The sequence below is a fragment of the Arachis ipaensis genome, chromosome B10 (genome assembly GCF_059453495.1).
Source record: "Arachis ipaensis isolate K30076 ecotype BB chromosome B10, ASM5945349v1, whole genome shotgun sequence".
NCBI classification, from domain to species: domain Eukaryota; kingdom Viridiplantae; phylum Streptophyta; class Magnoliopsida; order Fabales; family Fabaceae; genus Arachis; species Arachis ipaensis.
The window spans coordinates 122,360,927-122,433,015 of NC_142435.1; the positions used below are offsets into that span (position 1 = coordinate 122,360,927).

The window sequence follows — 72,089 nt, forward strand, 5'->3', positions numbered from 1 at the left end:
TGTTGCTCAGACAAGCGCCAAGATAGGAAGATTTTGGGCACCCTTCAACACTAAATTAATGCACTTGACAAGGTTCGTCGTCATGTGACTCCATCAATGTCTCTCGTCAAATGCCAATACCCACTAGGGACGTTCGATGTTGTCGCACCAACGAGTATATGCCTCGCCTCATTCTTGCAACCTCTTGTAGTTGACGTTGTACTCTTCCACTGTCTTTGAATACCCAATGTTGACCACAAGCTTTTATAAGTACATGGCCTTTAATTCCCTTAAGAAGTTACTACCTATGTGTCGAATATAAAATATCCACCATGCTCTCAGAGGTTTCCAATCACCTCCACTATGATTTACTGTTGCTCGAATTGACTCATGACGATCGGAGATTATACCCATGCCGTCTCCTCTTACGACATCCCTTCGTAAATTACCAAGAAAAAAGTGTCACGCATTAGCGGTCTCACCCTCTACGATGGCAAAAGCAACTGCAAGCAAAAGGCAACCTTTATATTTTCCATATAGCTGGGTGCCATCAACTTGAACCAGCGACTTGCAATATTTGAAAGCTCTTATGCATGGATTGAAACTCTAGAATACCCGATGAAGTATCTTAACACCATCCACCTCTTCACTCATGTTATACAGGGGTCGTGTTTCTATTTGGACTTGTGAACTAGGCATCTTCTAAACCATTGCCAAGAACTACAATGGCAAAGTTTGGTAAGATTCTTCCCACTCACCAAAAATTTTGGCTATCAACTTCTACTTTACCAACCAAGCCTTTCGGTAACTAATAGTGTAGTTAATCTTGCCTAAACTTCTGCAATTATAGATTTCACCTTTATGGATGGGTCAGATTCAACCAATGGCTTCATAGCCTAAGCAATCGTGTTTGAGCCCAACTTGAAGTGATCATGTGAGATTGTTTCCATGGAACACGTGTGCCTCCCGTTGTATCTCTGAATCTCTCAACAAGCTTTCTTCTGTATCAAGCTGGCTCGGATAAGCCAATCGCACCCACGTTCATAAGTCTAGCATTTTGCATAGAACGTCCGTGGCTCGGATTCATAAATAACGTAATCGACTCCTCTGAAAATAGTGTAACTCCAAATTGCCGCAATGACTGATTTTCTAGAACTATTTTTCATTCCCATCCTGAACTCCCCATCCTCAGGATCAGTAACACCTATAAAGTAAATAAATTGTCACTCACCAATCCATCAAAATAAAATTAAGGAAACATACTACCCATTGCTCACGTACCTATGTTCACATATTCGGGGAACTCCGGTGCATATATGGTGTCAAGATCCAAGCTACGCATAAAAGGTGAAACGTCAATCGATTGACTCACTGCGGGTGGAACCACTAATGTTTTCGCGACTGCCTCACCACCCCTATCGCCGTCCTCGTCCTCATCACTAGCTTCATACATAGCTTTGAACTCCTCATCGCTATCATTATTCATTCCTTCATACACTTCAACTCTGTCATCTTGCACACTGGGTCATGTTGAATCTCATCTGCAGCTATATGTTCAAACTCAACATACAACTCAATCCTTGGATGTTGCACTTGAGGTTGCTGGTGAATATGAAACATCCACTGAATACTTGTTTCATCAACAATCGGCATAACCTCAAACTGTACCAAGCCGCCAAATACAATAACAGGACTCCTGTAGAGAATGTTGCTCACTCTCTTTAAAATATCACTCTCTGTACTCTGACAAAGTTCCGTATTGTAGTTCTGCGAATGTTATAGTACACGGAACCACAGACAAAAATGTATTCTCACACGCAAAGCTCACCTCCTCATATGTGTATTTCGTATAACCCCACCGTTGCGGTAAACTACTATATTTGCAGTGTCCCGCATTACACCAACAGTGCAGGAAAACACCTCTCTTACAGTGAAATAAAATGGTAACGAGTTTCAGATTTTATAGGCAGAGGATTCACCTCACAAGTTACGTATTACAATGCCATCCAACCAGCATTTGACACACATCCAACATGCAGGGTGCGTGTTGCCTAGATGGTTGCCACGTACACAACACGCATGGTGCGTGTTGCTCTGGATTTGGACACGTGTCCAGCACACTACATACGTACTGAGTCAGCACGTAACCTGCATGTTACACTTGCACCTGCTATATCTGTAACGTCTACTCACCTGTATATACATGCGTGTTGCTCTGGATTTGGACACGTGTCCAGCACGCTACATACGTACTGAGTCAGCATGTAACCTGCATGTTACACTTGCACCTGCTATATCTGTAACGTCTACTCACCTGTATATACACCAAAAAGCTCTATTTCCAGCAAAAACTCACATCTTTTCTTTATATTAAAATTTTTTAGCCAAAATTTTACATAATTTTAATATTAAAAAAATTACATAATTTTATTATCCTAATTGCGTTGTCAAAATTAACAGCTTCATGTGAACTCTGTCGCAAACTATTTCAAGTATATTTGAGCATAGTTATTAGAACCGGACCAAACCGACCAGTTCGACCGAAAAATTGAAAAATCGGTAACCTAGTCGGTTCGGTTAGTAAAACAAATCGGACGTGTAATTGAACCGGTCAACGGTGGTCAAATTCATTGAAAATTGGCCGGTTCGTGCTTCAGACCGCACTGGATCCGCGTTCGAACATGGAGCATACTGCATGTTGTGCCTCCTCCTTTGCCAATTGCCACTACGCCATTTTGATTGTCAATATTATATGTTACAAAAAATATATATAATAAATTATAAATAAATTTTTTTTATCCTTTTAAGTATGGATTGACATAGATACCAAACAAAAAAGTAAGTAACAATACATGATATACAAACATGGCTTAGGATTCGGTGGTCCAAGAACGTTTGGATCACTTAGTGGTCCCATAACAAAACATGTTTTTTAAGTTTTTTTAATAACTGCTACATAGTCCTTTAACTAATTTTAATTATAAATTGACCCCATATATTTTATATAATTATAAAAACGATTTTTTATTTTATAAATAATTAATTTATCATAAATCTATCATGTTCATTAACAATCAAAAACAAAAACAATTTTTTGGCCATTACAATCGATTAAAATATTAAATTTGATTCGTCTCGTTCGCAAGGAATCATAAAATTGTGTTTTCTGCAAAAACCAATCGATTGGAATAATGAATCAATCGATTGAATTATATCTCAATCGATTGGATTACATTTTACCACTAAACAATCGATTGAAAATTGTCAAAAGCATGGTTTTCGCATAACTCAATCGATTGGTCATACGATCCAATCGATAGAACGATGAATAAAAATTGGATTTTTGTAATTCAATCGATTGTTTAGAATTTACAATCGATTGAATGCTTCAAAACAACCTGGGTCTCACCAAATTCAATCGATTGCTTTTGTGACTCAATCGATTGAATTTACCCAAACAATATGAATTTGTCAATTTCAATCGATTGTAGTGTGTGTGAATTCAAATTCAATCGATTGAAATGATAATTCAATCGATTGAAACGCGATGTATTACGCCTATGTCAGTCTTGTTTTCGTTTTTAAAAATTATCTTTTTATTCATCTATCTTATCTTTAAAATTCTATCTTCCTTTTTTAAGGTTTTATTTTGAATTAGATACTCTAATCTTATCTTTTCCTTAATATTAACATTATAAATTGGTGAATAATCCATCACCAATTATTCAATCCCACCATTAAAATCGTGTATCATTCTCTTTATAAAAAATTTCATTGTTTTTCTTTCGAACATCCATCCATCTACTGAATATCCAATTTTTTTTATTTTTTATCCGTCTATTTAATATCCACTTTTTGTTCATCGTTAATTGACAATCACCGTTTGCGGCAATCAGCAAAGGTCCAATCAATTTTTTTCATTGTAGTGTTCACGAAAACAACATGGATTTGCCAAATACAATCGATTGGTAATGTAATCCAATCGATTGGAAGGTGATGAAGTTGAATGTTTTGCCAATTTCAATCGGTTGGTAATGGTACCCATTTACTCAATTAATTGGTAATGTTCTCATTTTTCATAATTCTGTAGGATTTTGCACAATTTATTCTATTTTACTTTCATAAATCACAAATAGGTTGTACAAATCCTCATTAATCTAGTCACCAAAAAAAATCCTCATTAATCCAATTTTTTTTTCAATCACCATGATCAGGATCTTATTATCTTCTTGCACCAATATCAATGTATTAACATAAGAACAATTTTTATCACTTAACTTAAATCATTGATCCTGTAGTTTGGTCTAGTTTGGACGAAGGAAATGTATTTCTACTAGTATTAATTAAATCCAATTTTTTTTTAATCACCATGATCAGGATCTTATTATCTTCTTGCACCAATATCAATGTATTAACATAAGACCAATTTTTATCACTTAACTTAAATCATTGATCATGTAGTTTGGTCTAGTTTGGACGAAGGAAATGTATTTCTACTAGTATTAATTAAATCCAATTTTTTTTTTTCAATCACCATGATCAGGATCTTATTATCTTCTTGTACCAATATCAATGTATTAACATAAGAACAATTTTTATTACAACTTAAATCATTGATCCTGTAGTTTGGTCTAGTTTGGACGAAGGAAATGTATTTCTACTAGTATTAATTAAATTCGTGATACTACATGACGAAATTATTTTGGTAACCAAGTTTAACCAAGTTGGTTCAGTAGCTTATTGGTATAATAAAAAACAATTGATTGAGTAGATTGGTACCATTACCAATCGATTGAAATTGGCAAAACATTCAACTTCATCACCTTCCAATCGAATTGGATTACATTACCAATCGATTGAATTTGGCTAAAACTTCAATGTCATCATTTTCCAATTGATATTGTTTTCGTGAATTCAATCGATTGGAAAGTATAAACAATCGACCTTTTTACCATTCTACCTTACAACTTTCAATCGATTGTTTTGTGATATAGTGTAAACCAATCGATTGAGTTATCATTCAATCGATTGTTTTGAAAAACCAATCGATTGAATTTCAAGGAAACACGATTTGGAAGCCATGGACGAACGTAACGAGATCAAAGTTAATTTTTTAATCAATTAGAATTATTAAGATGAATGGAGGATATAATTGGTTGTTATTTTTGTATTTGATTGTTAATAAATATAATAGATAATTGATAAAATAATAATTTATAAAATAAAAAATTATTTTTATAATTAAATAAAATATATGGGGTTAATTTGTAATTAAAATTAGTTCAAGGACTACGTAGTAATTGATAAAAAAAACTCCAAAAACATGTTTTTTACTTGGACCACTAAGTGGTCCAAAGGTTTCTGGACCACCGAATCCTGTGCCTACAAACATATTGATATATTAATTGATTGTGTTATCTTTTGTTTTTTCTCATTCATTTATATTGAGAAAATATTTTGTATTAATCATTAATTTATTATCTCTTTTTGTACTATAAATTATATCTAAAAATTAATATTTGATTGTTATTAATATATTTTTAAAAATATATATTTAACTTTTAATTTATATTTTTATTTAATTATGACCGAATCAACCAAATAAATCAGTAACTTACCGGTTAAACCAGTAATCCAATAACCCGGTCGTATAAGCAAATCAATTACCGATTCGGTTATCTCAATTACCGATTCGGTTCTGATAACTATGTATTTGAAGATGAGGTGCCTAATTGCCTATGTAGGGCCGTTAACATTGAATATGAAATTAACTTTTGCATTAAGGTGACTTCTGTACTTTTCAGAAAGTAGACTGGAATTAAATCTTTTTTACTGAATGACAAAATAATAATAATGATATAAAATAACTACTATTTCAATAAAAAATTTAAAATTTATGAAAATAAATAAAAATAAAAAATTGCTATTTCCAAATAAATGATGTATATTTCTAAAATTCATTTTAACACATCTAAACAACGATACTCTTTTAAACTCGTTTCTTTTGAATATTTCTAAACATACATCATTTTTGTTTAAACTTCCTAAGTAAATCAAAAGGGCACAATACTGTTTTAAATCTATTTCATTTGTAAGGAGTTTAATAATGTTGATGAAGAGTGTTACAAGGTACAACAATATCCGACTAAAGAGGCATTGCAACTAATCTTCCAATACAACAACCCCAGCATCAGATTTTTGTGTGTTATCATTCAACCCGTCAATCTTACTTTCATCCATTTCTATATCATCCTGCTTCCCCGGAAGAATTGGGGACTGACCATTCTCCTTTCCCAGGTTTGTGCGGCCTTCTTTTGCAGAATCTAATTCTATTTCCATATCTCTACTCTCATTGTCAACAGTGTTATCCACTTTGCAGTCATCTGAATGCAATTTTGACTTGTCAGTGGCGGTTTGATCTGGTTGTGTGGGTGTTAAAATTCTGTGCGTATCTTCACAAATGGTTTCCAGTGGCGGAAAATTCTTCGTAACACTCACATCAGCTGATTCTCGAGCCAAGGATGCTCTAACTCTGTCAATGGGGTTTTCCTCCACTACCTTGCACATCTGCCAATAAAGAGGAAAGAACGATGTTGCAGTAATATTATCTTCAACCACTACTACTCATGAATGGTGGAGAAAATGTTTACCTTATTGTAAAGGTGAACCAATTCTGATCGATTTGGATCATTATCACAAGCAAGTGAAGTTTCCTCTGCAGCTGGAGAAAATGGCAATACGAGTACACTTCAATTAAAATAATCAAAACTAAACAGAATGACAGAACATCGGAACATTCTTGCATACTCCAACAGTCCAGAATTTGCTCTAACATTAATATGACACACACACATTCAACTTGTGTGCTCCACATCATATTTCTAGTTGTCTAGATTAAATACTCTTGGAGTATGCAAAACTTCCTCCTTCCTCCTTGTATCACCATGGCATTAGTATCTGATGAACAACAATAAACACGTACTTATTGCTTTTAGTCGAGGCAGTTGATCAGTCATCTGGGTGTCGGTGTCCCCTAATTTATAGCTTGGAAAGTTTGTCGCCTTGGGTTCACTTTTAGGTTCTTCAGTTGCCACTTCACTTGCTTTTGGATCACCCTACAAACAAAGTTCAAGATGAGAAGTTAGGCCCACAGGCGAGTCATACAAACCTTTCAGGGGTAAATGATGCATTTTATATTGTTGTTCAAAGAACACCAGTAAACTGTATAAGCAAGAGCATATGTTACTAGCTTGAATTGTCTGCAGTCCAAATAGAAGAAAAAAGTATTAAAAGAAGATATCAAACTACAGAACAATAGTATACTCACAAAGTATTCTTTCTGGTACTCAGCATTGAGACCCTTTTCCAAGAGAAGGACCCTCTTTTTTATGAACTCAACCTGTCTCCTCTGCATGTCTCTAAAATGATAAAATATGTTGGAGTCTTGATATAACTGTGTTTGGTTCTTAGCTTCACCGGAACCTTGTGCAGCATCAGCTGTAACATCCGTCCCACCATTTTCCCTGGATTGGTTGCTGGGAACTTCTGTATTTAACAAATTTGTGCCATTTTGCACCTGCGAACCAAGTTGCCCTGCTACTGGTAAATTTATGATAGGAAGATTCAACTCCTGACAGATAAGCTCCTGAATTCTGATATCCTTATCGTCAACAATCGACTGCCATTTCCCGTACCCATGCCTTAAATAGAAAATATGTATGTTACAATGAATACTTCAAAAATGTATTCCACAGAGGTTATTAACAACAAAAAGACATATCATCAATAATACACAACAAATCATAGAAATGACACAAAGCAGAAGAAATTGATATCCCAGATATAAACACAAGGTAGACATAGATACATAACTGGGGGCACACAAATTTTTGAAAGCCAACATTATGCTACTATTTCTTGAATTATTAAATGAAACAATACATATATCAGAAGACATACTTCAATACAGCACGTAATAAAACTAAATCATGCTCCTCCTTCCATATCTTTCCACCCTTCAGTCCTGGATAGCGTAGTAAGATGTCATCCGTAAACAGTGGCGTTCCAGGGTTTCGTGATGCAGACTTTACCTGTCATTACAAGTCCCCAAGTGGTGAAAAAAAAAATACAAATCATCAGCTAGCTTAATATCAATATCACCTCAAAAACCACATCAAGTGTTAGGACCGCAACCCAACAAGCTTGCAACACACATAACAAAAACAAAATTCTAATTATTGTAGACCCCATAGTCTTCCACTTCAAACAATCCTGAAAATGCTTTCAGCATTTTCCAAGAGTGGGAGCAAAATGTATTATACCAATGACAAGCAGTTGGAATTCAGAAAATCCATTCAAAACTTACTTTGTCCCTTATCAGGAGCAAAAGTGCAATCCTTACAAGTACATCTTGTATTCGCAGTCCCTCTTTGGGAACACCATCTACAGGAGAGTACATCAAAGAAAGATTAGGAAACAGAAGATATGGTTGAAAAGGAAAAATGAAAGACATAAATCGTACCAGTGAATGTAGATGAATCAGTAATATCTTCAGCAATATGAGACAAGAAAAGAGTTCCATAACTGTAAAATGGGGGAAAATAATGACTTAAGGTGCGACATAAATTGAGACAAAAAGTAAAATTATTGAACACTCTTTAAAAATGACATCATAACATATAGCATTATTTATTGCAAAGCAAATTCCAATTGCCCATCCAGCGACAAAATAAGCTCATGCCTACAATCTAACATGGCAACAGAATATAAATTGCCATTTAGAAAGCACGTATGGTACTGAGGGAGAACCCAAATAAACGGTTGGAAGGTCAGGGATTTCCTCGGAAACCCCCGAAAAGTGAGAGGGTACTGGAAAGTCAAAGTCATAGTGACAGCTACAAGAAGCCAGGAATATATCGTGGAAGATTTACCAAAGGAAATAATACCATTTAGGTTGTAGCTTTTAAGCAGCATTTTATTTCTCTCTTGAGCCAAAACTTTTAGAAGCAACAAATAGAGAAAAAAAAAATCAAAAACAAAAACAAAACATCCCCACATGCAGTTAATCCACACACCAATTGATTACAAGCTACCACTTATCAACTGGAGCATACACAAGATCAATTGCATGAAATCCAAAAATATAATGTTAATCTTAGCAGTATCCAAAGAAACATTATAATAATAATACTCTTTGATTTCTTGGTAAGTCTTCTGTTTCATGCGGGAAGTAAACTCCTTCCAATCGAATTCACCAACCCCAAACCTGTAATAGACAGAGTCACACACAGTGAGATAAACCAGAGATATTGCCAAGGAAAAGCCTTTATACAACACACGCACAAAATGACAACCAACCTCATCAAAATTTGCACAAATGCAGCCCTCTGATTTTGATTGAAACCAAGTACTCTGAACGATTTCCCTTCACCTTCCATCAGAGGAAGTGGCTCACCGCTATCAGCTGCTCATAATTTGAAGGGACATGCACCATAATCAAGGACTGATAATCTAAATTAAGAAAATCAAATCAATAAATATTGATACAGACCTCGAAGTTTCTTTTTATAAGGCCTTCTAACAGTAGTAGCACCGGCTGAATTCGATTCACCATCGGTAAGCTCTGCTTCATAGTTGTCATCTTCACCATCAGAACTTACATCTTCCAGGCCGGCAAGGTCATCCTCCTCTACAGATACCATCTGGGGGAGCCATGTAATGATAGATACTTCACTAACAAAATTAAAGAGAGGAGGAAGAGGAAGGGGGGGGGGGGGGGGGAGATAGACAAGGAAACCATGGGAGAATGAACTGAAGTGAATGATTATTAACAAGTAGGGAATCCACTTCTCATCCATGATCATTGATCATAGTTGTGTAATATAATTATATCATTTTTAAAAGAGTTTTGGTGCCCAACATAGTATTGGAGAAAAGAATAGAGAAATGTATTGATGAGAAAAGCTGGTTATTAAAATTTAGTATTAAATTTTCACCAAGTGACCATTTCCTATCATTAAAAGCGTTTGATTTCAACAAATGATCTTTAACCCTAACATAAAAAATAAAATAAGTGGTCAAACTTCAAAAATTTGGTAGAAGTTTTTATTTATTGTAAGTGGATTTGATCCCTTTCCATGGAATAGGAGGACAGAAGATGGAGGTAACAATTGCCACAGGAAGTATTATGGTAGAAAACAATATTTGGAGAAACAAAATAGATATTAGCAGTGCTGAATGTTATCTCAGACAAACGCAGAAACAGCAAAAACAGGTATTCTTTCCTTTGCAAACTAATACAAAAAATATAGTGTTGCGTCAACACCAAAGTCACATACCAGCTTACGGTTTCGCTTCCCTTTGCCCAATGCACTAAACTCCTCAACTTTATGCTCTTGATATTTATCTTTTAACAACTCCTCCCAGTAATGTGCTCTTTCTGAATTGTTCATAGTCTCCATTGCACGTTTTTGTGCGGCCTCCTCTGCTGCAGCCTCAATTTCATCAATATACTCAAAATTTGCCACCTAACCAATTCAGCCCATCCAAACAGAAAACCAGATCAGCATGATGATAAACAGATTTTGCGGAGTCCGGAAAACGTAATTGAAGCAGAGTGCTCAATGAAAAGAACTACTAGCACTTTCCCAATCACAATGTTCCCCAATCCTGACATAAGTAGTACTTTTAAAACATGTTTTCTTTTGAATAAACCAATCGTTACACTTGTACTCCTCAGTAGACACTCCATGTGTTTCATAAAATTTGTCATAAAAGAAGTATTAGTTGTTCATTTCTATAGCTACACATTGTTAACAATAGCTATTTTAATTTTGATTCAACATTTAATTTAGACTTTTTAAGTGGCTCAGGAAAGAGAAAATTCATCTCAGGAATGAATATGCAATTAAAAAAAAAAGATATGTTGATAAAGAAGAGCAGGCAGAAATCTTTAGCCACAAAAAAATGTGTGCAATTCAGAGAGAAAATTGAACAATTGAGGATCCACAAGAACACATATAACCATTACATTGACGGCTGCAAATTCCAAAGGCAAATACTTATGCATTCATGTTATTAGACCAAGAATAACATTTCATCATAGTAATACTTTGGAAAACAAACAAATTAATCCAAAATGTAAAATGGTAGTAAATCCTTTTCGGGACAAATCAATCCAGTTTTAAATCCACATTCATCTAGGAAGAGAAAACATGAAGCACACAAATATATATTATATGTAAATTATAGTATTGACCTTAAAATTCTTCAAAAACCCATCATCGTCTTCATCATCCACGGTAGCCTCTTCATCTCCAGCTTGATCACGATTCAGCAATCTATTATGAAGAAATACACATGAAATATAATGCAAAGTAAATTGTTATTTTATGATTGAGAAGTAGTATTGATTACCTATCAATAGCAGCAGCATCATAATGGATCTGGCGAGATTTTCCTGCTTCATCATTTTCATCAGCAAATAACTCCTTTGACCCATACCTTATGATGTCATCCAACTCTTCCTAAGAACAAGTAACAATCAAAAGTTACTGCCAAATCTTTGATAAGACTATTCTTGATTATGCTCTAAACATTCAATGAATCCTAAAATTCATATTCCATACCAAAAGCCCCGTTGCATACTAAAGGCTTCTTCACTTTATAGGAAAAGAAATTTTGTTCAAGTGAAAAAAAAAAGGGATAACAAATATCAAAGAAGGGGGGCATCAAATGAAGAGCCAAACAAAATATTCATGCTCTCTTCCATTTGACTTAGTTAGAAGTAAAATCAAATAATTTGCTCGTGTTGGAGCATACAAAGAAGCTATCAATATCCCAATTGGAAGATATAATATATAATATATAAACAAGATGTAAACAATACAAAAGAATAATAGAATAATTAAATAAGTACAGTTAAAAATTATTTAAAATAAGATAATCTGAAACAAGAAAACATCACCAACTCAGTTTGAACTACCAATGAGACTGGTAACTATTACCATTGGCTTTAATAGTATTACCTGGTTGATGTTTTGAGCCTTTAACCTCCCTACAACCAGGTGCTCCAACACCATTTTCTTCTTTGTCATCTGCATCATCCTTTCTTCAATGGTTCCTCGTGTTATAAGCCTATAAATCAGCACCTACAATGCCAGAACTGCCATGAAATAGAAAGTCAACATAATAACCAACTGTGTATAAATGAAATAACTCAAAACCTTGTTAGTTTGTCCAAGACGATGAGCTCTAGCCATAGCTTGTAAGTCAGCATGAGGATTCCAATCACTGTAGAAAGACAGTTGATCAAATGAATTATAAATCAGCATGAGGATTGTAACCATTAGATTGCAGCTATTCTCATTTGTTTGCCAAAATGCAAATGGATTGAAAATAGTATCTGTAATTGGGGGAGATATTGAAAATATATTTCTAACACAAGACGGTAAAACTTGTTTTATGGACAATCAATTAATATCTATTTCATCAAACTATTATTCAACACGATAACATGAAATTAAAGGTTGACCTGTCATATATAATAACCGTGTCAGCAGTTGCAAGGTTTATCCCCAATCCACCAGCTCTAGTAGAGAGAAGAAAGCAAAATCTTGAAGAATTTTTTGCATTAAAACGATCTATCCTTATTTGTCTTTCAGCTCCACCAACTTTGCCATCTATCCGTTCATACTGCCAATTCTGGTTTAGAAGGGGGTAAAATAAACTAAGTATAACAAATAATAAAGGTTGGAAACCATTAGGTTTATATCGAAGAATAAAAACTTATGTCAACCTTGTAAGAACAGTAATCTTCAAGCAAGTCCAGCATGTGTTGAAATTGGGAATATATGAGGACTCTATGTCCTTGTTCTTTAAGCTTCACCATCATCTTGTCCACCAATTGCAACTTCCCCGATGTTTCCAGAAGTTGTCTGGTGAAAAGAAAAGAAAAGCTAAAATAGTGCAACAGGATAATACAGTTGATAAAGTACTTACATAATTATCGATATTAATATAGTGCCCTTCAACATGATAACAAAATCTTCATTATAACTACAGAAGCTAACAACTTTAGAACATTAATATAGTGCCTTTTAACCTGAATGCCTCTTTTGGATCATCAATTTCTGGTTCAACTCCCTCTAGCATGTACGGGTGACAACAGAGTTTACGAAGTTCCATAACAACATTGATAAGAGAAATCTGATTCAAAAAAAAAAAAGTACAAAAACAATACGTTTTGGCTCTTTCCGAGTAAAGCTATGATTAAGAATAAACTAGAACGGTAGGCTCATTATAGAACAAATCTTACTTGTGCACCACCACGACGAGTTAAAATCTGATAATTACGGGTTAAAATTGCCTTATAGTATTCTTTCTGTTTGCTGCTCAAATCCACACGTAAAATAAGCTCCTTTTTAGGAGGTAGTTCCTTCATGACATCTTTCTTTACTCCTGCAGAGGCATCAAAAACTTGAATCAACAACTCAGGAATACACATTTTTAACAAGATTACCATAACTTGGTTTAATGTATGAATTGCTAAACAACAATGCCTCTGAGAACCCACTTGAAATTTCAATGGATGCCAAAATTACAACCACCATGTCAAGTAATCTGAATCCAAAGCAGCCCCATGTACTTTAACTTAGGGATAGGCATCAGGCCAAACAATACTAGTAATCACAATGCCACATTGCAAGTATTGACACTGCATAGTGACCTAGACAAGAAAATTAAGCAAATTTGCAAAGTTTTTCAAGATTAAGAGGAATACTTCGTAGCAGATGAGGGGCCAACATTTTATGAAGTCTTGAAATTTGTTCCTCTTGATTGATATCCTTAAACTCTTCCTGGAACTCCTCTAAACTTCCAAACTGCCAGAAGTCAAAAAGGTCATAAGATATCCTTAACTTTCACAAGAAAGTTCAACATCTTATTTGTGGATAAGCTGACTAACCTTTCCAGCATCAAGGAAGTGCATAAGCATAAAAAGTTCGTCAAGGTTGTTCTGAAATTCATCAGACAAGTTGCACCATAAGTTCATTTCAACTTCCAATAGAAAAAATCAACATATGAAACCACAATGCATTACTTGATAAGTAAATATTCATAGAACAGTAGTTTAGTGTACTTGTATAATTAGAAAAGAAAAAGAACAACCAACACAACATTTTGGGAAGCAAAGCGAATACTACAGGAACAATGCTGACATCTTCCAAGAGCATAAATTTGCACAAATATGATGTTCTAGGCAGCCAGAAATACAAAATCTCAACTCAGTCTGAGTCACGAGATTGACATAGAAACAAAATACAATCTGTCTTTCCATCATTTGACTTCAGATATTTTCGATGGATACTTTATGGATACAAGTACGCTTATTGGCAGTAGAATTTGACTTTAAAGTTGCTTAATAGTTGATATATAAATGAAGATATGAATTGCAGTGCACATTTTATCATAAAAGATACAACCTCTCAATAGCAGCATGTAGATTTGCCCTTGTCTATATTTCAAAGTAAATTAGTAACATAAAATAATATTATGTTTGAAACACTCCTATACCACAGCTATTCACAAACACCCCACTACATGGTAAAGCCAAAAACAAAAAATGTCATGTCAAAAATACCAGGTATTATCAAGGTAACAAGAATTTAATTGAAGAAAGCCTAAATACTTGTTATATTTCAGAAAATATATGTACAACTCAAAATTAAACAATGCTCTAAAATTTACACAATTCAGGTCTATAAAATAGAACTCTAGGTATTAGTTGGTATATGCAAAGACCCAAAAAACAGAAAACAAGCTCAAACAATAATACAAAAGCATCAGGTTTGACCAATACAAAAAATAGGACATAATCACCCAATAAAGAAGCAATGGACGCGTATGGCAGAACATCTCAATGTAAAGTAAACCTGAAGAGGAGTCCCAGTTAAGAGCACTCGATGTCTGCTAGAATATTGCTTCAATGAAGAAAATAATTTTGAATCCTTATTTTTCAGACGGTGTCCTTCATCAACTATCTAGATATACACAGATATAAGGGGATCAGAACTATGCAGAAACCAAGAGGATGAAAAAAGGTAATTAATAGAGTCAAGTGCAAACTTAATATCCCTCGTTCTGATACTGACGTGGGTTATTGAATCTTACCATGCACTCCCATTTTATAGGTTTCAGTGATACTGTGTCATAGTTGATCATCTCATATGAAGTCAAAAGGACATCAAACTTAATCCTATCTTGCTTGCTTTCGCTACTTATATGACTAGATTTCTTTTTCTTGATCTTCTGTTTCTTTGGGAAGTAAAATTCATACTCTCTTATGACAGAACGGGCTTGGGCAGATCCAACATACATAACCTGCAGAAACAAGTATACAATTAAAAGAGTTATTGCATAAACGGCAACAATACTACTCAAACCCATGATGCGTACGACATTCATGTGAGGTGCCCATGTTGCAAATTCACGTTCCCAGTTCCGCAATGTCGAAAGTGGAGCAACCACCAGATGTGGATAAACACCCTCTTCAAAAAGAGATGCTAAGAATGCAATACTTTGTATGGTTTTGCCTACATGTGAAAAAAAAAAAATCTCGGTCACCATGGTGCCATAACACACTTCAGCAAAAAATTAAAATCAAGGCAGCAGGAGGGGAGAAATCATAAAAGGACAGTATAAACCCAACAGGATTGGTTCAGCTAGTATAAATTAAAGCACTTTGCATGACATGCTTAGGGTTGTCTAAGTACCACTTCAAGCCCTTCTTGAGGCTTGGAGCATATATTGCCGCCTTGAAGGAGATGCTATCCTATTAACTTTAAAAACCTGAAAAGAGGGGGGAAGAAATAGAGAGAGAAACAGAATACATACCAAGCCCCATTTCATCAGCCAGTATAACATGAGTTTGCTTGGACCAAGAGAACCGCAAGAAGTTCAAGCCTTCTAGCTGATACGGATGTAGCGTACCTTCAATAATGTGAAAACAAATCCGGCAATCTTTATCATCAAAACAGGGAATAAACAGAATATATACTATTTCCACAAGATTTGATTTGTCGTAAAATATAAAGCATACCGCCTGAAAGAAACTCAGGGCTATGTTCAAACTGTTGAAATTCCTTCTGCTGTTTCTTCAATTCAACATCATCCTTAATACTGCTTCTTTGCTTCATGGAGGCAAGTTTGCTGGATCTAGACCGGAATTTATTGAATCTTTCTATTTCTGGTTGAAATGCTGAAATATCTGTCTCAAACTCCCAATAGCATTCATCATATGGAAGCTCTTTCCATTTCACAAGATATTCCTTCTCATCATCAACACCCCTGTACCAATCATATAAAAACACAGTCCCCAAAAAATAAGCATCTGTTGACATGTTAAAGCAAAAGCTGATTAATTGGATGCTAACAAGTCATTAGATGATAACAGAATCATTTGACAAGAATAAATACATCAAGTGCAACGAGATGGGAAAAGAGAATAAGATACAGAAAAACGTTTTCGATCAACCTGCAAGCAAGTATTCGATCAACTGTAGTCCACTCAGGTCGAATGGCAACAAAGTCTTCATCAGAAGTATTGACAGATGCCATTTGACGATGGAAATTATTCACTTTGGTCCTTAAACGAGGATAAGCCTTGAAAGCTTTCACAAACTCTTTCTCTGGAACCCTAAAGAAAAAATATACTCAGGAGGTAAATTTTAAATACCCAAAAATAATAAAATAATGAATCAAACCTTAGATTAGGCATAATATAATTTATATAAAAAGAAAAAAGAGCACAAGTTGGGAATGGAATGTAATATGATCAGCACCCCAAATGTTTAGTAGACACTAAAACACAATGTAGGATAAGCTCCCACAGATTTACCATGTGCAGTGCAAGTACGAGAGTCCCTTCCACTTAACAAGGTATTGTTTCACAAATATTTGCTTTGATCCTAAATTTGTGGCATCATCATCAGCAGCTACAGTAGGGCGCATCTCACAATCTAATATTTTATCAATATCATTGAGTGGGCTAACCTGAAAATTTGAAGAAAAGAAAAGGAGTACTGTGATCAAGCATAGGCTAATAAACCATAATTCTATTATTATATATTATGAAGCATAAGAACTTACACATTCAGGGCACCTCCAGTTGTCTGGAATGGGACCTTTAATTGGTGGAACTAAACACTTGGGATGGTAAGAATAAGTGCATGTATCACAGTTCAGAAGATTGTCACTTTCTCCACAGGCTTGACACAAATTTTCTTTCTATTGATAAGGAATAGAAACATCAAATAAAAGTAGGGTAATAAGTAGACAAGCAACATAAATCTGAATTAAAACAATGATTGCTGAAGCAAAACGGAAGCAAATAACATACCGTATCACTTCTATCTATCCTCTCAAATGTTTCCTGAGTAGTCCCAGGTTTTCTTGGCAAAAAATCGGCATCATCATCAGAATCATCCAAATTATAAATTGGCTTGCGCTCTGATCTTACACGAAGCCTCTCAACCAAGCTACTCATGTTCTTGCAAGACTAGAAATCCTGAAGTGACCAGGAAGAAGAAAGAACACATTGTTAAGTCTAACCCAAGCCGTGAACCAAGAATCATCCAAAGCAATACAATAAGACAGAGCAGATTGGCATTTTAGAAATGAAATAAGCATAATATATTAAACAAAGGAACCGAATGTGTGAAAAAGAACCAGGTTTAATCGACTCCCATTCACAGGTCAGTCTATGTATGAAAAATTGCCAAAGTCCTCCTAACGGAAACAGAACGGACCAGCTGCCCACTGTCCCATCTTGTTGTTACCTGACATGAAGATAACACATCCACACACTCCACGAAAATCCCAGCCACAAATTTTCAAACTAACCTGTGACAGTGTCACCCAGATTGGGAAATCCAATGTGAATAGCAACAGTAACACAGTCGTTACAACACTCAGATTGGTGGTGGCAAAGGAAAGCCATGCCCAACAACAGGAAGGGAGACAAACTACCAAAAACAGGCCTGAGGATGTGTTGCTCTCATTTTGGGGTTCCATAAAAAATTGGTGGCCTGCCAACAGGTCATCTGCCACTATTGTTACATGCAAGCTTGTCAATCCCAGGTCGGTCTTATGAAACAAGTTTGTACCTGTAATTGGGATTGGGAACATTGACATCATAAAATCATGCGATATAAGGTGCTAGTTTGCAATTTTGACAACCATGCTCACAGGACCTTCTCATATATGCTCAGCACCAGTACCAAAGCATGACATCAGACATGGGCGGTTTCTTTAACTCCCTTCCTAACTACGCTTTGCTCAGTCCATCTTAGCTTTACAATCCCTAATCTTCCTCTAATTGGACCAGCATTCCCTCTTATTCCTTTTTTAAACCTTATATTGAATTGCCATCATACCAAGTTTATAACCAAGTATATAACGAAATCTAATTAAAGATGGAAATGCACATTGGTAAATGGTAAGAAATCGATAAGAATGAATATTGTGACACTGCAGTTATGTCAATAATCAATTTCCTTTTCTATCCTGCTGCATTTCTACCTTTGCCGTGGTGGTTGGTTACAAACCGAGAGGTTATATGTTCCTCCAGTAAAAATATTTACCAAATAGCACTTTTCGAATAAACACACACAGTTCCAGATTTCAAAACAAGTGTGCTTCAACATTTACAGCACAGTAAAATCAGTAGAAACAAGATGCCAACAAAATGGTTCCAAGCTCAAGCTAAGAATCTCATGGAGTATTCCAAGTCGCAACAATTTGAAAAAAACTACGAAACATTAAGAGTAATAGCCGTTAAAACAATGCCACGCAGAGAAACAACCAAGAAATTGTAGAAGATCAACATGCTATTGTTAATTATTAGCGAAAATGAAGTGCATCTGTCACAAACACTTCACATTTACCGAATCAAAGACAGAAACCCTAAACCGTGCAAAAACGCATCCAACATTTCCCAGAACAAAGTCACGGGAAAGCGAAATTATAAGTTAATCAGCTGAATTTGTAGCTGTGAGTGATAGAGGTGAAGTGTGCTACGAGAATTCAGAGGGAGACGTACCGTGGAGTGGAAGATTTTCCGGCGATCTGGTTCGTGGAGCTTCGTAATTTCGCGGGAACCCAAAACCTGAGTTGAGAGGAAGAAAAAAGAAAGAAAAGAAAGAAGAAATGAGAAATAAAAGAAAAGATTAAAATTAAAAATAATGAGAGGCGGTGAGGAAGAAATAGGGTAGACTTACAAAGACAGTGACGAGATTAACAGCCACGACGAGTCTGTTTTATATCCAAGAAAATCCGGATAATCAACCAAACATGCACTGAAATTTTCGATGGAGAAATTGCATACGATTAGCGTATATATTACTATTATTTAAATTAATTAATAATCAATAATATAGTATATAGTATTAATTAATAAATGGTAATGACGAAAGCTCACGTGCTTCCTTTTTCATTTTTCTCCCCGAAATAACAATCTAATTTACTACGTTCTTACGAAATAAAAGTTTATACAAATATTTTATATTTGATTGTATATTATATTATATATTATACATTATTAGATCGTAAATAAAACTGAATCACAATGTTTGATAGATTATCAATACGTTATTAAGAAATACTAGGTGAAACAAATATTTTTTAACCAAGTTTAATTAAGTCGTAAATTTATGTACACATGTAAATTTGATTATCAAAATACTTAGTCATATAACATTACTCATATTTTTTTAGTCAATTAAATTTAAAGTTTAATATTAGTTAGTTTACAACCCACACAAACAACCACCCCCCCCCCTTTCCAAAACCCCAATTTCTATACAGATTTTTCATTTTTGAACATCATTTTGGTTGATGAATAAAATGTTTATTCTTAAACAAAAAATTTAGGTCATGAACAATTTTTTAATTATCTTTAGTTCATTTTTTATATTCTCTTTTCTATTGTAAACGAAGAAAAAGTTGAAATGGAGTTATTAACTATTCATATACTTATGAGAAATCGTTAGCTGTTGATAATCAGTTAGCCTTTTTTTTCTTTTTCTTTTTTTCTTTTTTTTTTTTTTTTGTTATTCTAAATAGATGTTTAGTAATTAGTATACATGGATCCAAGTTACAACTGTGCAAAAACCCCGATTGCATGCTCGACTCAGATTTCGCATTTCTCTCCCACCCCCTCTTCTTTTTACTGTTTTCTTTTGGGGCTAACTATAGCTCAAATTTAGGCAAATCCAGTCTTGGGACACTTCCCCTGCTGCTCTCTCTATAGCATACTATCCGATGCAAATTGCAAACAAATACCACGTCTCCCACGAGTATACCAATTATAACTTACAAGCACTGTGAGTTGTGACCACTGGCCAATACATATTCTTTCATGGTTTATACTGTATTCCTGCGTAGCATGCTGTGCTTCCACCACATCGCCAAATCCGTGTAGCTTATTACAACTTACACACCGAACCACACAATTGCAGAATGCAGAGCATAACCTAAAGGACAATAAAGTAAAAATAATGAATACTTCATCTTTGATCTAAAGAAAGATTCCTCCGACACATGACTAGACATCACTTTACTGCGACAAATTTTGGATTTACATGTTCAGAGTTCAGACTGTTCTGATTCTTGCAATGAGGAACAGAGACTTAGAAAAAATCAGGCTCACAATGATTACAAGTAAACAAGCTAAAACTAAAAGGAATCATCATCATAAATTATTATTGAAGGACTAAACTTAAGTGATTTACAAAGAACTCAAAGGGCTAACAAAACCAGCTAAGGTTTTTTTCAGTTACAGTTCCAAACAAGGATGAGAAATGTTACAGGTAAACAACAACCATTCTTTTTGGCAGAAAGTGTACACAAGTAAGAAAGAAAAAGAGAGAAAAAAAAAAGGACTCACACTTAGACTTACTCTTCTTACTCTACAACCAATTATAATTTCTTTCTTTCAATTAGTTTGTCCATTCTCAACACCTAAACCATACAAGACACCAGCATATTTCTCCGTGGAGCCACTGAAAAATGTATCCCTCAACTTTCTAAATGTACAAGAAGTGAGTAAGCTATCCGATCCAGCTTGATGGCACACACCAACTCTCTCAACATCCAACAACTCCGCGAGCTTGTTCAACCCACCATGGAGACTGTTGCAGAACTTCATCAAATGCTTGATATCATACAACATCGGGAAATACATCTTGATCAGTTCAAAGAACCCTGCCTGCGTATCCGGCAAGCTTCGGCACGTCAACAGCTTGAGGAGGTAACCGAAGTCGTAACCGCTATGGAAGGTTACCCAACTCACACCATCGTTCAACACGATCCCCGATGACATGAGAAGCTCCCCGAACCGGTTCACATCAATACCTTTTTCGTTGTTCTTCTTGAAATCAATGCCACATTGGCGCAGAAGCTCGATCGAATCGCTGGCGAAGATGTCCTCGCTGATGTTGAACTCACGGAAGTTGAATTGCCAGATGCAGGAGCTCTCAGTGCCACAGGTGGGGAGGTTGCCGTGCTCGTCAGAGAAAGTGAGACCTAATTGGATCAGCTTCAACATGTCAACGTTGTCCTTCAAGGTCTGGTAGTTGTAGTCATTGATATTCTTGAAGTTCCCAACGGGACGAAGAACAACACCGGGGAATTCAGTATCCATGGCGACATAGTTGTATTCGTCAACGATTTCACGGATCAAAGCGAACTCCTCCTCTAGGTTATCGTTCCATACCTCCCTGATTTGAACCGAATCGCCTTTCGGTAAAATCGACATGTCCAACTAGAAAACCCTAACAGATCGATGAAAATGGAAGACAAACCCAGATCTGCAAGCAAAAACACGAGGAAGCCGTTCAGATCTCAAAAAACTAGCAAATCCACAATGAAAATCACGCGTATTTCGTTCCACGTAATAACGAACAAACAGATCAACAAGCGGAGAAACAGAGAAATGAAAAATCGCGAAACCTGAAGGGGATTTCAGCGGAAAGAGCTGCAAATCGTGAGTTGCCGGTGGAGATTCAACTAGATCTGACACGGGAAGGAAGCGTTAGGGCACGAGAAGTAGCGACAAAGAGTTCGGAAGTGAAGTAGGGTTGAAGTATGAACCCTAGAAAGAGAGAGAGAAAAGAAGTGGCTCGAAACTGCAAAGTGAAGAATCAAACCTTGAAGTTGCGTGAACGAAGGTTGAGGTTGGCGGATCTGAAAGTTTGAATCGGAGATTTTAGGTTCGGAGGATGGGAAGTGACAGGTCAACGGAGGAGGCGATAAGAAGAAGAAATGGTCAGGGAAGAGGAGCGCAAGGGCGAGGGTTGAGACCCTGATATGTAATGCGTGTGAGAGAGAAGAGGGGTGGGGTCGTTTTGGTTACCAACAACTGCACGGGAGGTGTCGTTTACAACTTGGCTCGGCCAATACGCGATGCGACAATATAATGCCAGTCGTTAACATATGTCCTCAAGCAAAATTCACCGACCTTCTCTTTTATTTCTTTTTTTTTTTTTATATATGATTTGTTATTTTTTATTTATTATTTCCTTATAGTTTATTCGATTAGATATATCGGATACCGGATTTGATTGATTGACATGATATGCTTAGCATTTTTTCTTAGTAACCTTTAATATTAAACCCTATACCCATATTACCACAGTGCTAATTATTAATTAATTTATTGATGTTTGAATCCTTGGAGCGCAACCTAATTCGGTCTTGAGATCTCTGTGTTTTGCTCTTTGGTAGCTCAAATAAGTGTATATATTTATCAGTGAATCACAGACACTTCGTTGAATTACCGTATTCGTATATCAGATTTATTTTGGACATAATATTCATCTAACATACGTATTTGTTGTTTCAAATTGTATTTTAATGAAGAATAAAAAAAAATTATTAGACACGTTTGGACACACCTAAATATCATCACATGTAAGCGTGTCCAATTTTATCCTTAACATATATTCTTAAAATAAATTTAGATATAATATATATTATTATTTATTAAAAAAAATTATTTTAAATACTTGATATAATTAAAATAAGATATTAAAAATAATTAAAAAATTAATTTATATTTTAATATTAATAAAATATCAAAATATCATTACGATTTATCTAAAAAATACATTATATTTTATATGTATGCATGTCCCCATGTCTTATAAGATTTTAAAATTTCTATGTTGACATGTCCCGTGTCGTGTCATGTCTCATGTCTGTGTGAGTCCGTGCATCATAGACATTTACAATACAGTATCGAAAATATATTGTTTTATATTTTTTCATACTTTTGTCCATAACTCAAGTTCAATTTAATTTCTAAACTTATATGTAAATTTTAATTTAGTTCTTAAGATTTTAATTGATTTTTTTAATTTTCAAATTTTATAAATATAATTTATATTGGTCTTTAGGACAATTTTGGCATAAAAAATTAATAAAAACAATGAAATATCATGTTAAAACTTGTAAAATAACTCCGTTTTAGTTTTAGCATTTAAATAGTTTAAAAATGACATTGAATCATCAATTTTAGGAGAAAAATTTCAATAAATCACTTACGAATATTTTTTTGAACTATTTAAATGTCAAAACAAAACCAACGTCGTTTTACAGAGTCCAACGTAGCATTCGACTGTTCACATAAGCGTTTCATTAACGTTTGTGGGTCCAAAGTTATTCTAAGGACTAACATGAGTCACATTTGTAAAGTTTAGAGACTAAATAGTGGTAATCGAAATTTCAGTGACTAAATTGAGACTCACGTGCAAGTTAAGAGACCGAATTGAGTAATATCTCTCAAAACAATTAAGAGTTCAATCCCACTAGGTAACCAATATAAAATCTGTCAACTTCTGCCAACTCTTATTGGACTAGGCCCAAAATCCACTAACAAAAAAATCATCCTAACTTAATCCTAACATAAGCAGCTGCGTCGCACCCCCTCTCCTTCTCCTCTCCCATCTCACTCACAATGCCCACAAATCCTGGACAGCTGCGCCACCGCCCCCTACCGGTGCCGACGAGCGTCCCACGCGACAAAACACCGGAGACGACAACCAGAACCAACACTGGAGAGAGCCCCGCGCATCGTCAACCTTCGCACAACCGCACCGGTAGCCTCGACCCGAGCATCCATCCCCTACAAGATGCTGGCGACGACAACCCGAGTCACCATGCAAGGAAGACGACGAAGCCATCGGCCGCGACTCCTCTCCGTTGAAGACAACGTACCCACCCCGCAAACCATCCCAAGTGGTCCGTTGCTGCGCCGCGTACCAACACGTCGGCACAGTCACAACCAGCACCGCTTCCAAGACGCGTCGTGCAGGTTCTTCCCCCTCTGTTGTCGTGTCTTCTGACGACTGTCTTTTTTGGAGGTGTCTTTTTTGGAGGCATTTTTTTTTAGATGCGTCTCTGTCTTTTGTGGTTATGGATATATCTTTTTTGCATTGGATGCGTCTGCTAATGGAGGTGTTTTCGGTGATACGGGACGATACAGTTACCTCGTTGACGACAACACCTAAAGAGGGGTGGGTTGCGATCGTGGGTCTAGGAGGAAGACGGACGTTGATCACAGTGACATTGTGGGCGGTTACTCAACACAATCATTGTTATTCAAATTTTTTATTAATGTTATTTTTTGAAATTTAAATTTATTAAAATAATTTAAAATTATTAATTATTAATTGAGTTATCAAAAGTTGGTAGATTGACTTTTGGTACCCAATACTTTTCCTTAAACATTTAAGACCCACTTCAGAATCTAAAATCACTCTTCCCATACATCCGATCTCATTTATACGATTTAAACTTAATTTGGTAATGATTTTACTTTTCTAAAATAGCTTATGAAATCTCTCTTTTAAAAGTTGTAACACCTGCATTTGGTAAAATTAAAATAAAAATAATTTTTAATTCACCTCATTTATATTTGATAAAATATCTTTTAAAAATAAAAAAGACCATAATAGACGTATCTATAACATAAGATCTTCAGGAATTGAAAGATTGAAAACAAAGAGAATCATGAATTTTTATATCAAAAATATCTAAAACTTATTATGTGTAATTGAATAATGCACTTCATAAAGCATTGTTATTATTTAATAAGACTAATAAATATAAAATTATTCGAATAAAGTATTGTTTTTGTTTCTAACGTTTGGGATAAGTCTCAAAGTTCTCCCTAACGTTTAAATCGTCCTATTTAAGTTTCCAACGTTTTAAAATTGACTCAATGTTGTCCTGCCGTTAAGGATATATTAACAGAATTGACGGCGGGACAAAATTGAGACGATTTTGAAACGTTAGGGACTTAAATAGGACGAAAACGTTGGGGACAAAAACGATATATAGAAATAAATTTAAATTTTATCATTCAATAATATCAATTTTTTACTGTACATAGTATTTAATTTTTTTTAATCAAATCTAATTAAATTACACGTAATCACGTTACTTTCATTATAAATAAATTAATTTTTTTTATAATTTTACTCTTAAAGATTTTTAATTATTATGAAATATTTATAGAATGACTAGTACATAAACTTGCGAAAAAGAAAAAAATGATATATATATATATATAATAAAATATAAAGTGTATCTTTTGTTTCTAATGTATCAAAATTCTTTAATATTTAATTTATTTAAATTTTATTTTTAATTTTATTCTTCAATAATATCACATTTTTACTGTAGATAATTATTTAATTATTTTTTAAATTTTATTTTTAATTACATTTTTTAAGTGAATTTATTTTTAATTAAGAGTAAAATTAAATCATTTCAATAATTTTAATTTTTAATAAACTTGGAAAAATAATTATGGTAATAATAATAACTAATTAAATTACGTAGTCTAATTATTATGATTCAGTAGTTGCTATATTGTATTGTAATGTTATAACTTACATATTTCTTGCAGTTGGTGAAAAATATTAAAATGGTAGATTTAATTCAATCTATAAAATATTGATCAAATTGACAATTTTAAATTTAATAAAATATTATATAAATTAAACTTTATCTTATTTAACTATATATATATATATATATATATATGTCAAACGTGGGAGATAATAATTTCAATAATTTTAATTTTTAATAAATTTTAATCTTTTTTTTATTATTTTAATTTTTTTACGACAAATAATTACTTAATTTATTTTTTTAATTTTACTCTTAATAAAAAATAAATTCACTTAGAAAAAATAATATGATTAAGAATAAAATTAAAAAAATAATTGAATAATTATTTATCATAAAAATTTGATATTATTGAAGAATAAAATTAAAAATAAAGTTTAACTAAATTAAAAAATAAAAAATTTTGATACATTAGAGATAAAAGGTACAATTTATACTTTATTGTATATATATCAATTTTTTTTCTTTTTCGCAAGTTTATGTACTAGTCATTCTACAAATATTTCATGATGACTAAAAATCTTTAAATGTAAAATTATAAAAAATTAAATTTATTTAGAATAAAAGTAATGCGATTAAGTGTAATTTATTTAGATGTGATTAAAAAATAATTGAATACTATGTACAGTAAAAAATTGATATCATTAAAGGATAAAATTAAAATTTATTTCTATGTATCATTTTTGTCCTCACGTTTTCGTTCTATTTAAATCCCTAACATTTCAAAATCGTCTCAATTTTGCCTCGCCGTCAATTCTGTTAACAGATCCTAACGACATGATAACATTGAGCCAATTTTGAAATTTTAGGGACTTAAATAGGACGTTTTAAACGTTAGGCACAATTTTAAGACTTACGCCAAATATTAGAGACAAAAATGATACTTTATTCAATATTATTCTATTCTAATAGGCCAATAACAATACACGAACCAAATATATTATAAAGGAAGCAATAGAATAAATTAATTAACATCACTTGCAAGAAAAAAATTATGAGAAGCAATGAATAATTTCTCAATTGCAAATTAAAATGTGATCACTTTGATATTATTATTGCTTCAACACTAACTTAATATTTGCTTTGTATTTTAAGATTAAACTTATAATTCTGTAGGAGGAATAGATCCTTATCTATTAGCTCAAATATGAAAAAGCAACTAATTTTTTTCTTGTATTTAATTTCTTTAGTATTTTTAACCTCCCTAAAAAGAAGAGGCACAAAAAAAATACAAATAGAAGAAGTTCATAGCTAATGTGTGATGTGCATGAAATTTGTGAAGGTTAAGATGAAAAATTAAAAATATACGAGGACTTCAACGGCAAGAAGTGTGAAAAAATAAACAAAATTTGGTGTTAATAATTAATAAGAATATTTTTGGATATTTATTATTATATATGGTTATATTAGACTTTTTAATTTTGATAAGTACAAGTCAACTTAAAAAAAAAATTTTTGTACTTTCAAAAGCATCCCTAACTTTTAAAAGCTGTAAGCACAAGCAGATCGCCTTTTTTATTTACCAAATACATAACGAGATGCTCGTGCTTTTAAAAAGTATAAGCGCCTCTTCAAAAAACTTTACCAAACCAAACCTTAACTTGCAAAATATTAACTGCACCTACAAACATATATTTAAATATGAGATAAAATGGGCAAATAACCACCCATGCAGGTGGATAAGTTATAGAAAGATAACAAACTTATCTTCTTTACTATTCAAATTTTTTTAGCAAGTTCAGGTATTTTTCAATTCCGATCTACCAAAAACCTACTAAAAACTTTTGTTAACTTAAACATTAGAGTTTTTTGCAAGTACCACCTCCAACCTCTCCAAAGAGCTTGGACGACATCACTTTGCCAGAGAAGACGTCGAAATATTCCACTAATAAAGGAGTTTGGATCTCACGTTTAGTCTCAAATCACACTGATTTCAAGTAAATCCCGAAACATTGGCACCATTGCTAAAAATCTGAAATTCAACATCCAACCATAACAGATGATTATCTAAAAAATAGATACACAACATCTGAATCAGAACACCCAGAAAAAGAATAGATCAATGACGATTGAGCACTTATTATCCTTCCACAAAGAAATAAGGGACCGACAAAGGAAGAGCTAAGAACGACTCAGATGGGTGAAGGTTAGAATCCAAAGTTCATAGACTTGGAGGCTTAGGAGATAGAGACGCAAGAGAACAATATTTTAGATATATCTAATAAAAAAATATTTATTGATTTATTTAATTTTAAATTTTTATATATTTTTTTATCCAAAAACTACATAAAAGTATACAATAAAGAAATTAACAAAAAAATTTAAATAAAAAATGTAATATACAATAAATAAATATCAATTTCTATAAAAAAAATGTGTGTATATATTATTTTTTGCAAGAAACCAAAACTTTAATTTATATTTTTGGGCAAAAATTTTGACATAGAAATATTTTTAGAGATATGTCCCAAGATGAGACTGAGTGGTATTATGTCCTGATATGGTGAATTTGGGTCTTTTCGTAGTGGACGAGAAGATTTAATCAAACTTTTATGGAGTTATATTTTTTTTTTTATTAAAGATAGAAGACTCGAACCCACAACCTCTTAATTAAGTATGGGGAGACTATGCTATTTGAGCTATAACTCATTGGCTTATGGAGTTGTGTTTGATGATAAAAAAAAAGGAAGAATAGAGTAATGCAATGTATAGTCAAAATTAAGAGAGATTCTTTTGCTCAGCGAACGAGCCTTCTTGCTCTTCGCGAGAAGGGTGTGTCTCACCTTATCATGCATTAATATTGATATAAATACGGAATACAATATGAAACAGAATATGTTGATACGTATTTTAAAATTTGATAAAATATGAATACGTGCATATATATAAAATATAAAGTATTTTTTTAAATAAATCGTAATAATATTTTATTAATATTAAAATATTAATTATTTTTTATTATTTTTAATATCTTTTTTTATTATATAAAATATTTAAAATATTTTTATTTTAATAAATAATATTATATGCTATTTATAAATTTATTTTAAAAATATATGTTAAGAATAAAGTTAGACATGATGACACGTAATGGTATTTAAGTGTGTCTAAATATATTTTGTTACGGCCTGGCCCAGAACCTCCACGGGCCGGGCCGACCCGAACACCACCCGATCCGGATAGACGCCCCGCAACCGACCTGGACACGCGTCCAGGACAGCTCATGTGCAGCTGGGGGACAACGTCCCTAGAAACATGGGCCTATTCTGGACGGGCCCACGTCTGACAGGTATATAAGGGGAAGACTTGCTCTTCCCCCAAGGTACGTCACGTATCACACTACCCTTTCCACCTGCACATTTACTGACAAGAGCGTTGGAGTGTCTTTGCAGGTGGCACCCCCCTCCTTTCCATACGAAGTACTCGGGACCTCGCGTATCGTTGACCGGCAGTCCACGACCTGACGAGCCCCTACCATCATCCCGGATCGCAACCCGAACCGTCCGGTAACCGACCTACCGAACATTGGCGCCATCTGTGGGACTCGTCCATGGACTTCGTGCTAGTCGAAACGGAGGCAAACCAAGAGGCCATACTCGGAGGCGACGTCACCGGGACGGGAACCCGACAACATCCGAGATCTCCCCCGAGGGACACGACCCAGGCACACGAGAGACGCCCCTTCGGGGGGACTGGCGACAACCACGCCAGAATAATGCAAGAGCTACACCATAGAATGCAAGACTTAGAGCGCCGGTTAGCAGACAGAGAATGCGACCAGCGCACCCCGGAACAGAGTCACTCTCGTTCTCGCTCTAGGAGCCGCTCCCGGCGCACGCCTAGCCCCCAGGTCGAGTCAGAAAGCACTGGGGAGAGAGGGCGCGCGAGAAGGCGTCATGACCCTGTCATTTACGCCAGGCGCGAAGGGCGGCGTACCACAAACCGTGGAGACAAAAATGCTCGTCGGGAGGGCGACGAGGGGATAACGAATACTCGGGGACCCGTGATAATAGAGGCCACCCCATTCCACCCCTCCATACTCGAGGTCCGGCTGCCAAAACATTTTGACAAGCCAACGGACATGAGGTATGACGGAACGCAGGACCCCCTAGAGCACCTAACGGCCTTCGAGGCCAGGATGAACTTAGAAGGAGTAGGAGATGAGGTAAGATGTCGCGCCTTCCCGGTCACTTTGGCGGGACCTGCAATACGGTGGTTCAATAACCTCCCGCAGGGCTCGGTGACCCAATTCTCCGACATCAGCCACGCCTTCCTGGCTCAGTTCACAACCAGGATCGCCAAAGCCAAGCACCCGATCAATTTGCTAGGGGTGACCCAGAGAGCCGGGAAACCGACCAGGAAATACTTGGATCGTTTCAACGATGAATGCTTGGAAATTGATGGTCTGACAGACTCGGTGGCGAGTTTGTGTTTGACGAACGGGCTCCTGAATGAGGACTTCAGGAAGCACCTTACCACAAAGCCCGTCTGGACAATGCAGGAGATCCAGTGCGTGGCTAAGGAGTATATCAACGACGAGGAAGTAAGCCGGGTCGTGGCTGCCAATAAACGGCAGCCCGCCTACAACCAAACCCGGCACTATGAAGGCAGAGAAAAACCAAGGGAACACGCCAGGGACGGCGGCCCAGGTAAGGTGCCGAAGCCATTCCCCCGAATCGGGAAATTCACCAATTACACCCCCCTCGCGGCACCGATCACGGAAATTTACCAACAGATAGCAGAGAAGGGGATACTGACGAAACCCCGACCTCTGAAGGGCAGGACGGGGGGAGACAAGAACCTCTACTGTGAATATCACAAGGGATACGGGCACAAAACCCAAGACTGCTTCGACCTAAAAGACGCCCTGGAGCAGGCAATCAGGGACGGAAAACTTGCCGACTTCTCCCATCTTATCAGGGAGCCGAGGAGACGCAATCGGGATCGCGAAAGCGAAGACGGGTTCCGGGCGACAAGACGACGCCAAGAACCAGAGGGGGACGACCACAGTCTCACGGTGGTGAACGTAGTGACAGCAAGGAACTCCGCCCCAAGGTCGAAATCGGCACAGAAAAAAGATGCCAAGGTCCTCGCGGTCTCCTCCTCGTCTGCTAGAAGTTCCCGGGGACTCCCACCCATCTCTTTCGGCCCTGAAGACCAATGGTTTGACGAGGCGCCGGAAAGTCCCCCCATGGTCATCACAGCCAGGGTCGGAACCGGCCTTGTCAAGCGGATCCTGGTTGATACGGAGGCAGACTCGAACATCATGTTTCGAAACGTTTTTGACGCCCTGGGACTACGAGATGCCGATCTGGCGACCCACCAGCACGGTGTGGTAGGATTGGGAGACCACTTCATCAAGCCGGATGGAATCATCTCACTCCCGACCTCCGTGGGACAAGGGCAGAGGCGAAGGACGGTGATGGCCAATTTTGTAATCCTACGAGATTCAACAGCTTACAACATCATCTTGGGAAGAAAAACCATCAACGACCTGGGGGCAGCTATTAATACGAAGCTGCTCGTGATGAAGTTTGTTGCTGATAACGGATCCGTAGGATCCATCAGAGGAGATTTGGAAACGGCGGTTGCCTGCGACCACGCCAGCCTCTCTCTTAGGAAAAAGTCCAAAGAAGCATCGAGGGTCTTCCTCGCCGACCTGGACGCCAGGATAGATGACAAGCCCAGACCCGAGCCAGAAGGGGATTTGGAAAAATTTAGGGTCGGTGATGGGGACGAGAAGTTCACGTTCATAAACAGAAACCTCCCCCATGAATTAAAGGAGTCGTTGATGGAGATGATCAGAGCCAATGCCGACCTCTTCACTTGGACGCCAGCCGACATGCCAGGGATAGATCCCCAGCTCATATCACACCACCTGGCCGTCAAACCGGAAGCCAAGCCAGTGGCCCAGAGGAAGAGAAAGATGTCACAAGAAAGGGCAGAGGAGGTGGCCAGGCAGGCGGCCAGCCTACTCGAAGCAGGGTTTATCCGGGAACTGGACTACTCGACCTGGCTGTCGAACGTAGTTTTGGTGAGAAAACACAACGGGAGGTGGAGAATGTGCGTAGACTACTCTGACCTCAATAAGGCATGTCCTAAGGACTGCTATCCCCTGCCCAACATCGACGCACTCGTCGACGCAGCGGTGGGGTACCGGTATCTGAGCTACATGGACGCCTACTCTGGGTACAACCAGATACCAATGCACCGACCCGACGAGGAAAAAACGGCGTTCATAACGCCAGGAGGGACCTATTGCTACAAAGTAATGCCATTTGGTTTGAAAAATGCTGGCGCCACGTACCAGAGATTGATGAACAACATATTCAAGGAACTCATAGGCAAGACAGTGGAAGTCTACGTGGACGACATCCTCGCTAAAACCACACGACCCGACGATCTCTTGAGCGACCTGGGAAGCGTATTCGCCTCCCTCCGGCAACACGGCATGAGGCTCAATCCGCTTAAATGTGCCTTTGCCATGGAAGCTGGTAAGTTCCTGGGGTTTATGATCACCCAAAGAGGAGTAGAGGCCAACCCTGAGAAGTGCCAAGCGATCCTCCAGATGAAAAGTCCGGGTTGCATCAAAGACGTCCAATGGCTGGCGGGAAGATTGACGGTGTTATTCCGTTTCCTCGGCGCATCCGCAGTAAAAGCCCTGCCCTTTTTTAATCTGATGAAAAAGGGGATAGCATTCGAATGGACCCTAGCCTGTGAGGAGGCATTCAACCACTTCAAGGAAATCCTAGCTACACCTCCGGTGCTCGGAAAGCCCAAGGCCGGAGAACCATTCTACCTCTACCTAGCTGTAACAGAGGAAGCACTTGCAGCAGTGCTCTTAAGAGAAGAGGGGAAAGCTCAGCAACCGATTTACTTCGTAAGCAGGGCCCTGCAAGGAGCAGAGCTGAGATATAGCAAATTGGAAAAACTGGCGCTGACACTCCTGACCTCCTCCCGAAGATTAAGACAATACTTTCAAAGTCATCGTGTAGTCATCAGAACGGATCAGGCGATTCGTCAAGTACTCCAAAAACCTGATTTAGCTAGAAGGATGATGACCTGAGCTATCGAGCTATCCCAATACGACCTGCACTACGAACCCCGACACGCAATCAAGGCGCAGGCAATGGCAGATTTTTTAGTAGAAGTAACGGGCGATCCTCCCGAAGAATCGGGCACACGGTGGAGACTCCACGTAGACGGGGCCTCCAACCAAACTTCCGGGGGAGCCGGAGTCATCTTAGAAAGCCCGGCAGGAGTCATCTACGAGCAATCGACCAAGTTCGAGTTCCCTGTGTTGAACAATCAAGCGGAATATGAAGCTCTCTTAAGCGGACTAATACTAGCTCGGGAAGTTGGGGCATCAAAGGTCGAAGTATGTAGTGACTCACAGGTCGTCACCTCCCAGGTAAACGGAAACTACCAAGCCTGGGATCCTCTTCTGCAAAAATACCTGAAAAAAGTTAGAGAAATGACAAGTCAATTCCAAGAGGTCATAATCCAACACGTCCCAAGAGAAAGGAACACACGGGCAGACCTCTTGTCCAAACTAGCGAGCACAAAGCCAGGAACGGGTAACCGATCTCTTATTCAAGGCATGGTGAAAGAGCCAACGGTCGCCCTCCACTTGACGGAGGCGAGCCCCTCCTGGCTGGACCCCATCACAAACTTCCTGGAGCTCGGCAAGTTACCCGACGACGAGAAGACAGCTAGAACGTTGAGAAGGGAGGCAGCCAGATATGCAATCATACAAGGGCAATTATTCAGAAAGGGGCTCAGCCAACCCCTATTGAAATGCTTGCACCCCGACCAGACGGATTACGTACTTAGAGAAGTCCACGAGGGATGTTACGGCCATCACATCGGGGGAAAGGCCCTAGCGAGGAAGCTCATCCGAGCTGGATATTACTGGCCGTCAATGATGAAAGACTCTAGAGAATTTGTTAAAAAGTGCGTGAAGTATCAACAAAATGCGAACTTCCACAAGGCGCCGGCCTCAGAGCTAAGCCTTTTAACGACCACAAGACCTTTCGCTCAATGGGGAGTTGACCTTTTAGGACCTTTTCCGGTTGGCCCAGGACAAGTCAAATATCTCATAGTGGCCATCGATTACTACACCAAGTGAATAGAGGCCGAGCCACTGGCCAGCATATCTTCCTCCAATTGCAGGAAGTTCATGTGGAGACAGGTTATAACCCGGTTCGGCATCCCGGAGGTCGTTATCTCGGATAATGGAATACAATTCACTGACAAGAAGTTCACGGAGTTCCTCACCGGCCTAGGGGTAAAACAAAAGTTTTCCTCAGTTGAACACCCCCAGACAAACGGACAAGTAGAGTCCGCGAACAAGGTCATCTTACTCGACCTCAAGAAACGACTAGACAACAAGAAAGGCGCTTGGGCCGACGAGCTCGCTTCAGTCCTATGGTCCTACCGAACAACCGGCAAAGCGCTACGGGAGAAACCCCTTTTCGCCTAACATACGAGATCGACGCCGTGATACCCGTCGAAATCGGCGAACCGAGCCCGCGGCTACTGCTCGCAGGTGTGGACGAAGTGGTAGAAAAGGACCTGGTGGAGGAGATGAGGGAGATGGCCCACTTGTCAGAAACGGCGTTGAAACAAAGAATAGCCCTGCGCTACAACGCTAAAGTCCTCAGGAGGGATTTTGGGGAAAGAGACCTCGTTCTGCGACGCAACGACGTTGGTCTGCCGACCCTTGGAGAAGGAAAGCTGGCGGCAAATTGGGAAGGTCCCTACAGAATTAGAGAAGTGCTCGGTAAGGGTGTCTACAAACTCGAGAGACTTGACGGCAAAGAAATCCCCAGAACATGGAATGCAGGTAACTTGAGAAGGTTCTACTCCTGACTCGGGAAAGCCGACCAGGGGCCTAACGGACTCATGTATGCTCGCTCTGTTCACATGTTAATTTTTAGTCCATTTTTAGCTATTTACTCTTATCGAATACTTGCCATATTAACAAGCTTGCCTAGCTGACGATTAATTCCCACTTGTCAAAATATTCTCCTACTTATCTGTTGCTTCCCAATACGCGCTTCACACGATTGCGTCCTGAAACGGTAGCCCGGGACTGATCACCCCGGGAGCTAGACAGACCATTACCATAATTAACACGGCGACAACACGACCAAATCGGTCCAAATCATTACCAACGTAAAAACGACAAAACGGGCACAAGCAATGAGCCCACCCCGAAAAGGCGGTAACAAAAATAATACGATGAGCAAGGCGAAAGATAGTAACGGCCACCCGGCCAAACGACCAACTAAACATAACCGTTACGAAGTATTAAATTACAAAACATACAACAAATGTTCAACAAATCTACATCAAAATGTTCAAGTTATAAGAAATCACTTCCTAGGCATATCGACAATCTTGCCGTCTTGGATCATTTTGAAGACCCCAATAGCAGATGTGTTGAAGTCGGGAGCCACGATCTTCACTTGGGCTTTCAGAGCATCTTCAGTCATAGAAATCGCATTCTTCCCCTGCTCTTTGGTCGCTTTCAGCTTCTTCCTGAGCTCCTCGACCTCGGCTTTGGCGGCTTTAGCCAGCAAGACGGCTTGGTCACGCTCCTTCTCCAAGCCAGCCGCCCGACCTTGAACGGCGTTCAGCTGATTCTCCAAGGCCATCTCCCGTTCGGCTAAACAGGCCACCGACTCATCGGAAGCCTTCAACTTCTCCTCGACAGATGTCGTCTTTTCCTCGGATGCCTTGAGCTTCTCCCCCGTCTCGGACAATTGGCTCTGGAGCAGCTCAACTTGCACCTTGAAGTCATTGTTCGCCTTAACAGAGGACTCGAGTTTCCTCCGGAGAGCCTGCATTCTCGACAACTCGAACTCAGCCTTTCGAGCTATCACGGCTCCCCGGAGCAAAGTCCGGTACATCCATCTTGCTTGCCCGGCCAGGTCGGTGCCAAGAAAGTGCTCCTCCATCCCAGGGATCAGCTGGGAATCAATGAACTTTGTGGCATCAAAGTTTCTCTCCATGATGGTGAGAGTCCCCTCCGGGCTGGCAGACGCCCTCCGCCTCTTAGGAGTATGAACGATCTCCACATCGTCATACCCTTGGTGAGAAGAGGATGAGTGCCCCCCAACGGCCGCCTCTTCGGGAATGGGGGAACCATGCACCTCGACGGGCTTCTTCTCCGTCACAACGGTGTCCCGGGGAGAGGGCTCAGTCTGGCTCTCTTTCTCCCCGGAAGGACCCTCCGACCTCCCGGCATCTTCCTCCTCAGCCTTCTCTTCATCGCTTTCCTCGAAGAAGGTCTTCATCAGATTTTCAAGTCTCGTTACTGTAGCAGACATTTCCACTGCAGCAAACAGACAAACACGTCAGTCGTTAGATAGGGTAAAGCAAAAGGCGACAAACAACACAAACACAAAACAAAATGACTCACGGATATAGCTCCTGGCGGCCTCCCGTTCACCCATAAGGAGATGGGGATTTACGGGGTTCTTCTCAAAAAGGGCAAATAACACATCAGCTATTCTCTTATCTACAGGCAACATCCTTTTATATGTCGCCTTAATAAAAGAGTTCGACCCTGCCCCAAAACTCCAATAGGTGGGAATGAGGCGCTCCCCCTCTAACGACAACCAAAAGGGGTGACGTCCCTTGACGGGGTAGACTTTGAAGAATTTATCTTTGAACCCATGGTAGGAGTCCTCGAACAGACCAAATATTCTCCTACCTTGGTCTGACCGGAAAGAGAGGAACCCCTTCCTCGCTTTCCCTTGTTTGGAGGGATTGGTAAGGTTGAAGAAGAAGAGAAAGACATCCACCGACACCGGCAACTCGAGATACTCGCAAACCATCTCGAAACAGCGGATAGAAGCCCAGCTGTTCGGATGGAGCTGTGACGGCGATACGGATATCCGACCAAGAAGCGCCATTTGGAAATCGGTGAACGGTATCCGAACGCCAACCTGAGTGAACATGGCTTTATAAAACCAAATCCAGTCGGTGACCCGGGGAGAGTGGAGATTGATTTCGTACAGCCGCTCACGGGGGGCAGGCACGATGGTCTCATAATTGGTCTCTTCGTCTGTTCCCCCACATAAGTACCCGGCTTGCCGGAACTCCGTCAACTCCGCCAGATCCATCTGGTTCGGCGAGTCCTTTACATCCGAAGTCACCCAAGCATAGGGATCATAGCTCGCCGCGGAAGGTGAAGCCCGAGAGACGACACGAGGCATACCTACAGCGGGGTACCAATCCGTTAGTCTACGAGGTCGGGAGTCTGGAAAAAACCCAGAAACTATACCTTTTCCAATCAGTCATGACCAAACATGACTAAAAGCTATACCTATTACGCAAATCACCTAGAAACCTACCCTGGAATGGTACCCCTCCCCTAACACGTCTAACCAGCATTGAAAGACCACATAACAGCGAAAATGGCGAAGCAAATACATACAACAAGCATACAAAAACGAAACAGAAAAGTGAAGGATTCTAGAAATACCTGAATTGGTTGCAGAAACTCGAAAGTGAAGGAAGAGGCACGAAGACGCTCGAACAAGAAACTTTGGATATCAGGGAGAAAAGAAAATGGGAATAGAAAAAGTGGGAACAAAGGAAATAAGAAACTGTTTAAAAACCGCTGCATAAAGCGCGAAAAGGCCAGGGGTAAAATGGTCTTTGCGTGCGGGGTTTTTCGTAACCCATTATGAGCATTTAATGCTCAACGCGAAGAACGAAGCGACAAAACGGTCGCCCCAGCAACCAAGAGACACGCGCGCAGGGGGCACGTCCCTCCCACGGCCAGCCGACCCGATGACAACCAACGAACGAAGAAATCACGCGCCACCAATGTCCCTCACGACCATCACTGGCGCGTCGGGGGCACTGTTACGGCCTGGCCCAGAACCTCAACGGGCCGGGCCGACCCGAACACCACCCGATCCGGATAGACGCCCCGCAATCGACCCGGACACGCGTCTAGGACAGCTCATGTGCAGCTGGGGGACAACGTCCCTAGAAACATGGGCCTATTCTGGACGGGCCCACCTCTGACAGGTATATAAGGGGAAGACTTGCTCTTCCCCCAAGGTACGTCACGTATCACACTACCCTTTCCACCTGCACATTTACTGACAAGAGCGTCGAAGTGTCTTTGCAGGTGGCACCCCCCTCCTTTCCATACGAAGTACTCGGGACCTCGCGTATCGTTGACCGGTAGTCCACGACCTGACGAGCCCCTACCATCATCCCGGATCGCAACCCGAACCGTCCGGTAACCGACCTACCGAACATATTTAAAAAATATTTTTTTTATTTTTTATTAAGACATAGTTGGACACAACAGACACGCGTGTCAGACAAGTATCGATGAGTATCATTTTCGAAATATGTTTGACACGCAAATACGACAATTCAACAAAGTGTTGGTACTTGATAGGTCTCATCATGCTTGTACAACATTTATACTCCTCTAATCTAGTATTATACCATGATAATTCCTATTAAATTTTTTTTTTTTGTATATCTCCAATATTAGTTTATATAATAATAACAATGATAAGATTGATCTATTTTAAAATAGAAAAAAAATTATAATTATGCATGATTGGTTTATAATATTAATAAGGGTAAACCACTAAAAAAGCCCTTAAATAATTTTGTCGCTAATAAAAATACACTTAAATTTTGTTATTAACAAAAATGCCTTCAAATAATTTTAAAATACGGCAAAAATACCCATTAAATATATATTCTCAAACAATACTTTATAGATTAAATTTTGATGAATTTTTTGCAAGTATTATTAGAAAAATGAGATATTTTTATCTATAAAATTTGATAATTTTTTGCTAAGTATATATTTTTTGTGATTTTTTTATCAACAACCAATAATAATTTTAAAATTAATAAAAATATTGAGATAAATTTTTTTATCCTATTTTTTGTGTGTAATAGTTATCTAAATATTCCTATAAAATTTTGGATCAAATGCATAAGCAGTTTATCAAATAAAAAAGTCATTTGCCACGTACAAAAAAAAAATCTTTTTAGACATTTTTGTAAAATTTTTAAATTATTTGAGGGTATTTTTATCGATAACAAAATTTAGGTATATTTTTGTTAGTAATAAAATTATTCGAATGTATTTTTTATAGTTTAAATATACGATAATTTCTTTTTAAATGATAGTTTTTTTTATATTAATATTTTTTAATATTAATTTTACGTAATTGATTAAAATAATTATGCATCAATACAATCATAGTATAAGAAGATTGATATATTTTAAAATAAAAAAACAAATTTTTAATCAATGTTAAATTAATTTGATGATTTATCTTAAGAACAAATAATTATTATTATGCATGATTGGTGTATAATAAATAACTAATAATATATAATAATTTATTTTTAAACGATAACTTCCTTTCATATTACTGTTTCTTAATATTAACTTACATAATTGATTAAAATAATTATATATTTAATACAATAATAATAATAATATAATAGGATTGATATACTTTATAATTGGAAAAAAATTTTAATTGATGCTAAATTAATTTGATTAATTATTTTGAAAACAAAAAGTTATAACTATGCATAATTTGGTTCAAAGTAAAACACTAATAAAAACCAAAGTACAACTAATAATACATTTTTTTTCTATTTAAAAAAAATACATTTTTTCCTTTCTATATAGATATTTTATTGTAACATTAATAACAAATTGTAGTACAAATAATAATATTTTAAAGAATTTAATTTTTGTGTATTAATAATTTAAATAATAGGAATAATGATAATGATGCAAAGTATTATAATTATGTAAAATATTGTCAATTATAAATATACATTCATATACCATTAATAATGATAGGATTCATCTACTTTAAAATAGAAAAAGAAAATTTTAATCAATAAAACATTAATTTGATTATTTATTTATTTTAAGAACAAATAATTTTAATTATGCATAATTAATATATAATCTAATTAATGTATAACAATTTTCTTTTAGATGATAATTTTTCTTTCATAGTAATGTTTTTAACATTAATTTTACTTAATTGATTAAAATAATTCGATATCCATATAATATAGTAGTATAATAGGATTGTTATACTTTAAAATAGGAAAAAATTTTTTAATTAATACTAAATAGATTTGATTATCTATTTTAAAAGCAAATAATTATAATTTTGCAAGATTGGTTTATAATATTAATAATTTATGATAATTTTCTTTTAAATGATAATTTTTTTAATATAAATATTTCTTATCATGAATTTTACGTAATTGATTAAAATAATTATGCATCCATACAATAGTAATATAAAAGGATTGATATACTTTAAAATAGAAAAAGAAATTTTTAATTAATACAAAATTAATTTGATGATCTATCTTAAGAATAATTAATTATAATTATGCATGATTTGTATATAATAAATAAAAGGGTAAACCACCAAAAATGCATCCGAATTTTGTTGGTAAACAAAAATATTTCTAAATTTTGCTTTGACAAAAATATTCTTAAATAATTTAAAAAATACGCCAAAATGGTGTAGATATGAACCTATGATTAGAAACTTACTCTATTAGCGAAAAAGTATGACATGGCTCATTTGTGAATGTTAGAGTCTTATTTGTCATATTAAAAGTTTCGTTTGCTACATCACTCTTTTATGTTAACGTAGAACATCTCAATTTATGAGTATGTATTTTTGTCATATTTTAAAATAATTTGATAGCATTTTTTGTCGATAACAAACTTTAAAAATATTTTTATCAATAATAAAATAATTTAGGTGTATTTTTAGTGATTTATCCAAAAATAATTTACCACGGTTTATTTTTAAAATGATAATTTTCTTTCATATTAATGTTTTTTAACATTAACTTATACAATTAATTAAAGTAATTATAGATTCATACAATAGTAACATAGTAGGATTGATATATTTTATAATACGAAAGAAAATTTTATTTAATTCTAGATAATTTGATTAGCTATTTTAAAAACAAATAATTATTTATGATTATGCATTATTGGTTCAAAGCAAAACGTTAACAAAAGTTTTTAGTACAACTAATAATATATTTTTTCCTTTTTATATAGATATTTAATTATAGGTTTAATTATTCTATTGGTCTTTATAGTTTTGTAAAATTTTCAATAGGTCTTTATACTTTTTTTTCTTTTAATTGGGTCCTTGCACCAACTTTTTTTTTCAATTAGGTCCCTCTTACTAGTAATTGGCTTAATTTTATAGGAATCCAACTAAAAAAAAATTGGTGCAGAGACCCAAATAAAAGAAAAAAAATGTAAGGACCCAATTAAAAAAAAATTGGAGCAAAGACTCAATTAAAAGAAAAAAAAATACAGGGACCTAATTAAAAGTTTTACGAAACTATAGAGACTAATAGAGTAATTAAACCTTAATTATAATGTTAATAAAAAAATTTACAACTAATAATATTTGTACGGATTTAGATTTTGTGTATTAATAATTTAAAAATATATGAAAATTAAGTCACTATTTATTATTAACAGTATTTTTAACTTAATTACTAGAATTATTTTTTAGTTATACTAAAAACCAATATAAATAAATTTATAAATAAAAAAATTCATATTAAAAAAATTTAAAAATAACATATTAAAATTAAATAGACATAACAAATAAATTTAGGTCATTTTTTAAATTTTTTTTAAAACTAGTCTAACAACATCTTAATATTATAACTAAATTATTTAAACAATATTAAAGCTATTTAAATTTAGACTTTAGACACACATATATTAAAGTCATTAACAACCAAATAAAATAATATCATCAGTTTAATCATGTAAAATTCGTATAAATTTAGACCAGTCTTTTATGAAGTAAGCATCATCATTGGTTATCCATGCGATAAGGTATAAAATAATCACACCAAAAAATCAAATTAACATTTATTTTCTTTAATGGCATTTCATTGACGTATTATTTGGATGATAGTTTCTGAAAAAAATCAATAATATATTAGAAAAAATTTCATAATAAAAAATTTAAAAGGAGAAATTTTAAATACAATACCAAATTTTCATATTGTATCTCTAATTCTGACACAAATATTCGAAAATTGAACTTAAAATGAGATAACTCATCAATCTCATTATGTGCTCTACTTCAAAAATTTTTTGACAGAAAAATATGGAGGATAAAATTTAAACTTGACCTGTAAAACTCATTGGAAATAATTAATCAATCAAAAATTAAACTCTTTCTAAAAAAACTAACTTTATCCATATTTTATTAGGTTAGTGATAATATATGAGTAGATTCAACAATCATTCAATAAAATAGAGCTCATTGTCTCTTTGTTGAACTCTTACATCCATATAATTAAAACTTAGATCAGTGGATATAACTTTAGATGATTTTTTACAGATGTAATGCATTGTAAATAATTGTGGCAAAGGACAATCGTATTGCAAGGTTAGTGTTCCGAGGGTTGTCTGAAACGGTGATTTGGGTCTGAATGTGATGTCTAGACTTCTTTTGAGGCAGCATCCGACTTGTGCTGGTGTCGATGTGCCACCGTCCGAGTTCCTCGTGAGGAGGTGGGTGGTGGTACCTACAAGAGATCCGATACTTAAGTTAGCAAGGACTTTAAGCAGGTTTTTAGTAGATTGAGACTTGAATATACTTGAGGAGTGTCGGTGTATTTATAGTAGAATAGATAACCACATTTTAGAATAGTTCTACCTTTGTTGGTGGATAACCATTCCCTTTATCTTGGGAGTTTGTTGAGATCTACTTTTTAGATGAGGTAAAAATAGTAAAAGAGATTTGAAAAAATAGTTACTTATTTGGATAAGTGGGACTCAACCTCTCTAGTTGCATGACTGCATCTGACCTCTTAATAAATAGGTAGAAGTGGCTGTTCTTTTTTAGGTGGACCTTCTTCCTTGTTAGATCTAGTTTTATATTTTAGGTTAGTGTATAAATAGTTAAATAAAAAAATAATTTTAAATAAGAATAACCATCAAATGACAAGAATATGACCGCATCAATAAAAGATTAAAAAATATTATAACTTATACTTTAAAAAAATTAATTTTAATAAAAAATATATTTTTACTCTATAAAATAGTTAAAGAACAAAAATAAATTTAAAAATTAAATAAAATACTTACTCTAAAATTATACTAGGAATCGGAGAGAGAATTGGACACATATACTTTTTCTAAAATATTATTCACGGAATTTTATTAGTCATGTAGGTATATCTATTAATATTAAATGAAAAAATCCTGGTTCATGAGAAAATTAATTGTCTATTTCCATTAAAATTGGCTCAGAGAAATTTAAGCAATGTTATGATTTTAATTAATTATTAAATGTATAAAATATTATTATGACTATTATTTTTATTATACAATATAAAATGATATGATTTGAATTTATTAGAATGATTGATAATTAATAAAACTTTAGTTACTAAATATTAATTTTTATATAATTTAAATTTTTTTTAAATATTCTAAAAAAAATATGCATATCGACACTAAAATACGTTATGTAATATTTTTAACGCCAGTCTTCAGAATACTACCCGTCGTAAGATAATATAATAATAATTCCTTCATAATTCATATTAAAAATATTTGCGACTACTTTTTCCGTTTAAAAAGCTAAACCTTATAAATCTTAAAAGATACGGTTGGATTTACATGTGTGAGTATAAGGGTTTATGCACATTAAAACCGATATGACCAAAATATTAATTTAATCGGGCGTGCTACATATTCATGTAACCATGTAATTAAGTTGACCCAAGTTCAAATAGATTCACGCGTATTAATGACGAGTGGAAACACGCGTTCGAAAATCTTTCGTTACTTCGCGCTCGTTATGAAAAAACGTTACTTTTTTCTCAACACGAAACCGCTCATTCTTTTCGAATCTCTCTCAAAATCACTCAAACTTCAGTCACGTTCTTTGCGAAAACCACTACTAGAGAAGAATCGTGAGAAGATTTAGCAAGGAACAACCAGAAACGAATGAAAACAGTAACAGAGATTCGCCTTCCTTCTCCTCCTCATTCTCCTCCTTCTTTTTCGCGTTCCTTCTTCTTCACGTGTTTTCTCCTTATCTTCATTCTTTTGTTGTTATTGCTTCTATATTTTTTTTTGTCTTTTCCTCTTTCTCTCCCTGGTGAAGAAGCAGTAGAAGGTGAGGAGGAAGAGTTTTAAATTGTGCAGAACAGAAATGAACCGAAATGGCCAACTCCACTGAACTGAACATCATTCATGTGCTGAATAAAACGTCATAAACATTTAATCATCAAAGAAAAATATTTCTACATGCACAAGGACTCAATTGAACACACTAACAATCAAGTAAATCAAAATGAGCAACTCCACTTAACCGAGCAACATTCATGTGCTGAATAAAATGTCATAAACATTCAATCATCAAGAATAGTATTTTTCCATGCAAAAGAAGTCAACTGAACACATAATAATGAGGTGAACCGAAATGACCAACTAGGGGTGACAGTGGGGCGGGTAGGGGCGGGTTTTTGCCCTACCCGACCCCGCCCCGCCGTCCTGTTACTCATATACTACCCGCCCCATCACTACCCGCAGATAGTAAATTATAGAACCCGAACTCGCCCCTGCGGGTACCTGCCCCACCCTACCCGCCCTATAAAAATTAAATATTTTAATTTTTACTATTTATATATAAATTAAGACAAAAACTTAAAATTCATAGATAAATTAAAATACAAACATAAAATTCATACAATGTCATTAGCTCAAATAACTTGAAATTAAAAAAAAAGTGTTAGATCACTACAAATTTAACACCATAATAATGAAATTACAATATTAGATATAGAGGAATCTTCAACCCTTATTCTTGATCACTTTCAACATCGTCATCATCATTAAAAGTTTGTAAATCAAGATTTAAACCTGAAAATCAAAAGAGATAACAATTAACAAATTAATTAGTACTATGTAAAAAAATTAACATAAATAAAGATTAAACAATTAGTACTATGTAAAATTAACATAAATCATATCATAAATGTATAAAAATCAGAATACACAATTGCAAAATCAGAATAAAATTAACAATTGGAATGTGATTTGATGATCATCCAAATTGGAATGTGATTTGATGATCATCCAAATTACTCGATGATGCATGACTTCGTCAATTCATAGAATCAACAATTCTATATTAACAATATTTTAAATAAAACAATTATATCTAGAAGAATGTCAATTATTATGTAATTACCAAAACACAAAAGAAGAAAACAAGCTTTATTTTGGTATTGAAAGAATTAATTAATTTACTAAACCATACAAGAACTTTGAAACCTTAAAAACATAATTAATTTAAGTGTTGAAACTCTTTGTTGGAAGTCCCTATCCAGGCAAATTGAAATTTTGTTTATTTTATTTCTACAAGTACAGAGTGCTCATAATGTTATAAATCAACACTTAATCAAAACTGCAAAATACCAAAACAGATAAAAAATAGTTTTAGGCTTATTATACCTTATGCCAAGATGCAAAATAAGACTAAGAAAATAGTCTCTGTGAGCTTTAAAAATGTCCATATATAAACTCTTTTCTACATGATTAATACTATTACACTAAGCTTATTGCTCCGGTCTTTATTCTTAACAAAGAAAACAGAACAGTTTGTGATTCTCTCCATAATTAGAACACCATGAGGATATTTTCTTTCATAAGCCAAATCATTCTGATTTTGAAGGATCCATTCAGTACTCAATGACAATTGTAAAATCAGAATAAAATCAAAATTCAAAATGCATAAGAATGATAAATCAAAACCAAATATGCACTTCTTCTTGTTCTTATGCATATAACCAATCAACAAAGAAGCCAAGACAACTTCAAATTTTCAAGCTTTATTCCAACTAAGTCTGAGAAATTGAAGCAACAAATGTATTGTTTCCTAAATCAAGCTGTTTCAACCCACCAAACTTAGTAACAAACTCACGAAACTCCCCAAAAAATCTGTTATCACCCAAATCAAGAAACTGAAGACTCTTACAAGAAGAAGAGTTAGGCAATGCAGGTTCTGAAACATTCTCATAGAAGAAGTTTCCATGAACCCTAAGAGAAACAAGTCTATCACATCATTTCCAAATTAAAGCAAGAATCTGCCCAGTTAAAAGATTCCATACACTGAATTTTAAATGATCTTTTGAGCATCAAAATTAATTTTAGTTTTTGCTTAACTATTTTAACATAAAACATAAATCATAAAAATCAACTTAAAAAGAAAAACTGAAGAAGCACAAAAGTAGTAAGTAGTGAGCGAGGAGTGCTTAGTGCTTACCAGTCACCAGAGAGATGACGAGGGATGAAGGAGGGACGACAAAGACCAGAGACCATAGATCGGAGAGGCGAGTCGGTGAGAAGCGGGAGCGATGCCGACGTGGGGATCTGGTGAGGATCTGAGCCCTAATTCCTAGGGTTGGTGAGCGACGGCGGCTGTGACAACGCCCCCGGCTTACAGCGACAGAATGAACTGTGACGGCGAGTCGGCGACTGACTGGTGGTCTGGTGTAGCTGAAGAAGTGACAAAATGAGTTTGCCTAGGGTTGGGAACTAAAAGGGAGTGACGGTGAAAACTATCCCTAATTTCTAAAATTTTATTTATATATATATGTACTCCGGGGCGGGTTTAGCCTAAACCCGACCCCACCCCGCCCCGTTCATCAACCCGCCACGATTAAGACCCGCCCCGACCGGGTAGGGCAGGGCGGATACCCGCGGGTACGGGTACTCCTGCCATCCCTATGACCAACACCACTGAACCGAACACCAATCATGTGCTGAATAAAACGTGATAAACATTCAATCAGTAAGAAAAATATTTCTGCATGCACAAGAACTCAACTGAATACATTAACAATCAAGTGAATCAAAATGAGCAATTCCACTTAACTGAGCAAAATGTTGGTGTTGTTGGTGATGATTATAATGAAAGAAGAAGGAGAAGAAGAAGAAGAAGAAGAAAAAGAAGAAGAAGAACCCACATGTGCAAATTTGAAAGAAGAAGAAGGAGGAGGAAGAGGAGGGGAAATACTATTCTTGTTGATTGAAAATTGATCACCATTTATTCACCACATGAACATTGTTTGGTTCGGTTGCCTTTGTGATTTTGATTCACCAAATAAATGTTATTCGGTTCGGTGGCCTTCTTTTACTTTGTTCAGTGTTTAAGATTATTGTGATAGTATGTAGCAATCATTTCCTAGCTGTTTCAACGTAATAACCTCATTCAACTAATTTGAAGTTGAATCATTCATTGTTTTCATTCAGAAGTGTAGATCGAAGAAGAAAACGAAGAAAAAGGAGAACGACAGAGCTTATTACGTTGAATTCAATGTAGATCAATAATGAAGAATGCGAGCAGAGAAGAAAAATGTGAACAGAGGAGAACGACGAATTTTATTAGGTTAAAGAAGAAGAAGAAGAACGAAAACGCGAGAAGAGAACAAAGTTTACGTTATATGAGGCGCGTGTATAAGAAATGCGTAAGGGGGTTGGGGAGGCGCGTCTGATTGAAGTTACTTGGATAGCTTGGATGAAAAAATTACATAGATGTAGAGCTTTTCTGTAATTTAATCCATACTAAAATTATTGAATTGGATCGGATTTAATATCCACATTTTTTAGGCTTAAGTCGGATATCGAATATATTCGATTAAAAAAATAAGAAATAGAAAATATTCCTAAAATTTTGAAAAAATTTTAAAAAATAAATAATTAAAAAAATTTTGTTTTTTTCCCATCTATTTACTTCTAAATTACTATCAAACAATATTTTCTTAAATAATAAAATTAATACAACTAAATATATAAATAATAATAAAAATATCAAATAAAATAATCAAATCTAACTCTCCGACATTCCAACAATAAAAACGAATAAGTAATAATAAAAATTTTAATATTCTAACCTTTAATTTCAAGTGCAACACAAATTGAAAACTAAACCAAACTAAAAAAAACTTAAACATCATATAACATATATATATATATATATATATATATATATATATATTATTTTGTGGATATGCATATATGAATATGAAATATGCGATCCAATCGTGTTTGATTGCGGATCAGATTATATCCACATATCGAAAATTGGATAAAGATAAATATTGCAGATAAACAAATTCGATTCGATCAATAAAAGTCTATAATCAAATTATAATAAGAGAAGTTCTTGAAGGCCAATAATTTTTTGTATTTTTTGTCATTATTTGATCAATATAAATACTAAATTATTTTTAACAAATAAATTTTATTAATTTATGTATATAAATTAATTTATATTAATTTATGTGTATAAATTCTGATACATATAAATGTAAATTATATATTTTTATATACAAAATTTTTATAAATATAGATATAAATTATTGTTGATTAAATACTGATAAAAAATAATAATATTTACTAGTAATGTATTATGTATCATTGTCTTTATAATAATTCAATACTGCCATTAACTACCATGTTCTTGAAAACAATATATTTAACTTCCAAGTATTTTGACTAGAACATAATTTAGTATAAACTAAAAATTAATATTATCTAAAATTAAAAAAATGTTAATTTAATTTTATTTCATTTCATTTTTTTACAGTAAATGTTTTCTCAAAGATTTATTTGTAATAATTAAGTTAAAATTTTCTAAAGAAAATAAATAGCTTGCTTTCTTGCATAATCTTGTGCTGAAAAATAAGGCATAATTCAGCACTAAATGTGAACGCCTTTTCAAAGCTTGTGTGGCTCTTGATAATATTTATCTAACCACCAGGTCTCTCTATACAATAAAATTAAAATAATGAAGCATTGCGTTGGGTCTATGTCAAAGACCAAGTCCTTAAGCCGGTCATCAATTGTGAAGTAAATGTGTAAATCAATAATTGTATCACGTTACATAATAAATCTGAAAAAACAAAAGAGCTACAATAACTCCAATCTACATCAATATTCATCTACTATTATATGGTCCAAAATGGCAACCTAGTTCTGCCTTTACATGTCATCCTTGAGGATTAGCTCAACGACAACCTTTCATGATGGAATTTTTTATTTTTTATTTTTTTATTTTTTTTTTCAGATCACGGTTGATTACTGCATGATGCAGTCTTTAACTATTTTTTTTTCTGGTAATCGATATATATTTGTTAGTTTTATAAAATAGTTTGATATTAATTTAGTATATTATGGTGTTGAATATTATAGTAAGGATAATTTTGATGAATAAATAGTTTGGATAATTGGTTTGAGAAATTTAATAGTATAAACTATTAATGAGTTAAGGAGAGAGTATAAAAGCCAATAAACTATAATTCAAATGGCATAATCTTTCTATTAGGGACCTATATAGAACATGAGGGGCACTTGCCCCCACTTTCATTTTAATTTTTTTAAAAAAAAAATACATATATAATATGTTTTTATTTTAAATTTTAAATGACCCCACTACAAATAAACTAAGTCTAATTATTTAAAATCCCAAATTCACTTTATCTTTTTATCATTTTGACTATTAGTTAACCTAATCAAATTTAATCTTCTCCCATTCCCAAATTCCAGTCGTCACCACTTTTTTATTCTCTTAAACCCTTTTCTGAGTTTCATATTTTTAACTTTTTTTTTCTATTCTTTGTTTAGTGGTTATCTTCTCTTCATCAAAAGGTAAATTTTAAATCCTCTATTTTTTTATATACCTCTTTATGACTCTATGTATCTTTCAATTTTATTGTTTCTCTTTTTGATATTTTTAATTGCAAATTTTAATTCAAACAATTATAGTTTAGGTATTAAACTAATTTTTTATTCTCTTCATGAATTTATATATTTTATTTTATTCTCAATTTAGTGATCCTTATTATTTATTTGTCTATCTTTCGTTCTATTTTATTATATGTAATTATATTGCATATAAATTTCTAAAGTCAATTGATAAATTTATTAATTTAGAATATATATATTTTTTGTTTTTAAAAATAGTAATAAAAATATATTTTAAAATAGTCATGATTGTTTGATTAGAGACATTCAATCAAGTTGATAATGAAATAATTATTTAACATTTTCAAAATATAAAAACAAGAAGAGAAGTACCTTCAAGATTTGAAGAAAGAAAAGTTAGCGGCTAATATAATTTTTGGTTTTTTTTGTATTCGAATAATAAATGCGCACTTTTATTTTATTAACTTTAAATCAATATATTCTTTAATAATAATGTGTATTATTTTTGCCCCCTCAACATAAATTTTCTGGGTCCGTCACTGCTTCCTATCCTTACCCAAAAGTTTCAGGTTCGAATCTCACTCTTAATTTTAGAAAAGAAAAAAGGAGAGTGGTGCACGAATTGTGAATCACACTTTTCACAACTCGTACCACTAACCAGCAAGTGCACTGGGTCGTCCAAGTAATACCTTACGTGAGTAAGGGTCGAATCCCACGGAGATTGTTGGTTTGAAGCAATCTATGGTTATCTTGTAACTCTTAGTCAGGATATCAATTATATTTATCAGTTTGAATTGCGAAAAATAAAAGAGCATGAAATAAATACTTGTTCTGCAGTAATGGAGAATATGTTGGAGTTTTGGAGATGCTTTGTCTTCTGAATCTCTGCTTCCCCCCTGTCTTCTTCTTCACGCACGCAAGGTTCCTCCTATGGCAAGCTGTATGTTGGTGGATCACCGTTGTCAATGGCTACCATCCGTCCTCTCAGTGAAAATGGTCCAGGTGCGCTGTCACCGCCCGGCTAATCATCTGTCGGTTCTCACTCATGCTGGAATAGGATCCATTGATCCTTTTGCGTCTGTCACTATGCCCAACCATTGTGAGTTTGAAGCTCGTCACAGTTATTCAATCCCTGAATCCTACTCAGAATACCACAGACAAGGTTTAGACTTTCCGGATTCTCAAGAATGCTGCCAATGGATTCTAGCTTATACCACGAAGATTCTAATTAAGGAATCTAAGAGATACTCATTCAATCTAATGTAGAACGGAGGTGGTTGTCAGGCACGCGTTCATAGGTTGAGAATGGTGATGAGTGTCACGGATCATCACATTCATCATATTGAAGTGCGAATAAATATCTTAGATAGAAACAAGCGTGTTTGAATGGAAAACAGAAGTAATTGTATTAATTCATCGAGACACAGCAGAGCTCCTCACCTCCAACAATGGAGTTTAGAGACTCATGCCGTCAAGGAGTACAAAGTTCAGATCCAAAATGTCATGAGATACAAAATGAATCTCTAAAAGTTGTTTAAATAGTAAGCTAGTAATCTAGGTTTATAGAGAATGAGTAAACTATGATAGATAGTGCAGAAATCCACTTATGGGGTCCACTTGGTGTGTGCTGGGGCTGAGACTTAAGCTTTACACGTGCTTAGGCTGTTTCTGGAGTTAAACGCCAGGTTATAACCTGTTTTGGGCGTTTAACTCCAACTTGTAACTTGTTTCTGGCGTTTAACGCAAGACTGCAACATGAAACTGGCGTTGAACGCCAGTTTACGTCATCTATCCTTGAGCAAAGTATGAACTATTATATATTGCTGGAAAGTCCTGGATGTCTACTTTCCAACGCAATTGGGAGCGCACCAATTGGACTCTTGTAGCTCTAGAAAATCCATTCCGAGTGCAGAGAGGTCAGAATCCAACAACATCAGCAGTCCTTTTTCAGCCTGAATCAGATTTTTGCTAAGCTCCCTCAATTTCAGCCAAAAAATATCTGAAATTATAGAAAAACACACAAACTCATAGTAAAGTCTAGAAATATGAATTTTGCCTAGAAACTAATGAAAATATACTAAAAACCAATTAAAACATACTAAAAACTGCATAAAATTAACCCCAAAAAGCGTATAAAATATCCGCTCATCACAACACCAAACTTAAACTGTTGCTTGTCCCCAAGCAACTAGACAAATAAAATAGAATAAAAATAAGTCAAGAAGCAATAATATCTCAGAGGTTTTGAGTGAAGCTCAGATTCTAATTAGATGAGCGGGACTAGTAGCTTTTTGCTTCCGAACAGTTTTGGCATTTCACTTTATCCATTGAAGCTCAGAATGATTGGCATCTATAGGAACTTAGAATTCAGATAGTGTTATTGATTCTCCTAGTTCAGTATGTTGATTTTTGAACACAGCTACTTTATGAGTCTTGGCCGTGGCCCTAAGCACTTTGTTTTCCAGTATTACCACCGGATACATAAATGCCACAGACACATAATTGGGTGAACCTTTTCAGATTGTGACTCAGCTTTGCTAAAGTCCCCAATTAGAGGTGTCCATGGTTCTTAAGCACACTCTTCTTTTTGCTTTGGACCTTGACTTTAACCGCTCAGTCTCAAGTTTTCACTTGACACCTTCACGCCACAAGCACATGGGTAGGGACAGCTTGGTTTAGCCGCTTAGGCCAGGATTTGATTCCTTTAGGCCCTCCTATCCACTGATACTCAAAGCCTTGGATCCTTTTTATTACCCTTGCCTTTTGGTTTTAAGGGCTATTGGCTTTTTCTGCTTGCTTTTTCTTTTTCTTTTTCTTTTATTTTCGCCAAATAATTTTTTTCCTGCAAGCTTTTGTATTCACTGCTTTTTCTTGCTTCAAGAATCATTTTTATGATTTTTCAGATTATCAAATAACATTTCTTCTTTTTCATCATTCTTTCAAGAGTCAACATATTTAACATTCATAAACATCAAATTCAAAAGACATATGCACTGTTCAAGCATTCATTCAGAAGATAAAAAGCATTGCCACCACATGTAAATAATTAGAATTTTCCTTATTAAAAACTCGAAAAAAAATATTGCCTCCTTATTCTAAAGAAAATCTGCTATTCTATTCATATTTAATGATGATGAGAAAAACAAATTATAGCTTAATTGGAGATAAAATCAAAATATAGATACTAATTACTACTACTCATATATAACTTCTAAGGTAAAACTCAAATAAGAATAATTATCACAGAGTTAAGGCTAAGATTAGAACTCAACAACCTTGAATTTGGGAGGTGGATGCCTCTTTAGTCTGTGGAGTGCTTGGTCCTTCAAGAGATAGTTTCTGACGCTTTAATTCCTTCAGTTCACGCCCTTGCTCTTCTTGTTCTCTAAGCAGTTTGCAGAGCATGCTGTTTTGATTTTGCTGTTCTTCCTTCAGTTGATCCACAACTTCTTGCAACTTAGTGACAGATGCTTCTAGGCGCTCCCAGTATTCAATTTGAGGGATTTCCGGGAGGAACTCCTCTGCTTTTCTCTTGATGGGGTCGTCCTGCACTTGTTGTCCTTCCATAGACTTTTTGGTGATTGGTTGCTCAACTAAGATATACTTATCTACTCCCATCTTTATCCCAGCATCTTTATATAACAGAGAAACTAAGCTTGGATAGGCCAATTTGGCATCTTTGGAGTTCTTGTTTGCAATTTCGTAAAGCTCACAAGCAATCAGCTGATGAACTTCTACTTCTTTTTCCAGCATAATGCAATGAATCATCACTGCTCTTCTGATGGTGACTTCAGAGCGGTTGCTAGTGGGCAGTATAGAACGCCCAATGAAGTCCAGCCAGCCTCTGGTGACTGGTTTGAGATCTCCTCTCTTGAGTTGGTTCGGGACACCCTTTGTGTTGGTTGTCCACTTGGCTCCAGGGAGGCATATGTCCTCTAGGATTTTATCCAAGCCCAGGTTTGATCTCATCATTCTCCTATTAAAGGAGTCTGGGTCATCTTGCAGTTGAGGCAGCTTGAAGATCTCCCTTATTTTGTCAGGGTGGGTGTGAACAATCTTTCCCCTGACCAAAGTTCTATAGTCATAGAATGCGATTTCCAGCTATCCTCTGCCTGTCCGTCTGCCATAGATTAGCATAGAATTCCTGAACCATGTTTCTTCCTACCTTTGTTTCAGGATTAGCTAGGACTTCCCAGCTCCTGTTTCGAATTTTCTCTTGGATCTCCGGATATTCGTCTTCTTTCAGATCAAATTTAACTTTCGGGATCACTGACCTTAGACTCATTATTTTGTAAAAATGGTCTGAATATTCTTTGGTTATGAACTTCCCTTGATTCCAAAGTGGTTTTGGAATATTCTCTTTCTTGCCTCTTGAGTCGGTTTGTTTTCCCTTAGGAGCCATGATCTTAGTGGGTATTGGTTTAGTGATCACGGATAAACACACCAAACTTAGAGGTTTGCTTGTCCTCAAGCAAGAGAAAAGAAAGGAGAGGGAAAGAGGGAGAGTCAAGCACAACTTGTGGAGGAGAGGGGGAGAGGCCGAACCAATAGTTAAAGGGAAGGGGGGTGGGTTTCAAAAATTATTTGAAAAAGATATGATAGAAAAAGTTATTTGGAAAAGATAAGTATGATAGAAAAATATGTGATTTAAAATTGAAAAGATATGAAAGATATTTGAAAAAGATAAATTTGAATTTTGAAAAAGATGATGTGAAGATTTGAAAAAAGATATTGATGAGTTGAAAAGATTTTAGAAGAAAAAGAGATAGAATTGTTTTGAAAAAGATTTGAAAATAATTTGAAGAGGATAAAATAAAATAAAGGTTTATGAATTAAGATACATTTGATATCTTTTGAAAAAGGATTTGAAAAATTAGGATTTGTAACATGTTTGTGCAAGAAATCATGAATTGAAACGTAAAAAATGGAAAAAATTTGGATTGAAAACGAAATTGCCTACTCCCCATAATCCTGGCGTTAAACGCCCAACTGCTGCATGTTTTGGACGTTTAACGCCCACTTGGTGCTTGTTTTGGGTGTTTAACGCCCATCTGTTGCTTCTAGCTGGCGTTAAACGTCAGAAACCCCTTTGTCACTGGGCGTTTTTCTGATCACCCAGGATGCTGTAAATCTGGCGTTAAACGCCCAGAAGCTACTTCTTTCTAGCGTTTAACGCCCAGATGGCTATCTTTACTGGCGTTAAACGCCCAGTAGATGCTCCTTTTGGGCGTTTAACGCCCAATTGTGCCTCTTACTGGCGTTTTCTTGCCAGTGAGCTCCGTTTTCCTATTTTGTGCTCTGAATTCTTCTATAACCCTGTGGACTTATGCAATTGATTCTTTACCTTGTTAATATTAAGCTCATATACTTTAAAAACAAATAAAATAAAGAATAAAATAAAATAAAATAACAGAAAAAGTTTTGCTAATGACTGAGTTGCCTCCCAGCAAGCGCTTCTTTATTGTCTTTAGCTGGACCTTGCTGAGCTTTTAATCTAGCCTCAGCCTTGAGCACTCTTGCTCAACATTGCCTTCAAGATAGTGCTTGATTCTCTTTCCATTAACAATGAACTTCTTATCAGAATCAATGTCTTGAAGCTCCACATAACCATATGGTGATACACTTGTAATCACATATGGTCCCCTCCACCGGGATTTCAGTTTTCTGGGGAATAGCCTGAGCCTAGAGTTAAACAACAGAACTTTTTGTCCTGGTTCAAAGACTCTAGATGACAGCTTTCTGTCATGCCACCGTTTTGATTTCTCTTTATAAAGCCTGGCATTTTTGAAAGCAGTGAATCTGAATTCCTCTAACTCATTCAGCTGGAGCAATCTTTTTTCTCCAGCTAATTTGGCATCAAAGTTTAGGAATCTGGTTGCCCAGTAGGCCTTATGTTCTAGTTCCACGGGCAGATGACAGGCCTTACCATATACAAGCTGGTATGGAGAGGTCCCTATAGGAGTCTTGAATGCTGTTCTGTAAGCCTACAGAGCATCATCCAAGCTTCTTGCCCAATCCTTTCTACGGGTACTTACAGTCCGTTCCAGGATTCTTTTTAGTTCTCTGTTAGAAACTTCAGCTTGCCCATTTGTCTGTGGATGATATGGAGTCGCCACCTTGTGGCGAATCCCATACCGGACCATGGCAGAGTAAAGCTGTTTGTTGCAGAAGTGAGTGCCCCCATCACTGATTAGTACTCTAGGGACACCAAACCTGCTGAAGATATGTTTCTGGAGGAACTTTAGCACTATTTTAGTATCATTGGTGGGTGTGGCAATGGCCTCTACCCATTTTGATACATAGTCGACTGCCACCTGAATATAAGTGTTTGAGTATGATGGTGGGAAAGGTCCCATGAAGTCAATTCCCCACACATCAAACAACTCAATCTCCAAGATTCGCTGTTGAGGCATGGCGTAACCATGAGGCAGATTACCAGTTCTTTGGCAACTGTCACAGTTACGTACAAACTCTCGGGAATTCCTATAGAGTGTAGGCCAGTAGAAGCCACATTGAAGGACCTTGGTAGCTGTTCGCTCACCTCCGAAATGGCCTCCATATTGTGATCCATGGCAATGCCATAAGATCCTCTGTGCTTCTTCTCTAGGCACACACCTACGGATTATTCCGTCTACACATCTCTTAAAGAGATAGGGTTCATCCCACAAGTAGTACTTTGCATCAGTAATTAATGTTTTCTTTTGTTGCCTACTGTACTCCTTGGGTATGAACCTTGCAGCTTTATAGTTTGCAATGTCTGCAAACCATGGTGTTTCCTGAATGGCAAACAAATGCTCATCCAGAAAGGTCTCAGAGATCTCAATAGAGGGGTGAGACTCCCCTTCTACTGGTTCTATCCAGGACAGATGATCAGCCACTTGGTTCTCTGTCCCTTTTCTGTCTCTTATTTCTATATCAAACTCTTGCAGAAGCAACACCCATCTTATGAGCCTGGGTTTTGAATCCTGCTTTGTGAGTAGATATTTAAGAGCAGCATGGTCAGTGTACACAATCACTTTTGATCCTACTAAGTATGATCTAAACTTGTCAATGGCATAAACCACTGCAAGCAATTCTTTTTCTGTGGTTGTGTAATTTTTCTGGGCATCATTTAAAATACGGCTAGCATAATAAATGACATGCAGAAGCTTGTTATGCCTCTGCCCCAGTACTGCACCAATGGCGTGGTCACTGGCATCACACATTAGTTCAAATGGTAAAGTCCAGTCTGGTGCAGAAATAACTAGTGCTGTGACCAGCTTAGCTTTCAGAGTCTCAAACGCCTGCAGACACTCTGTGTCAAACACAAATGGCGTATCAGCAGCTAGCAGATTGCTTAGGGGTTTTGCAATTTTTGAAAAATCCTTTATAAACCTCCTGTAGAATCCTGCATGCTCCAGAAAGCTTCTGATTGCCTTAACATTAGCAGGTGGTGGTAATTTTTCAATTACTTCCACTTTAGCTTGATCCACCTCTATTCCCTTGTTTGAAATTTTATGCCCAAGGACAATTCCTTCAGTCACCATAAAGTGACATTTTTTCCAGTTTAAAACTTGGTTGGTCTCTTGGCATCTTTTCAGAACAAGTGCTAAATGGTCAAGGCAGGAGCTGAATGAGTCTCCAAATACTGAAAAGTCATCCATGAAGACTTCCAGAAACTTCTCTACCATATCAGAGAAGATAGAGAGCATGCACCTCTGAAAGGTTACAGGTGCATTACACAGACCAAAAGGCATTCTTTTGTAAGCAAATACTCCAGAAGGACATGTGAATGCTGTTTTCTCTTGGTCCTGAGGATCTACTGCAATTTGGTTGTAACCTGAATAGCCATCCAAAAAGCAGTAATATTCATGACCTGCTAGTCTCTCTAGCATTTGGTCTATGAATGGTAAAGAAAAATGATCCTTTCTGGTGGCTGTGTTGAGCCTTCTGTAGTCAATACACATACGCCACCCTGTAACTGTTCTTGTAGGAACTAGTTCATTTTTTTCATTATGAACCACTGTCATGCCTCCCTTCTTGGGAACAACTTGAACAGGGCTCACCCAGGGGCTATCAGAAATAGGATAAATAATCCCAGCCTCCCGTAATTTGGTGACCTCTTTCTGCACCACTTCCTTCATGGCTGGATTTAGCCGCTTCTGTGGTTGAACCACTGGCTTAGCATCATCCTCCAATAGGATTTTGTGCATGCATCTAGCTGGGCTTATACCCTTAAGGTCACTTATGGACCACCCAAGAGCTATCTTGTGTGTCCTTAGCACTTGAATTAGAGCTTCCTCTTCCAGTGGATTTAAAGCAGAGCTTATGATCACTGGAAAAGTGTCACCTTCTCCCAGAATGCATATTTCAGGGATGGTGGTAATGGCTTGAGCTCGGGTTTAGGAGGTTTATCCTCTTCCTGAGGAAGTCTCAGAGGCTCTTTCAATTCCTCTGAACCCTCCAAATCAGGCTGAACATCTTTAAAGATGTTTTCCAGCTCTGATTCGAGACTCTCAGCTATGTTGACCTCCTCTACCAAAGAGTTAATGAGATCAACTTTCATGCAGTCTTTTGGTGTGTCTGGATGCTGCATGGCCTTGACAGCATTCAACTTAAACTCATCCTCATTGACTCTCAGGGTTACTTCCCTCTTTTGGACATCAATGTGAGTTCGTCCAGTTGCTAGGAAAGGTCTTCCTAGAATGAGAGTAGCACTCTTGTGCTCCTCCATTTCCAGCACTACAAAGTCAGTAGGAAAGGCGAATGGCCCAACCCTGACAATCATGTCCTCAATCACGCCTGATGGGTATTTAATGGAGCCATCAGCAAGTTGGAGACATATCCGGGTTGGTTTAACTTCTTCAGTTAAACCAAGCTTTCTGATAGTGGATGCAGGTATTAGGTTGATGCTTGCCCCAAGATCACATAAAGTTGTCTTGGTGCAATTACCCTCTAATATGCATGGTATCAGAAAGCTCCAAGGATCTTTAAGCTTTTCTGGAAAGCTTTTCAGAATGACTACACTGCATTCTTCAGTGAGGAGAACTCTTTTAGTTTCTCTCCAATCCTTCTTATGACTCAAGATCTCTTTCATGAACTTGGCATAAGAAGGTATTTGCTCAAGGGCCTCTGCAAACGGAATCTTTATTTCAAGAGTCCTGAGATAATCTGCAAAGCGAGCAAATTGCTTATCCTGCTCCTCTTGGTGGAGTTTTTGAGGATAAGGTATCTTGGCTTTATAGTCCTCAACCTTAGTTGCTGCAGGTTTATTTCCTACAGAGGTGGTTGGAGAAGCCTTTTTAGAGGGGTTGTTATCAGTACTTGTGTATGTCTGATCCCTCACTGGCATTTGAATGCCAGGGTTAGAAGCTGGATTGGCGTTGGACGCCAACTCCTTACTTGTTCCTGGCGTTTGAACGCCAGAACTGAGCTTCCATTGGGCGTTGACGCCAACTCCTTGCTTGTTTCTGGCGTTTGAACGCCAGAGTCATTCCTCTCTGGGCTCTTATTGTCCTCAGAGGGATTTTGGATAGCAGTTTGTTCATTTCTTGGCTTCCTGCTGCCTTGAAGTGAGGTATTTAATGTTTTCCACTTCTTAATTGAACTGCTTGGCACTCTTCTGTTATTTGTTTTGATAACTGTTGTTCTGTTTGCTTCAACTGCACCTCCATATTTATATTAGCCATCCTTGTGTCTTGTAGTATCTCCTTGAATTTGGCCAGCTGTTTTGTTAGGAATTCTAATTGCTGATTGAATTCAGTAATTTGTTCTGCAGGACTGAGTTCAGCAGTTACTGTTTTAGCCTCTTCTTTCATGGAAGATTCATTATTTAGGTACAGATGCTGATTTCTGGCAACTGTATCAATGAGCTCTTGAGCTTCTTCAATTGTCTTTCTCATGTGTATAGATCCACCAGCTGAGTGGTCTAGAGAAATCTGAGCTTTTTCTGTAAGCCCATAATAGAAGATGTCTAACTGCACCCATTCTGAAAACATTTCAGAGGGGCATTTTCTTAGCATCTCTCTGTATCTCTCCCAGGCATCATAAAGAGATTCATTATCTCCTTGTTTAAAGCCTTGGATGTCCAGCCTTAGCTGTGTCATCCGTTTTGGAGGGAAGTATTGATTCAGGAATTTTTCTGACAGCTGTTTCCATGTCCTTATGCTAGCCTTAGGTTGGTTATTTAACCACCTCTTAGCTTGGTCTTTTACAGCAAATAGAAATAGTAATAATCTGTAGACATCCTGATCTACTTTCTTATCATGTACTGTGTCAGCAATCTGTAAAAACTGTGCCAGAAACTCTGTAGGTTCTTCCTGTGGAAGACCGGAATACTGGCAACTTTGCTGCACCATGATAATGAGCTGAGAATTCAACTCAAAGCTACTGACTCCAATGGAGGGTATACAGATACTACTCCCATATAAAGCAGTAGTGGGGTTGGCATATAACCCCAGAGTCCTTCTGGACTGTTCATTTCCACTTAGATCCATGATGGAGAAAAGAGAATTGATATGAATAGCAAATAGAATATATTTTTTTATTTTTATTTTTTTTTTGTAAAAAGGGAACGAATAAAAAAATAATAAAAGAAAAGAGAATAAAATAGTTTGCAATTAAATATAGAATTTGAAAATTAAGAACAAAAAATTTAAGACTAAAATAATTACTTAATTAAGAAGATTTGAAAAATTTTGGATATGATTTTTGAAAAAGATTTTAAATTTTGAAATAAAAATCTGAATTTTAAAAGTAATTTTCGAAAATTCACTTTAAAATAGAGAGAAAAGATATTTTTGAATTTAATGAGGAAAGAGAAAAACAATAAAATGGCACAAGATTTAAAATTTTTAGATCTACTGCTCCTTATTTTCGAAAATTTTGGAGGGAAAACACCAAGGAACACCAAACTTAAAAATTTTAAGATCAAGACACAAGGAAGACTCAAGAACACCTTGAAGACTCACAAGAACAACAAGAACATGAAGAAAGAACACCAAACTTAAAATTTTTAGAAAATCACAATAATATTTTCGAAAACTAAAGCAAAGTTAACAAGAAAATACCAAACTTAAAGTTTGGCACAGGATTTAATCAAAGAAAAATTATTTTTGAAAAAGTTTTTTTTTTTTTTAAAGGGAGATAGCCAATTACCAAGAACATAAGCACAACGCTCTAGCCAATTGAGCTATAAATTTAAAGTGTTTTAACAAAGGTATTTAATGTATAAAAATATTTTATTTTAAAATTTTTTTTTGGATACTAATAATTCGAAAGCACAAGAAAAAAACAAGAAAAATCACAAAACAAGAAAAACTAAAGATCAAACAAGGAAAATAAACAAGAATAACTTGAAGATTAAGAAAGACAACAAACACAAATTCGAAAATTTAAAAGAAAATAAAAACATGCAATTGACACCAAACTTAAAATATGAAACTAAACTCAAATAGAAAAACTCAATTATCAGTTTATAAAATTTTCGAAAAATTTAAAAAGAGAAAATAAGGATTTAAAAAAAAATATTTCAACCAAAAACAATAATAAAAGACTCTAAACCAAAAAGAAAAAAATTTTCCTAATCTAAGCAACAAAATAAACCGTCAGTTGTCCAAACTCGAACAATCCCCGGCAACGGCGCCAAAAACTTGGTGTACGAATTGTGAATCACACTTTTCACAACTCGTACCACTAACCAGCAAGTGCACTGGGTCGTCCAAGTAATACCTTACGTGAGTAAGGGTCGAATCCCATGGAGATTGTTGGCTTGAAGCAATCTATGGTTATCTTGTAACTCTTAGTCAGGATATCAATTATATTTATCAGTTTGAATTGCGAAAAATAAAAGAGCATGAAATAAATACTTGTTCTGCAGTAATGGAGAATATGTTGGAGTTTTGGAGATGCTTTATCTTCTGAATCTCTGCTTTCCCCCTGTCTTCTTCTTTACGCACGCAAGGTTCCTCCTATGGCAAGTTGTATGTTGGTGGATCACCATTGTCAATGGCTACCATCCGTTCTCTCAGTGAAAATGGTCCAGGTGCGCTGTCACCGCCCGGCTAATCATCTGTCAGTTCTCACTCATGTTGGAATAGGATCCGTTGATCCTTTTGTGTCTATCACTACGCCCAACCTTTGTGAGTTTAAAGCTCGTCACAGTTATTCAATCCCTGAATCCTACTCAGAATACCATAGACAAGGTTTAGACTTTCCGGATTCTCAAGAATGCTGCCAATGGATTCTAGCTTATACCACGAAGATTCTGATTAAGGAATCCAAGAGATACTTATTCAATCTAATGTAGAACGGAGGTGGTTGCAGGCACGCGTTCATAGGTTGAGAATGGTGATGAGTGTCACGGATCATCACATTCATCATATTGAAGTGCGAATAAATATCTTAGATAGAAACAAGCGTGTTTGAATAGAAAATAGAAGTAATTGTATTAATTCATTGAGACACAGCAGAGCTCCTCACCCCCAACAATGGAGTTTAGAGACTCATGCTGTCAAGGAGTACAAAGTAATGTCATGAGATACAAAATGAATCTCTAAAAGTTGTTTAAATAGTAAGCTAGTAATCTAGGTTTACAGAGAATGAGTAAACTATGATAGATAGTGCAGAAATCCACTTCTGGGGCCCACTTGGTGTGTACTGGGGCTGAGACTTAAGCTTTACACGTGCTTAGACTGTTTCTGGAGTTAAACGCCAGGTTATAACCTGTTTTGGGCGTTTAACTCCTACTTGTAACTTGTTTCTGGCGTTTAACGCCAGACTGCAACATGGAACTGGCGTTGAACACCAGTTTACATCGTCTATCCTTGAGCAAAGTATGAACTATTATATATTGATGGAAAGCCCTGGATGTCTACTTTCCAATGCAATTATGAGCGCGCCAATTGGACTCCTTTAGCTCCAGAAAATCCATTCCGAGTGCAGAGAGGTCAGAATCCAACAGCATCAGCAGTCCCTTTTCAGCCTGAATCAGATTTTTGCTCAGCTCCCTCAATTTAAGCCAGAAAATACCTGAAATTATAGAAAAATACACAAATTCATAGTAAAGTCCAGAAATATGAATTTTGCCTAGAAACTAATGAAAATATACCAAAAACCAATTAAAACATACTAAAAACTATATGAAATTAACCCCAAAAAGCGTATAAAATATCCGCTCATCAGAGAGCATACAAAGGCTAGTGGAGTTTAATATATTTGTTAGTTAGTTACAATGAACTCCATGATGACCTATTTATAGGCTCCATTAGTTGATTTTAGATAATTCTAAATCTTAGATATTTTTAGATATTAACCTAGATATTTTTAGATACTAATCTTAGATATTTCTAGTACTTAATTTATTTACTTAACTTCTAAACTTCTCTATCATAATATCTAGATATTTATTTTTATGAAACAAAATCATGAAAATTCTAGAAAATTCTACAAATGTGTAGCATCGTTAATACTTCTCTTTGATGCATATTTGTGTAACTTCAAGCATCTCTCGAAATAGTTCGAACTTTGATCTTGGTAGTACCTTAGTGATGATGTCTGCCAGTTACTCATCTGTGTTGCAATACTCAATTTTTATCTTTTTCACCAATATAACTTCTCGTATAAAATGATAGAAGAAAGAAAAGTTAGCGGCTAATATAATTTTTGGATTTTTTTGTATTCGAATAATTAATGCGCACTTTTATTTTATTAACTTTAAATCAATATATTTTTTAATAATAATGTGTATTATTTTTGCCCCCTCAACATAAATTTTCTGGGTCCGTCACTGCTTCCTATCCTTACCCAAAAGTTTCAGGTTCGAATCTCACTCTTAATTTTGGAAAAGAAAAAAGGAGAGCATACAAAAGCTAGTGGAGTTTAATATATTTGTTAGTTAGTTACAATGAACTCCATGATGACCTATTTATAGGCTCCATAAGTTGATTCTAGATAATTCTAAATCTTAGATATTTTTAGATATTAACCTAGATATTTTTAGATACTAATCTTAGATATTTCTAGTACTTAATTTATTTACTTAACTTCTAAACTTCTCTTTCATAATATCTAGATATTTATTTTTATGAAACAAAATCATGAAAATTCTAGAAAGTTCTACAAATGTGTAGCATCGTTAATACTTCTCTTTGATGCATATTTGTGTAACTTCAAGCATCTCTCGAAATAGTTCGAACTTTGATCTTGGTAGTACCTTAGTGATGATGTCTGCCAGTTAATCATCTGTATTGCAATACTCGATTTTTATCTTTTTCTCCAATATAACTTCTCGTATAAAATGATAGAAGAAAGAAAAGTTAGCGGCTAATATAATTTTTGTTTTTTTTTTGTATTCGAATAATTAATCCGCACTTTTATTTTATTAACTTTAAATCAATATATTTTTTAATAATAATGTTTATTATTTTTGCCCCCTCAACATAAATTTTCTGGGTCCGTCACTGCTTCCTATCCTTACCCAAAAGTTTCAGGTTCGAATCTCACTCTTAATTTTGGAAAAGAAAAAAGGAGAGCATACAAAAGCTAGTGGAGTTTAATATATTTGTTAGTTAGTTACAATGAACTCCATGATGACCTATTTATAGGCTCCATAAGTTGATTCTAGATAATTCTAAATCTTAGATATTTTTAGATATTAACCTAGATATTTTTAGATACTAATCTTAGATATTTCTAGTACTTAATTTATTTACTTAACTTCTAAACTTCTCTGTCATAATATCTAGATATTTATTTTTATGAAACAAAATCATGAAAATTCTAGAAAGTTCTACAAATGTGTAGCATCGTTAATACTTCTCTTTGATGCATATTTGTGTAACTTCAAGCATCTCTCGAAATAGTTCGAACTTTGATCTTGGTAGTACCTTAGTGATGATGTCTGCCAGTTACTCATCTGTGTTGCAATACTCGATTTTTATCTTTTTCTCCAATATAACTTCTCGTATAAAATGATAGAAGAAAGAAAAATTAGCGGCTAATATAATTTTTGGTTTTTTTTTTGTATTCGAATAATTAATGCGCACTTTTATTTTATTAACTTTAAATCAATATATTTTTTAATAATAATGTGTATTATTTTTGCGCCCTCAACATAAATTTTCTGGGTCCGTCACTGCTTCCTATCCTTACCCAAAAGTTTCAGGTTCGAATCTCACTCTTAATTTTGGAAAAGAAAAAAGGAGAGCATACAAAAGCTAGTGGAGTTTAATATATTTGTTAGTTAGTTACAATGAACTCCATGATGACCTATTTATGGGCTCCATAAGTTGATTCTAGATAATTCTAAATCTTAGATATTTTTAGATATTAACCTAGATATTTTTAGATACTTATCTTAGATATTTCTAGTACTTAATTTATTTACTTAACTTCTAAACTTCTCTATCATAATATCTAGATATTTATTTTTATGAAACAAAATCATGAAAATTCTAAAAGTTCTACAAATGTGTAGCATCGTTAATACTTCTCTTTGGTGCATATTTGTGTAACTTCAAGCATCTCTCGAAATAGTTCAAACTTTGATCTTGGTAGTACCTTAGTGATGACGTCTGCCTGTTACTCATCTGTGTTGCAATACTCGATTTTTATCTTTTTCTCCAATATAACTTCTCGTATAAAATGATAGTTGATAGCTATATGCTTGGTCTTACTATGATGGAATAGATTGTTTGCCATTACTATTGCTGACTTGCTGTTCTACAACATAGTTGTTGGTTCTTCTTGTTGCTCTCCTATGTTTTTGAATATTTTTCTTAGATATATTGCTTGACTAATAGCATTTATGGCAGCAACATATTTGGCGCACGAATTCCACACTTTCGTACAGCTGTACCAGCAAGTGCACTGGGTTGTCCAAGTAATACCTGAGCAAATCAGGGTCGATCCCACGAGAATTGTTGATTTGAAGCAAGCTATGGTTATCTTGCAGGTCTTAGTCTGGCAAATCAGAAGGTTGTTGGATTGATAGAGTGAAAAAGGTCTAATATAATAGGGTGCTAATACTTTATGAATTGAAGGGTATCGGTGATAGGAATAGGGTTAAGGATTGGAGTTGCTTTGCCTTTCTGAATTAACTCTGGTATTACTGTCTTCTTTGCTTGTGAGTGATTTCTTCTATGGCAAGCTGTATGTGATCAATGCCATGGGCCGTGGTCATTGATCTTCTTTGCTACAGATTGAACGCCATTAGCCGTGGTCATCCAATCTGACGAAGGGTGAAGCTCTAGCAGTTCATTCTCTTGGCGATCCTACTCAAAACGCCACAGATAGGGTCAAATCTTCCGGATCAGAGGATGCTGCTTCTTTGGATTCTAGCCTATACCACGGAGACCCTAATCTCCCCGAAAATTGGCTAAACTGGTGTCTCGAGAAGTCCCCAACGAAGTCGTGGATTAACCGTCTGAGAGATGTATAAACATAGCTGTTGGTTCGCGCTTTCCAGTCATGTATTCACACGAACCCAAGTAGACACAGGTGTTTGTCAGGCACGTTCATCTTAGTATGATGAACAGAGCTGATTGTCACTGATCATCCTATTCACCATGTTGAAGAGCGAGTATACATCATAGAAATAAATCAAACACGGATCGAAGAAGAAACAGTAATACTTTTATTAATTCATGGGTCTCAGCAGGGCTCCTCCCCTCAACCTAGGAGGTTTAGAAACTAATACTGAAAGAAAATACAATGTAAAACTTGAAAAAATGCTGAATGATATGCGTCTCTCAAGAGAGATGTAAAATACACTTTAAATACTAAACAGATGACTAGTAAGGGTAAAATAGTCTATCTAGTGCTAAAATTCACTTTTGGGGCCCACTTAGTGAGTGTTTGGGCTGAGCTTTGATGATATCCACGTGTTATGAGGCTCCTAGGGCATTGAACGCTGGCTAGGGGGTCCTCTCTGGGCGTTTGGACACTGGGCTCTGCTCTTTGGGCGCTGGATGCTTGGAAGGGGCAGGTAGCTAGCGTTGGACGCCAATTTTGGGCCTTCTAATACGAAGCAAAGTATGAACTATCATATGTTGCTGGAAAGCTCTGAAAGTCAGCTTTTCATAGCCGTTAAGAACTCTCCATTCGGACTTCTGTAGCTCCAGAAAAGCTCTTCCGAGTATAAGGAGGTCAGATCCGGACAACATCTGCAGTGCTTTCTCTGTCTCTGAATCAGACTTTTGCTCCAACCCCTCAATTTCAGCCAAAAATTACCTGAAATTGCACAAAAACACAAAAAACTCATAGTAGAATCCAAAAATGTGAATTTAACACTAAACCTATAAAAACTTAATAAAAACTAAACATAACATACTAAAAACTATATGAAAATGATGCCAAAAAGCGTATAAAATATCCGCTCATCACAACACCAAACTTAAACCGTTGCTTGTCCCCAAGCAACTAAAAACATAGTAGGATAAGAAAGAAAATTAAGATACAAATAAATTTCAAAGTTTCCAATGAAGCTCAGTTACAATTAGATGAACGGGACTTAGTAGCTTTTTGCTTCTGAATAGTTTTGGCATCTCATTATCCATTGAAACTCAGAATAGTTGGCATCTTTAGGAACTTAGAATCTAGATGATATTATTGACTCTCCTAGTTCAGTTCTTTTTTATTCTTGAACACAACTTTCAAAGTCTTGGCCGTGACCCTAAGCACTTTGTTTTCCAGTATTACCACCGAATACAATAATGCCGCAGACACTTTAACTGGGTGAACCTTTTCAGATTGTGACTCAATTTTGCTAGAGTTTCCAGATAGAGGTGTCCAGAGTTCTTAAGCACACCCTTTTTGCTTTGGATCACGACTTTAACCGCTCAGTCTCAAGCTTTTCACTTGACACCTTCACGCAATAAGCACATGGTTAGGGACAGCTTGGTTGAGCCGCTTAGGCCAGGATTTTATTCCTTTTGGCCCTCGTATCCATTAATGCTCAAAGCCTTAGATCCTTTTACACCTGCCTTTTGGTTTAAAGGGTTATTAGCTTTTTACTCTTGCCTTTTGGTTTAAAGAGTTATTGGCTTTTTCTGCTTGTTTTTTCTATTTTCTTTTTTTTTCTTTATTTTTTTTGCCACTTTTTTTTTTCCACATGCAAGCTTTTTCTTTTTCTTTTTGCTGCTTTTTCTTGCTTCAAGAATTAATTTTATTGATTTTTCAGATTACCAATAATACTTTTCCTTTTTCCTTATTCTTTCAAGAGCCAACATTCTAAAATTTCAACTTCAAATATGCACTGTTTAATCCATACATTTAGAAAACAAAAGCAATGCCACCACATCAACATAATTAAACTATGCTTATTTTAAACTTAAAATTCACGTATCTCTCAATTCTTTTCAAATAAAATTTTTCTTTTAAGCAAGGTAAGAGATATATGGAACATTTTACAACTTTAAGACATCAATGCAAATGATCATGCAACAAAAACAATAGAACAGATAAAACATAACAGAAAACAGAAAATAATAAAAGGAAAGGAAGTGAAAAGAGAACAAGTCCACCTTTAATGGTGGCAGCTAATGCTCCTCCTTGAGGATCCAATGTGATGCTTGATCTCTTTTATGTCACTCCTCTGCCTTTGTTGTTCTTCCTTCATAGCCCTTTGGTCTTCTCTTATGGCTCTTTGATCTTGTCTTATTTCATTGAGAGTGATGGAGTGCTCATGATGCTCCACCCTTAATTGCTCCATGTTAGTGCTCAGTTCTCCAAGAGAAGTTTGCCATTGGTCCCAATAGCTTTGGAGAGGAAAATACATCCCTTGAGGCATCTCAGGGATCTCATGCTGAGGTGGCTGAACAGGTTCTTGTGCATGCTCTCTGGTTTACTCCATCCTCTTCTTAGCGATGGGCTTATCCTCCCCAATGGAGATATCTTTTTCTATGACAATTTTAGCTAACATAGATGAAATATGAGGTGTGGGAATGCCAACCTTGCATTGGTGTGAGGCTTCTCAGCTACCTTGTACAATTCTTGAGGAATCACCTCATGTACTTCCACCTCACTTCCAATCATGATGCAATGGATCATGATGGCTCTGTCAACAGTCACTTCTGACCGATTGCTAGTAGGGATGATAGAACATTGGATGAATTCCAACATCCTCTAGCTATGGGCTTTAGGTCAACCCTTCTCAATTGAATGGGCTTGCCTTGGGAATCCCTTTTTCACTGTGCTCTTTCCACACAGATGTCTGAGAGCACTTGATCCAATCTCTGATCATAGTTGACTCTCCTAGTGTAAGAATGAGGATTTTCTTGCATTAGAGGCAAGTTGAATGCCAACCTCACACTTTCCAGATTGAAATCTAAGATTCTTCTTCGGACCATGGTGATCTAATTCCATGGATTTGGGTTTACACTAGTGTCATGGTTTTTTGTAACCCATGCATTAGCATAGAACTCTTGTACCATGAGAATCCTAACATCCTGAATGGGATTTGTTAGGACTTCTCAACCTCTTCTCTGGATCTCTCTTCGGATTTCCGGATACTCATTCTTCTTGAGCATGAAAGGGACTTCAGGGATCACTTTCTTCTCTGCCACTACTTCATAGAAGTGGTCTTGATGAGCTTTGGTAATGAATCTCTCCATTTTCCAAGATTAAGAGGGAGTGGCTACTGCCTTTCCTTTCCTCTTTATAGAGGGTTTTCCAACCTTAGGTGCTATGAATGGTAATGGAAAGAAAAAAAAGCTATGCTTTTCCAACACCAAACTTAAAACTTTGCTCGTCCTCAAGCAAAAATAAAGAAAAGAGAAGAATAGAGTAGAAGAAGAAGAAAATAGAGGAAGAAAGAGGGAGAGAGAGGGCTCGGCCTTGTGGGGTAGTGAGTGTATGAGAGGTGTGTGTATGAAGGGTTATGAAGAGGGATATTTATAGGAGTGGGTAGGGATTGGGTTCGGCCATGGGTGGGGTTTTGGGTGGGAAATTTGATTTTGAAGTGGGTGAGGGTTGGTGGGAGTTATGATGGTGTGGAAAAGTGAAATGGATGTGATTGTGCTAGGGTTTTATAGGAAAGTGTGTATGGGAAAGTGTGAAAGTAAGTGGGGTAGGTGATAGATGCTGTGGGACCCACTGGTTCTGAGAGGCTAGGGAATCCAGATTCCCTGCTTCTCTGCATTGGCGTTTAATGTCCAGGGGCGACTCCCTGGCTGGGGTTTAACGCCACTAATGCTGCCCATGATGGGCGTTGAACGCCTAGCAGGGATACCCTGGCTGGCGTTCAACTTTAACACTCCATCCAGAGTGTTCTATTTTCACTGCTGTGAAATTCTGTCTCTGTTCTGACTGCTGCATATGATCATGACCCTAAAAGAAAAACAAAACAAAATAGAAGGAAATAAATAATTAATTAAGGTTGGGTTGCCTCCCAACAAGCGCTCTTTTAACGTCACTAGCTTGATAGTTAGCTCCTCACGGAAGTGAGTATGGGCTTAGATTTTCGCCCCTTACAGTGAACTTTCTTCCTGTCTTCTCATGAATGAGCTCTACATGCTCTAGAGACAGGATATGACTCACTGTATGTGGTAGGACTGGTTTCTTAGTGAAGACAACTCTCATGCCAGGTGAGAGACCTTCAGTTGGGACTTTCTTGTCCTTCCAGCCTTTAGGTACTTTCTTCTTAGTACATTTGTGCTTAGAGCTTGTTGAAGGCTGCCCAACACCAAAATTAGAATTGATGTTTGGGGGCTCTACAATGCTCTACACAGAAAGAGAGGGTTGGAACACTAGGTGTTGCACAGTTATCTCTCTTTTAGAGGGAGAATTGGGATGAGGCATCTTGAATAAGATGTGATCCTCCCCTAATTGTAGGGTCAGTTCTCCCTTAGCCACATCAATGATAGCATTGGCAGTGGCTAGGAAATGTCTTCCAAGGATGACAGAGTCATCCTCATCCTCTCCTATGTCTAAGACTATGAAGTTTGCATGGATGTAGTGGTTTTCAACTTTCACCAAGACATCCTCTACTAAGCCATATGGCTTCTTCATTGTCTTGTCTGCCATCTCTAATGAGATGTTTGCATCTTGTACCTCAAGGATTCCCAGCTTCTCCATTACAGAGAGTGACATGAGGTTTATACTTGACCCTAGGTCACATAGAGCCTTTTCAAAGGTCATGGTGCCTATGGTACAAGGAATCAGAAAGCGTCTAGGATCTGGAAGCTTCTGAGGTAGCCTCTGCTGAACCAAAGCATGGAGTTCTTTGGAAAGCAATGAAGGTTCTTCCTTCAGAGGCTTTGTACCAACTAACTTGGCATTCAGTTTCATATGAGCTCCTAGGTACCGAGCAACTTGCTCTTCCCTAGTGTCTTCATCCTCATCCGAGGATGAGCAGTCATCAGAACTTATACACTGCAGAAGTGCATTCAAAGGAACCTCTATGGTCTTTATGGTTTCCTTTGGTTCTGGGATAGAGGGTTCTCGAGTGGGGCTTAAGCACTCAAAGGGTGTGCTTTTACTGGCGTTCAACGCCAGCTCTATTATCTCTTTGGGCGTTGAACGCCCTTGCTATCCACCCTTACTGGCGTTAAACACTAGTCCCTCTAGCATTTTGGGCATTGAACGCCCAGCAGGGATGTCCTTGCTGGCGTTCAACGCCAGCTTCCCTGGGTGTATGGGCATTGAATGCCCAGTGAAGGGTTCCTTACTGGTGTTCAGTGCTAGAAAACCTAGATGTTTGGGCGTTGAACGCCCAGCCAGTGCTCCTTGACTGGCATTCAACGCCAGCTCTGCTACCAGGATGGGCGTCGAACGCCCAGTGAAACCTTCTTCACTGGCATTCAATGCCTCCCCAATCTTCTCAGATTCGGCCTCTACCTCCATGGTTATGGCCTTACATTCTTCTCTAGAATTTACCTCAGTATTACTAGGAAGAGTTTCAGGAGGAGTCTCAGGGATCCTCTTGCTCAGTTGACCAACTTGCACCTCCAGATTTCAAATGGAGGACCTTATTTCATTAATGAAACTTTGAGTGGTCTTGGAGAGGTTGAAAACCAGAGTTACTAAGTCAGAGAGGCTCTGCTTAGGGGTTTCCATATTCCCTTGAGAAGATGGGAATGGTGGTCTGTTATTGAACGTATTCTGGTTCCTACCACCTTGATTGCTGTTGAAATCTTGCTGAGGTTTCTGTTGATCCTTCCATGAAAGGTTAGGATGATTCCTTCATGAAGGGTTGTAGGTGTTTTCATAGGGTTCTCCCATGTAATTTACATGGTGGGTTGATCAGGATCATAAGCCTCTATTTCAGAAGAAGCTTCCTGAGTACTGCCAGCTGCAGTTGGAATTCCAATCAGATGCTGGGAGATCATATTGACCTGTTGGGTCAAGATCCTGT

General features: G+C 36.3%; 4 protein-coding genes across 5 annotated transcripts; 2 read left to right on the plus strand and 2 right to left on the minus strand.

Moving 5' to 3' along the window:
* Positions 1–5,905: 5,905 nt before the first annotated feature.
* On the minus strand, positions 5,906–19,376 carry PKL (chromatin remodeling factor CHD3 (PICKLE)). Its single transcript, XM_016324285.3, has 32 exons — positions 19,254–19,376; positions 19,076–19,141; positions 17,375–17,542; positions 17,125–17,262; positions 16,874–17,028; positions 16,511–16,672; positions 16,076–16,323; positions 15,871–15,966; positions 15,433–15,569; positions 15,148–15,357; positions 14,910–15,017; positions 13,943–13,993; positions 13,760–13,859; positions 13,295–13,437; positions 13,082–13,185; positions 12,776–12,914; positions 12,512–12,681; positions 12,204–12,270; positions 12,006–12,128; positions 11,395–11,504; positions 11,237–11,318; positions 10,317–10,505; positions 9,530–9,680; positions 9,337–9,442; positions 9,170–9,244; positions 8,501–8,562; positions 8,345–8,421; positions 7,939–8,069; positions 7,307–7,679; positions 6,962–7,094; positions 6,630–6,700; positions 5,906–6,546 (listed from the first exon to the last, which is right to left on the minus strand). The coding sequence occupies exons 3-32, from the start codon at positions 17,519–17,521 to the stop codon at positions 6,142–6,144; spliced, it is 4,263 nt and encodes a 1,420-aa protein (XP_016179771.1). The 5' UTR covers positions 17,522–17,542; positions 19,076–19,141; positions 19,254–19,376; the 3' UTR covers positions 5,906–6,141.
* Positions 19,377–20,710: 1,334 nt separating this feature from the next.
* On the minus strand, positions 20,711–22,493 carry LOC107623003 (putative CCR4-associated factor 1 homolog 7). Of its 2 annotated transcripts, XM_016325107.3 has the most exons (3): positions 22,182–22,493; positions 21,985–22,047; positions 20,711–21,842 (listed from the first exon to the last, which is right to left on the minus strand). In XM_016325107.3, exon 3 carries the CDS (start codon positions 21,788–21,790, stop codon positions 20,969–20,971), a length of 822 nt encoding a protein of 273 aa, XP_016180593.1. In that variant the 5' UTR covers positions 21,791–21,842; positions 21,985–22,047; positions 22,182–22,493; the 3' UTR covers positions 20,711–20,968. The 2 variants fall into 2 exon arrangements, with proteins under 2 accessions (XP_016180593.1, XP_088366138.1); XM_088510012.1 differs by having other exon boundaries at positions 21,985–22,473.
* Positions 22,494–30,028: 7,535 nt separating this feature from the next.
* On the plus strand, positions 30,029–33,013 carry LOC148581540 (uncharacterized). Its single transcript, XM_088492481.1, has 2 exons — positions 30,029–31,277; positions 31,404–33,013. Exons 1-2 carry the CDS (start codon positions 30,029–30,031, stop codon positions 33,011–33,013), a joined length of 2,859 nt encoding a protein of 952 aa, XP_088348607.1.
* Positions 33,014–34,374: 1,361 nt separating this feature from the next.
* Positions 34,375–34,818, plus strand: LOC148581541 (uncharacterized). Its single transcript, XM_088492487.1, has one exon. The coding sequence runs from the start codon at positions 34,375–34,377 to the stop codon at positions 34,816–34,818; it is 444 nt and encodes a 147-aa protein (XP_088348613.1).
* Positions 34,819–72,089: the final 37,271 nt, after the last annotated feature.

Excerpts from the sequence above, each read along its gene's own strand:
- LOC107623003 (XM_016325107.3), bottom strand. The coding sequence starts at position 21,790 with ATGTCGATTTTACCGAAAGGCGATTCGGTTCAAATCAGGGAGGTATGG.
- PKL (XM_016324285.3), bottom strand. The coding sequence starts at position 17,521 with ATGAGTAGCTTGGTTGAGAGGCTTCGTGTAAGATCAGAGCGCAAGCCA. Across the intron at positions 8,422-8,500 it reads TGATTCATCTACATTCACTG|ATGGTGTTCCCAAAGAGGGA; the intron begins GTACGATTTATG and ends ACTCTCCTGTAG. Across the intron at positions 7,095-7,306 it reads AGTACCAGAAAGAATACTTT|GGTGATCCAAAAGCAAGTGA; the intron begins GTGAGTATACTA and ends CTTTGTTTGTAG.
- LOC148581540 (XM_088492481.1), top strand. The coding sequence starts at position 30,029 with ATGAGGTATGACGGAACGCAGGACCCCCTAGAGCACCTAACGGCCTTC. Across the intron at positions 31,278-31,403 it reads TCTGGCGACCCACCAGCACG|CTTACAACATCATCTTGGGA; the intron begins GTGTGGTAGGAT and ends GAGATTCAACAG.
- LOC148581541 (XM_088492487.1), top strand. The coding sequence starts at position 34,375 with ATGGTCCTACCGAACAACCGGCAAAGCGCTACGGGAGAAACCCCTTTT.